The 70,729-nt window shown below is 45.2% G+C and overlaps 3 protein-coding genes across 3 annotated transcripts; all 3 read right to left on the reverse strand.

Annotated features, from left to right (window-relative positions):
• Positions 1 to 14,025: 14,025 nt before the first annotated feature.
• On the reverse strand, positions 14,026 to 19,282 carry LOC109694808 (glutathione S-transferase Mu 2-like). The gene is made up of 8 exons (XM_020176968.2): positions 19,127 to 19,282; positions 18,745 to 18,820; positions 18,252 to 18,316; positions 17,899 to 17,980; positions 17,706 to 17,806; positions 16,691 to 16,786; positions 16,495 to 16,605; positions 14,026 to 14,504 (listed from the first exon to the last, which is right to left on the reverse strand). The coding sequence occupies exons 1-8, from the start codon at positions 19,160 to 19,162 to the stop codon at positions 14,415 to 14,417; spliced, it is 657 nt and encodes a 218-aa protein (XP_020032557.2). The 5' UTR covers positions 19,163 to 19,282; the 3' UTR covers positions 14,026 to 14,414.
• Positions 19,283 to 36,273: 16,991 nt separating this feature from the next.
• LOC109688834 (glutathione S-transferase Mu 7) lies at positions 36,274 to 41,766 on the reverse strand. Its single transcript, XM_074050811.1, has 8 exons — positions 41,609 to 41,766; positions 41,243 to 41,318; positions 40,748 to 40,812; positions 40,398 to 40,479; positions 40,203 to 40,303; positions 38,965 to 39,060; positions 38,771 to 38,881; positions 36,274 to 36,793 (listed from the first exon to the last, which is right to left on the reverse strand). The coding sequence occupies exons 1-8, from the start codon at positions 41,642 to 41,644 to the stop codon at positions 36,704 to 36,706; spliced, it is 657 nt and encodes a 218-aa protein (XP_073906912.1). The 5' UTR covers positions 41,645 to 41,766; the 3' UTR covers positions 36,274 to 36,703.
• Positions 41,767 to 50,580: 8,814 nt separating this feature from the next.
• On the reverse strand, positions 50,581 to 56,052 carry LOC109694807 (glutathione S-transferase Mu 2). Its single transcript, XM_020176965.2, has 8 exons — positions 55,913 to 56,052; positions 55,547 to 55,622; positions 55,050 to 55,114; positions 54,698 to 54,779; positions 54,503 to 54,603; positions 53,459 to 53,554; positions 53,263 to 53,373; positions 50,581 to 51,473 (listed from the first exon to the last, which is right to left on the reverse strand). Exons 1-8 carry the CDS (start codon positions 55,946 to 55,948, stop codon positions 51,384 to 51,386), a joined length of 657 nt encoding a protein of 218 aa, XP_020032554.2. The 5' UTR covers positions 55,949 to 56,052; the 3' UTR covers positions 50,581 to 51,383.
• Between the last annotated feature and the right edge of the window lie 14,677 nt (positions 56,053 to 70,729).

Here is a 70,729-nt window from a genome sequence, read left to right on the forward strand (position 1 = left end):
AGTGTCCCAAGTTCAAACGCAATACAGTTTCAGTAAGTTTTTCGGGTTGCAGGTATAATTCAGTTGTTCTCTCATCAAGGGTAGGGAGAAAAAGAAAAAAAAGAGTCTGGAGACAGTTCTGAGAGTGGTATCTGCAGTTGTGGCTTGCCTGCCCACTGCTGTCAGCCTGTTGTTGCTGGAGGCATTATTTATGCAGATCTCTGGGGTGAGCTTAGCACTCACCTGGCCCTGCACACTTTGTTTGTTCAGATTTCTCCTGTGCGGGGGCCTCTGCTACAGGCTTTCCCCTTTCCAAGCACTGGGAATGGTGACACTGCACCAGCGTTGTCAGGCCTGCCTGTTTATTTACAGTTCATGTGGGAGGTGGGTCTTCCCCCCTCTCCTGTGGAGTTTTCCTCCCACCACCACTTTCACAAGCTTTCCCACTCATGATTACTGGGCGGTGCTGCTGCTGCTGCTCCTGCCAGCCGCCATGTTTGTTTACAGCTCATGTGGGAAGTGGGTTTTTCCCTCCTCTCCTGTGGAGTTTTCCTCCCTCCACCACTCTCACAAGCGTCCCCGCTCCTGGTTGCTGGGCACGTCTGGCCCCCGCTCCTGCCAGAGCCTCTCCGGCCAGCCAGGCTTGTTTATTTACAGTCCCGGGAAGGATTCCCTTCCCCCAATCTTCAGCGTTCAGGGCGCCCCACCCTCTTTCCCGTGTGTCTTTATTGCTCTTATTGCTTATTACTCAGTTTCTCTTTTTTCCCCAGGTGGAGGTCAGTCTGTCCAGGGGGCTATGCTGCTCTGGCCCAGGCTTGTCTGTGGGAGTACCACGTACTGCAAAGCTCACCTGGTCCACGTCTTCCCAAGCCATCTGGGCGCCGGCCACTGGTGGCCTGGGGGCCCTCCTTGTTTCTCTGTTTAACGTGAAGTGGAGATTCTCTGCCTGATTTGCATATGTTGATCTTATTTTACATTCCAGAGATGAATCTTGCATGATCAGGGGGAATAGTCTTTTTAGTGTGCTGTTGGAGTCAGTTCATTGATAATTTTTGCATCCAAGATCATCAAGGATATTGGCCTGTGTATCCTTGTGTGGTTTTGGTATCAGGGTAAAGCTACCCTTATAAAATGAGCTTAGAACAATACCTTCCTCTTCACTTTTGGTATAATTTAAGAAAAATTGGTATTAGTTCTTCAAACATTTGGTACAACTCAACTGTGAAGTCATCTGGTCCTGAGCTGTTTTTTTTGATAGGAGACTTTTTATTACTGATTCAATATTGTTACTCATTATTGCTCTTTTGGGTTTTCTATTTCTTCATGATTCAGTCTTGGTAAGTTGTTCAGAGATTTATTCCTTTATTCTAGGCTTTTGAATTTTTTGGTGTATAGTGGTTTGTACTAATATGTAGTGATTTTTAGTATTTCTGTGGTGTTACTTTCTGTCAGTCTCCCTTTTCATCTCTGATGGTATTTGAGTGTTCTCTCTCTTTTTAGTCTAGCTAAGAGTTTTTCAAGTCTTCTTTTACCTTTTAAAATAACCAGCTGTGTTTTATTGACCTTTTGTATTTTTTTAGTCTCTATTTCATTTATTTCTATTCTGATCTTTGTTCTTTCTGCTAATTTAGAGTTTTGTGTATTCTTCAGATACAGAGATAGCTTGTTTATTTGAGGTCCTTTTGCTTTTTCCCAGTATTAGGGATTGAACTCAGGGACTTGAGCTTGAGCCATACCCCCAATCTTCTTTTTGCTTTTTTTATGTAGGCATTGATTGGAGTGGCTCAAGTGGTAGAGCACCTGCCTAGCTGAGTTCAAACTCCAGTGCCTCAAAAAATAAATAAGTAATTTCCCTGTTAGTACTCCATTTGTTGTATCTTATACATTTTGGCACGTTGTGTTTCCATTGTCATTTGTTTCAAAAATTGTTTGTTTTCTTCTTGATTTCTTCCTTGATTCATTGATCCAAAAGTAAGTTGTTTAGTTTCTATGTATTTGTATTGTTTCCAATTTTTTTCTTGTTACTGATTTTTACTTTCATTGCATTATGGTTAGAAAAGATACTCCATGTGATTTCAATTTTTAAAGTTTGTTGAGTGTTGTTTTGTGGCTTATCATATGATCTGTCCTGGAAAACATTCCACATGCTATTGAGAATAATAAGCATTCTGCAGTTGTTGGGGAGAATGTTCTGTAGATGTCTGTTGAGTCCATTTGGTATGTGGTGCAATTTAACTCCTGTGTTTCTTCATTGATTTTCTGTCTGGATGATTTGCCCATTACTGAAATGGGGTGTTGAAGTCATCAGCTGTTACTGTATTGGAGTCTTTGTCTCTCTTTTGATGTACTAATATTGTTTTATATATTTGAGTGATCCAATATTGGGTAATTATTATTTCTTCTTGATGAATTGAACCCTATCATTATGTAATGACCTTCCATGTCTCTTTTTACTGCTTTTAATTAAAAGTCCATTTTATCTGCTATAAATCTGGCTATTCCCGCTTCCTTTTGGATTCCATTTGCATGGAATGTCTTATTCTATTCCTCCACTGTCAGTCTAGGTATGTCCTTAAAGGTGAAGTGAGTTTCTTATAATCAATGTATACTTCGGCCTTTTTTTTAAATCCACTCAGTCACTCTATATGTTTTAATTGGAGAATTTGATTCATTTATATTTCAGGTGATTATAAATAGATACAGTCTTACTATAGCCTTTGTGTAACTTGTCTTCTAGTTTTAGTATGAGCTCTCTCTCTCTCTCTCTCTTTCTCTCTCTCTCTGTCTTACACACACACACACACACACACACAGTGTCTTCCTTTGTGGCTTTACTCTAGTAGTGTGTTTTGATTTCTTGCTTATTTTTTGGGGTTTGTCTATCATAACTTTTTGCCCAGTTAACTAACAAAAAAATTTTTTTATTATAATAAACTATTTGGAAATGATAACAATATAACATTATCATAAAGATAAGAAAATAAACAAAACAGAAAATATACTAATAAAAAACCTTCATCTTCACTTTGGCCTGTTTGGCCTTGGGGAAAAAAATCTCAACATTTTCACTCCATTTTTTCCTACATTCCTACATTTTGAATCTTTGATGTCCCACTGTATATCTTTTTATATTGTTTATCTCTTAACTCTAATTTAGTTATTATTTTAATTATGTTGTTTTTACTTTTTGTATTGAAGCTATGAATGATCTACACATCATGTTTACAGTATTACAGCTTCTGAATTTGTCTGTATAATTATTCTCACTAACAAGGTTCTCATCTGCTGGTGTTTTCTTCTTACGCATTAGTAACTTTCTTTCAATTTGAAGAACTCCCTTAAGAGTTTCTTGTAGGATAGATGTGGTAGAAATGTAGTCACTCAAGTTTTTTTGTCTAGGAACAAACTTTATTTCTAAAGGCTAGCTTTTCTTGTTGGCAGGGTTTTTTTTTTCCCTTCAGTAACTGTGAAAATCATTTTATTCTCTACCTGCTGGCAAGGTTTCTGCTGAGAAGTCCGCTGTGAATTGGGACCCCTTCCCCATGTGTGATTTTGCTCTTATTTCCTTGAAAAGCTCCTTCTTGTTTTCAGCTGTGAGAGCTTGATTACACTAAGTTTTTGGAGTAGATGTGGTTGAGTTAAATCTGGCTGGTGCCCTTTGACCTTCCTATACCTGGACATTTGTATCCTTCTTTAGGTTTGGGAAGTTTTGTTATTATTCCTTTGAATAAACTATCTATACCTTTGGCATTGTCAAGCCCCACTCGAATTCAATATTTGTTCTTTTAAAGCTGGCCCAAAGCTCCTGTATACTCTTTGGCATTGTTTTTCTTTGGTTGTACTGGAGTTTGAACTCAGTGCTTCACACTTTCCAGGCAGGTGCTGTACCACTGTTGGGACCATTTTGGCTATTTTTCTGGGATTTACTGTGTCTGGTATTCACCTTGGTTTCCCCACTCTTGAGTCTACAAGCAGCTTTCTACTAGCTCTCCAAAGTTGCAAGCCTCCAGCTAGCTCTGCAGTGTTTCCTGTAACTGTGACATTCTGTAGGGGGGTGGAGGACAAACTCTGTAAGTATTTAACCTAGCTCCTGACACAGACCAGGGCTCATGGTTTTGAGAAATTATCTCCCCTGAGTCCATTAGTGTAATAAACTCCCTGCTTCCTGTAAAAATGGTCTCAATGACTTTGTTTCCTTCATCATTCCCTACAACATTTCTGGTGCATTGGCCAGGAACAAGAGAAACCAAAGTTGGCATTTTTGCCTCCTTGGCTGTGGCTATGGCCCAACTCCTGGGGACGCAACCCAGCCGAGGCACCACTGGGCACTTAGTCCAGATGGCTAGGGAAGCCTCCCATGGAGTCTGAGGCCTCAGATCCATACACACTAATGGAACCTGGGTAGAGACCTCAGGAACCAGGAAAACTTGGAGCAGTGCCCGTCTGGAACAGGTAGGACCCAGGTCCATCAGAATAGGCCTGTCCATGAGAGGATGGAAGAGGGGCTTGATCACCTCCTAGGTACCCACCAGTACTCCTGAATCTGGTTTTTTGGTTTGTGTGATTTTTTCAGGAGGAAGCTGGGATACCTTCCAGACAGGTTTGTTGGGTTGGATGAATGGGTGATGTGCAACTGAGAGCATGAAAGGAGTGTGATTCTGGTCACCACATGGTGTGCAGAGTTCGTCTCCAGAAGCCAGAGGCATTCTCATATAGTCTAGGGCGACCCCCCTTGGGGCACCGGTCCAGGGATTATATGGACTTGCTATGGCTACGAGAGGTTTGAAATAGCTCTGCAAGGAGAATGACTAGAGATGGATAAGGCAAAAGTTATCAGTCTTCCCTTTGTGTCAGAAACTGAGGACCCCATACCTCATTTCCAAACTCCCTGATCCTCTTGTACCTTGTCTCAATATGGGTTGGAGCCAAAGTAAAAAGACTCCTTTGCAATGTGTGCTTGACAATTTCAGTAGAGGGAACACAGGTGATTATGGTGTGGAACTTTGGAGATTCTGTCAAGTAGATTGGGCGTCCTTAAGGTTGGATGGCCTTCCAAGGGATCTTTAGATTGAGAAACCATTCATAGAGTCTATCAGGTAGTGACAATGATGCCAGGTCATCCTGACCAGTTCTCCTACATAGACATATGGCAGACTTTGGCAGCTTATCCTCCTTCCTTGGCTTAAGAAATTCTTTAAAGACAATTGTAAGCTTATGATGGCAAGGGCAACAAATACTGGGGCTCTTAAAAGAAAGGAAAAGAAAGAAAAGGCTCCTCCCCCAGTGCTCCAAATGCTCCTCAGCATGGAGGAACGGAGCCCTCCGTTTGCTTGAGGCTCATGCCCCCAATGGTACAAATGACATGTAAGCCTATGCCCAGACAGCTTTTCCAGAAGCTGAGCTCCCATGGGACCCAATGAAGCAGAAAGCCAAGACAATTTACATAGCCATAAAGAGGCTCTGATAGCAGGTCTAAGAGAAGGGGGAAGAAAGGCCATAAACATGAACAGAGTCTCAGAGATCTTACAGAAGTCTGATGAGAGCCCAACACAATTCTATGAGAGACTATGTGAAGCATTCTGTCTAAATTCTCCCTTCAATCCTGAGGCCCCTGAAAATCAGCAAATGATCAATGCTGCCTTTGTGGGGCAAGCCCAGGGAGACATTAGAAAAAAGTTACAAAAATTATGAGGATTTACAGGCATGAATATATCCCAGCTCCTGAAAGTGGCAACTAAGGTGTTTGTCAACCAAGACTAGGAGTCCCAAAAGGAGGTGGAATGAAAAATAAAGAAAAAAAGGTAGATCTCTTAACAGTGACATTAAATGGACAGGGCACAGTTCCAGTTGGGGTAGAGACTGAGGAAGAGGCAAAGGGGGGCTCCCAGGAAGCTCCCCACAAGCACAGCTCCAGGGATCAGAGCCCCTAAAGAAGAATCAATGTGCCTTCTGTCACCAAGAGGGACACTGGAGAAGTGAGTGTCCACAACTCCAGCCCAGGCACGGAGAGACAAAAGAGAAAGAGGACTTTGTGGGGCTCACAGGCATTGAGCAGGTCGATGATTAGGGCCAACCAGGCTCTTTTCTCCTCAGCTCCCAAGAGCCCACGGTCCATATATCAGTAGGAAGCCAACCTGTAGATTTCATTGTGGACACTGGTGCCAGATAATCTGTGGTGACCCAATGGGTAGCACCAACCTCAAAAAGATACTGACAATTGTGGAGGCTACAGGGACCCAGACCCACTGCCCATTTTTCCAGCCCTGAAAATGTACTCTGAGAGGGCATCTTGTGACTCATGAGTTCTCTATATACCAGAATGTCCAGTGTCACTGATGGACCGAGACTTGCCAAGTAAGCTGAGGGCCCAAATCAGTTTTCAGGAGGATGGACAAGGGCTTTGAGCTTTAGCTTGGGCCTCTAGGGTCTTAGCTCTGATTACTCCGGGAAGAAGAATGGAGATTACATTCAGTAGAGACTGCCTTAAAGGGGCCAGAGATGCCCTTTAAGGTCCCGGGAGTATGGGCAGAAGACAATCCTCCAGGGCTAGCTGTTAACATTCCTCCAGTGGCAGTAGAGATAAAGCCAGGAGTCACCCCAATTAGAGTGAGACAATACCCAATCCCGATGAGGACACAAAAAGGCATAGCTCATCACCTCCAGAGACTTTTAAACTATGGAAGCCTGAGACCTTGTCAATCTGCCTGGAACACTCCTTTGCTGCCAGTTCAGAAGCCAGGCACCAATGATTACCACCCAGTGCAAGATCTCCAGGCAGTCAATCAAGCAGCAGTGACTCTGCACCCAGTAGTTCCAAACCCATACACTTTGCTGGCCCTGATACCAGCAGAGGCAACCTGTTTCTCATGTTTGGACTTCAAAGATGCATTCTTCTGCATCCAGTTGGCACCTGTGAGCCAACCCATCTTTGCTTTCCAGTGGGAGGACCTTCAGTCGGGGGACGACAGCAATTAACCTGGACCCAACTCCCACAAGGCTTCAAAAACTCCACAACCATCTTTGGAACTGCCCTGACACCAGATTTGCAGGCATACCCAGCAGAGGAAGCTGACTGCACTCTCTTACAATATGTGGGTGACCTCCTCCTCACAGTAGCTAACCACCAGGACTATCTTAAAGGAAAAGAGCTCCTACGAAAAGCTGGATACAAAGTATCCCAAAAGACAGCCCAAGTCTGCCAAGACCAAGTCAAATATTTGGGGTTCCACATCTCCCAAGGCCCGCGGTACCTTGGTGCAAAAAAACAAAACAAGCTGTCCGCTCAATCCCAACTCTGACTACAAGAAGACAGATCCATGAGTTCTTGGGAGCTGCTGGGTTCTGCTGGATTTGAATACCTGATTTCTCATTACTAGCAAAGCCTTTGTATGAAGCCACAAAGGTGGTGGGGTGGGGGCGCCAAAAGGATGCCCCTAATCTGGGAGTCTGAACAACAACAGGCTTTTTGTGCCATCATGGAGACATCAGTCAGTGCCTCTGCTCTGGGACTCCCAAATGTGAGAAAGCCTCTCTTCCTCTACATGCATGAGAGGAGAGGTATGGCAACTGGAGTCCTGAACCAATACCTGGGGTCATGACATTGGCTGGTGGCTTATCTCTCCAAGCAGTTGGATTCAATGGCAAAGGGATGGCCTCCTTGCCTGCAAGCTCTTGCAGCCACAGCCTTGCTGGTATCAGAGGCAGAAAAGCTAACACTGGGAGGGGAGATAACTGTCAGGGTTCCACATTTGGTTGTGCCTCAATCTTAAAAGCTCAGGCACTGGCTCTGGACATGTCCACACAAAAAACAGAGCTTGTTGTGCTGACATGTGCCCTAAAACTGGCAGCTGAGAAGCCAGATTCTAAAATGCTTTTACCACTCTTCATGTACACTGGAATATATATATATATATATAATATATACATATTTATGAAACTAAAAATAACCTAAAACTTTCACACAGCATACCTGCCTCAGACAAGGTTGAGAGGATAAACAGAATACTAAAAACTCAATGAGTAAACTCTCAGAAGACACCTGACTTGGGAACAGATCTTGCCATTAGTTTTACTTAGGATCAGGTGCAGCCCTACCAAACAAACTGGGTTCTTGCCCTGTGAGATTCTCTACAGAAGGCCACTCCCACTAGTAAAAGACATTAAGGGAGATTTTTAAAAAATAGAAAATCTAACCTTGCTCCAACAGATGCACAGTTTGGCAGAAGTGCTCAATGTCCTACACAGCCATGTTTGAGAAAAACTCCATATCAGCTTAACCACTGATGTGCATTCCTTTAAGCAGGGTAGGATAAAGGAGTTTGGATAAAGGAGTGAAATCTTCAGCCTCTGCAGCCTCAGTGGAGAGGCCCCTATTCAGTGATCCTGACTACCGCCACAGCAATCAAGGTGGCGGAGATCACCCCATGGACCCATGACACTCAAGTAAAGAAAGCAAATCCTGAGTAAAAGAGTCAGCTGGACTCTAACAGTCCACTCAAACTAACCCTGAAGAGGGGATCTTCAGCCTTGCCCTAGTCACAAACCGGAAGCTGACTAAGCAACGCACAGCGGAAGCTTGAGGAATCAACTAAACAGACAATTAATGGATGATTGTTGCTCATAGTTATTGTTAGATAATTAATGGATAGATTGCTGTTCTGTGGTGACACTTAAGATCTACCATCCCTTGCCTGTCTCTATTCTTGGTATTGTAACTTTGCTTTGCATCGGTCAATAGGAATAACAGTAATTGCCCCAGCAGGAGAAAGCCAGATCAAAAGGCTTTCTCTGGCAGTTTTCTTTTTTTCTCCTGCTAAGAGGATGTGATATTGTTTTTGGTTGCTTCTATTCTGGTTCCTTTTACAAGCCTGAACTCCTCATCCTATATTCCCATGCTTGCTGCCCCCGGTTATGCAGTCCATATTGACCCTGACAGAAGCCATAGTGGAACAGAAAATTGCCACACAATTATATCTATTACAAGGTTACCAAAGAGAAAACCCTAAAGATGAAAGAGGTGATGCATTTGACGAAATGTCAAAGCATCGAAGGAGAGAATGTTGGGACCAGCTTGGCTATTTTCCTGGGATTTATTGTGTCTGGTAGTCACCTTGGTTTCCCCACTCTTGTGTCTGTAAGCAGCTTTCTACTAACTCTGCAAAGTTGCAAGCCTCCAGCTAGTTCTGCAGTGTTTCCTGTAACTGTGACCACATTCTGTAGTGGGTTGGCGGACAAACCCTGTAAGTATTTAACCCAGCTCCTGACACAGATCAGGGCTCCAGGCTTTGAGAAATTATCTCCCCTGAGTCCGTTACTGTAATAAAATCACTGCTTCCTGTAAAAATGGTCTCAGTGATTTTGTTTCCCTCATTGTTTCCCACAACACCACTTGAGCCATGTCTCCAACCCTTTTTTCTATGGTTATTTGGAGAGGTCTTATTTTTTTTGCCTACGACAGCCTGGTCCATGATCCTCCTATTTCATGCTTCTCACAGTTGCTGGGTTAACAGGTACACACCATCACACCCAGCTTGTTTCCACTGAGATGGGGTCTTGCAAGCTTTTTTTCACTGAGCTGTCCTGGAACTGCAATCCTCCTGATCTCAGCCTCCCAAGAAGTTAGGATTACAGGTGTGAATCATCAGTACCTGACTTCTCGTCATTCTTTTTTATTTTTTAGCCTCTATGTATGTTGAAATGTATATTTTTCAGGGATTCTTTTATCTGTTTGATCCATTCTGATAATGATACCATTTACAGATTTGCTTATTTTCCAGCTTGAAGATTGCTAGATGTTTTTTGTTTCATTGTTTTGTGTTTTGCTTCCATCCCTCCACTAAGTTTCTCTCTTAGAGTATTGATTCTCTGTGTTCTCTGGAAGGGTATTTAGTTTCCATAAAATGGCTGTTTTAAATTCTCCATCCAATCATTCCCCTATACTGGTTCTTAGAAGGTCAGTTTTTGGTGCCTTACTTTGACCATTAGGTGAGCTCATGCCTCCCTGAAAGTTCTTGATGTTTATTGGTGTGTGACATCAATCGGACATTAAAGGCTTAATTCATTCTAGTCTCTGTAATCTGGCTTTGTTTGAGTTTATTTTTCCGGAAATTCCAAGCAGATGACTCAGAGCCTGCAGACATTTCCACTACTTTGCCTCTAGGTGTTGACCTAAGTCCAGGTTTGCCATGAGGCCACTGTTGGTGTGTTGTTGCTGTTTGACCATTAAAGGGTAATTGAAGCCTACGTTTCTCCCAAAGCTGCACTTTGTGTGTTGTTGAACATGAACTAGGGTTAGTCCATCCCCAGAACCCTCTCCCTGGGGCCAGGGAACACTCAAACATGACATTCACAGTCATCAGCCAATGGTCAGGCACTATAAGATTCTGCTCAGCTGTGGAGGAACTAGCCTTAGCCTCCTGTGTCACACCTGTGGCCACCAATGCCAAAATACTGTGTCACACACTGAGCCCACAGCCCACTGAGACCAGCACAACACTGGTGTAGGACCAAGGCTGGCAATGCTGTGGGTTGCTTACAGCTGAGGCGGACTCATGGCTCAAGATCACTACAACCAGGCACAGGTGATGCTGGCCACAATACAAGTCCAATAGGCTGGGGCCATGTGACCCTGCCTGACACCAAGGTTGTACCAGAAGCTCCACTGTGGGCACTGGCTGGGGGTGGGGGCTGCTAGGACCTGTCCTGTGTTCAGTTTCTCCAGCCTAGCACTGAGCTCCAAGGCAAAGTCATATCCTACCCCCAGAGAACAGAAACTTGCTCTGCACCATGCAGTACTTAGGGAAGGCAATCCCTTAGCTTACAAATTTGACAATAAGCTGATCATACCAGAGCTTCACAGTATCGGAGACCACCCTAGTCCTAGGGAGAGGGTTCCCTAGACCCACTTTAAGACTGGTGATGATGCAGACCAAAACTGCCTATCCCATCAGTGTGAAGATCTCCACCTGGTGCCAGGCAGGTCCAGAGACTGTCTGAGTACTCTGTCCTGGGTATGATGGCTTACAGCTTTCATGCAGTTCTTATCACAGCAGGTCCAGCACTGAGCTCCAAGGCAAAGCCCTGTGCAAATAAATATGCCCTCCTCCCCAGGAGAGGAGCACTGCTCCTCCCTCTGCTTCCTCCAGCTGGAGCAGATAGTGAAGGCAGACTCTTGGCCAGGGGCTCAGTCTGCAGATAATGACCTTGGGGCAGGACTTGTGAAGCTCTGCCCAGGACTGGGTGTTACTGTAGCAGGTCTGGTATTTGGTTTCAAGACTCTAAGGCCTGGATTTAATTCCTTCTCTCTCCCCTAAGCCAGAGGCACCTCTACCATGCGGCTTGGAGTTGGGGAAGGGATGACCTGGGCCACCCCCTGCTTCCTGCATTCTTCCATCTGCCTTTTCTTGCTATTGAACTAAGTGCAGCCACTCTGGCCTCTCACTTGGATTTTTTTTTTTTTTTTTTTGAGACCAGTCCTCACTGTGTAGCTCAAGCTGGCCTCCAACTCTCAATCCTCCTGCCTCTGACACCCAAATGCTGGGATTACAGACGTGTACCATCATACCCATCTCACCTGGTTTTCTTAGCTCTTGTGAATGGTTTGGCATGTTAATAGCTACTCAAATTGGTGTGTCTTGGGAGACAGTTACAGGAGATTCATATCAAGTTGCCACCTTGCTTCATCTTTCTCTATTTTTAATTTTTTGAGGAACTTTCATACTGATTTCTTCAGTGGCTGTTCCATTCTACAACCCCCAGAACAGTGAACACAGGTAAGAGTTTCTGTAAATCCTCACCAGTCTTACCTTTTCCTGATTTTTCCTAATAGTCATCTACTGTGTGTGAGGTGAACCTCATCACAGTTTTGATTTTCTTTCTTTAATTAGTGATATCGAGCAATTTTTCAAATGTTGTTGGTATTTCTACCAACAATATTTCTTTGGAAATATGTCTTTTCAAGTCCTTTGAGTTTTTTTGTTTGTTTGTTTTGGTGGTGATTTGAATTCAGGACTTTGTGCTTTGTACACAGGTGCTCTACCACTTGAGCCATACCCCCATCCCTTCTTATTCTGATTATTTTTGAGACAGGATCTCATCTTTTGCCCAGGCCAGCCTAGACCATGATCCCATGTCACGCTTCTCACCATCACTGGGATGACAAGAATGTACATCATGACCATTCAGTGGTTGAGATGGAGTTGTCACCAACATTTTCCCCGAGCTGGCTCAAACTGTGATCCTCGTGACTCAGCCTCCCAAATAGCTAGGAGTAAAGGTATAAGCCACCAGCATCCAGCTCCGGTGAATGGGAGTTTTGGTTTTTCTGGTTGTTGCCACCACCTGTGTTCATAAATAAAGTTCTGATGGAATAAGCTGCACCCACTCATCATGCATGGTCTATGACTACATGACTAGGTCAGAGTGAGTAAATATGGCAGAGAATCTAGGGCGCTTAAGACTGAATAATTGGCCCATTAGGGAAAATTTTTGCTGACCACTGTTCTAGAGTCACATCTTTTTTTAAGCTACTATCTAGCTTAATATTTTTATTCTATGTACTTAGCCTTTTTTTTTTTTTTTCTGAAATGGGGTTTGAACTTAAGGCCTCCGGCTTGCTAGGCAGGCACTTTACCACTTGAGCCTCACCCTTAGCCCTTTTCTGCTTTAATTATTTTTCAAGTAGTGTCTGATATTTCTGCCTGGGGCTGGCCTCAGAACTCGATCCTCCTACCTATGGTCTCCTACATAGCTGGGATAACAGGTGCATGCCACCACACCCACCTTATTGACTGAAACAGGATTTCTAACTTTTTGCCCAGGCTGGCCTCCAGATGCAACCCTCCCTATCTCTGCCTCAAGAGTAGCTGAGATTACAGACATGAGCCACTGTTCCCGGTGACTCTCTACTTGACTTTTATCGTAGTGTTACACCTAACTTCTAGTACTTTTTTCATTTTTATTTGTATGTCATTTGTCTGTAAGTTAAACAAATTTGGGCTCAATAAATTTTGATCTTATCAGTTTCAAAAACTTACCAGTTTTTTATTTTTATTAATCGTTCCTTTCACAGTGACCCCTAACATTTTGCATATGCTCCCTTGTTTTTCAACTGTAGGAGGCAGCAGCCGGCCTCAAACATGTGGCAAACACCCTACAGGACTCTGCTCAGATCTGCTCCCTGTTACGGTAGGTCTCAGGCAGACCAAGGCCAGCCCAGAGTCCAGCTTCTGTTCTCAAAAGCCTGCTCACGTCTGACCACACATCTCTGACTGGGGCCCTGCACACTGGATCTGCCCATCTCAGGTCACATCTCACTCTTCCTATGGCAAATCTTCAGTGCTGGGTGAGAGAAAGCACTTAGCTCAGCCTCCAATCCCTGTACCTGTAAAATCTTCTGCATCTCTTTCTCCTTTACCTACTTGACCTAAGATAGCTACTCCCAGATACCAGGCGTACTGACTCAACAGGGTAGGTGATGCTTCCCTGGAGATAATTTTTCCCAATTTCCATATTTCCTGAACATTGATGGTATGTCAGGCACAGTCACAAATCAGAGATAAAAGAAAGTCCAACAAGGCCTGGATTTCCCCTTCAATGAAGGAATGATAGGAGTCGGGTGAAAAACACACAAGGCCCCTTGCAAACAGAGGGGAATGTTTACAGAGAAATGTCTTGAGAACACCGAGAAGGGATACCATGATCAGGGAAGGCTTCCAGGAGAGGGGGACAGAATATGGTTGGCCTGTGTGCTGGTCAACCCAGCACCTCTCTGAAGCGTGACACACAGCTGCACCTGGCCAGTGGAGGCACAGCAAGCTGCAGAATGAATGCAGAGCCTGGCACAGAAGGAACGCCCTTCTGCAGGAATCCCAGGGTATAGACATGGAGAGGGAACAGCAATGACCTAGACACCTGCTTGACCACCAAGAGCCCCCCTGCCCAACATCCCCCTCACCCAACCCAGGCTGTGGACAACAGAACAAACACTCCAACCTCAATGACACAGTCAGTCCAGAGGGCCAGAGGCAGTAAGACAAGACACAGAGCAAGTGTGGTTCAGGCTTTACTAGGGGTCAGACAGTGCTAGAGCACCCCACACTGGGAACCAGGGCCTGCACACCACATAAAACTAGACTTTTAGGCATTGTGAGGAGCACAGGGTCAGTTGAGCTCCTCTGAGCAGAGCAATCTGTTTGGTTTCACAGCAGGGATGGATAAGGAGGGGTAAATGGGGTTTAGCAGAAGAACTGAGGAGCTGAGGTTTAGAGAGGCTTGGCTGGGGAAGGGCTTGGGTAAACAAAGGGAGACAATGGGAGCTTGCAAAGGAGAAAGGAGTGGAAAGAAGAAAGGAATACGAAGACTGAGCTGGGGGCCCAGGACCCAGCGCCAGCAGATGCAGTCACAGATGGCTCTCCCAGTTCCAGCATTACCGGGTCCTACTTGTTGCCCCACATGGCTGTCTTTAAATATATTGGGCTTCGAAGGAAGCGGCTGGACTTCATGTAGGCAGAGATCTTCTTCAGGCCCTGAGAGTTGGAAGGAGAAAGCAGGAGCTCAGGGCTGCTGCCCAGTAGGCTTAGCTGCCCCGCCTGCCCCATGGGGTTCAAGTGCTGGGGCACAGTCCAGTCCACTTAGCTCCGCAGCTCTGGGAAGGGAGCAATTCAAGTTCTGCCTTAATAAGGTTGACCACTGGGGAGAATGGACACCGTCCTGGGAACTTAATAGCCTCTAGACATTACAACATAGGTTTAGAAAATCCACTCAACAACCCTGCAAGATTCGTCCTGCCTTCACCAGGTCCCCAGTAGGGACCTGAGGTCCAGAGGTGAAGCAATGTCCTTCTGCCCACATAGCTAGTAAAAAGGTAAGAACTGGAGTCAGCCTGACTCTGTGTCTGCTATTCTGTGCTCTCTGTGTGTACCCTTTTTGCCTCCCCAGAGGAGGAGGAGGCCCTGTCACTCCCTGTCTGCACAGACTTGCTCATTTTTCATAGGGAAAAATCCCTGCTTGAGTTAACACACAGAAAAGTGAGTGAGTAGGACAAAGGAGCTGAGAATTTGTCAGTGCCTATGGGAAGAGAGCCCAAGAATTACCCTGTAGCTCAGCAAACCCTGGGTAAAAGTTAACAAGATGGAGGACTAACAAGGAAAGACAGGGCATGGTTCTAATCAAACCTCTGAGAGCACAGAATCCAAATTTCTCCACCTGGTACCTGAATCCAACCTCAGGTGCCCCACCAACCTCATCTCCAGCCCTGGTACAGGGACCAGGCCAAATGACATTCCATTGCAATGTGTGACGTCTTACCGAGATTCACTGCCCAGATAATTTTTAAAGGATTCAGAGATCCAGGGCTTCCTGTACCCAACAAGCAAGGCCCAGCAGGCCTCAGACTGGAGCTCTCAGCTCTCCCCTCCTTCCTCACCACAGTCAAGCCAGATCAATCCCCAAGGCAGCCCCACTTGGACCACGAACAGAGGTGATAAAAAAAAAAGAAAAAACTTGCTGAGAAAAAAACATGGCTTGATGGGGAATGGGAGACTGAAATAATTGTGGCACAAGTGCCTCCAACTCCCAAATTTCTACTGAAGTAGGTTTTGTGGGGGTCGAACAAGTAGACTCTGGATACTCCATGATTAGCTGTGAGGTGAGGTCCAGGCTGGGCTCCCCAACACCCAGGTGCTACAATGTGTACCTCACAGTCTGGTATTTCTGTTGCTCTTTGCTATACTTAGTCCCTGGATATAAGGGAGGGATATCTCTGCACGTCACACTAGGCCTGACACAGAGTCTCATACACCGAGGGTCAGCGAATGGGACTGAAAATAAGTGTATGCATTCATCACACAGAAGGTATGTTGAGTATTAGCAGAAAGCAAGACAGGAACAGAGGGAGAAAAATCCCTTATGATACAACAATTGAAGATAAAATCCTCCAACAGGGCCCCACAGGTCCACTCAGTCCAGCACCAACCACAGCCCTGGCTCTCAGTGCATCCCCAGCTAGATTCCTGATGGAATGAAACCCCTCTCAGATCAGATATGGACACTGTCTGGTTTGGTGTTTCAGATGAATCTATCTTATCTCACCTCCTAATGCCAGCTGCGTACACTCTTGACATGTTCTTCTCCCCAGGGTCCTGGGCAGGAAACCCAGGCTGCACACAGCCCTGGACCTTTTCTTTTTGGCACAAAACAGGGATTAGCCCTTAGAATCCAGAAGCCTGGAGCAAGCCCTGCACCACCTGCACTGGCACTGGGACCTTGAACAGCCAACTTACCAAGTCTCAAAGTCCTTATCTGTGCAATAGAATTGACTATTCCCGCTGTCTTGCAGAATGTTGTAATGGTAAAGTTGACTCAATAGATGAAAGTAGCCAGGAACAGGTCCTGGCAGGAAACCAGTGAGCAATAAATGCTAATTAATTTTTACCTCAGCTCCAGGACTAGGAAAGCACTGTGCAAAGGAGGAAGGGAAGAAGCGCATCCAAGAGGAGGGAGGAGCAAGGGCATCACCTCAAAGCGGGACAGAAAGTCCTTCAGGTTTGGGAACGCATCCAGGCACTTGGGCTCAAATATACGGTGCTGGTCAAGGACGTCATAAGCAATGAAATCCACAAAGGTGATCTGCAGAAGGCCAAGGATCAGTGACCTGGAAGCTCCAAACCTGGGAAGAATGCCACCTTCTCTTCCCCATCTCCCTCCCCTTTACCTTGTCCCCTGCAAACCATGACCTCTTCCCCAGGAACTGTGAGTACAGCTTCATCTTCTCAGGGAGGCCCTCCAAGAACTCTGGCTTCAGTTTCTCCTGAGAAACAAGACAGTTGTCAGACACAAACCCCCAGCAGATAAGCTGATCACACCAGGGCTGTGCAGGCCCCAGTTGGCCAGGGGTGAGCAGCCATCTTCCAGAGACTGCACCTGGTCAGGGTCTATGCTTCAAGTTAATACTTCAGCCTTTATTAATATACTGTTGCATGTAAGTCCCAGTCTTTCAGAGGTGTTGGTAAGTCAGACAGGAAAACAATACTCTTCCTGAATTTGTCATCAGTGATGTCTAAAACCAGGTTCTGTGGGTCAGAGTCCAACTGCCTGAGTACCTGACAGGCTCTGAACTCAGAAAGTGCTAAAAGATCACAGAACGATAAAGTAGCAGAAATACCCATGCATGTTTGAGTCCTTTCTGTAAAGTTGAGGAGTGTTTGACGTTGAAGGGAGAGAGAGAAAGGGACAGCCGTCCTCTACCTGATCTGAGATGACCCTGACCATTAGGAAAAGGTCCTTACTCTTACTGTTGTCAAGGGCACAGCTCAGAGGAAAGAGCTGGGCAGATGTCTGAAAACCAGAGTGCATTATATTGCTCATCTTGGTCTTTTTTTCTTCTGTATTCCAGAAGCAGACAGATGGTATGAAGAGCTGGAGAAGACCCATGACGGTGTTAAGGGTAGAAATGAAAGGGATTCTGAATACAAGCTCTAAAGTCTAGGAACTGAACGTCTACACTGCACAGCATAAACTCTACCCTGCTATTGGTGGCAATTGTCTCACAATGTTTATTTGACAAGATTTGGGAGTGTAGAGGGCCAGTCTGTTACTGTGATAAGTAATCTCAAGGAGAATCAGTACTGCTAGAGCTCAAATGTCAAACAGAACCAGTAGAGATGTGAACACAAAAGAGTTTAAGTCCCAGTCAAACTCTATCCCATGCTATGCATTGAAGAACTCACAAAGTCAGGGTTGTAGCAGAGCATGACAAGCTGTAGACGGGTGTCCATGACTTGGTTCTCCAAAATGTCCACACGGATCTTCTCCTCTTCTGTCTGCCCACCTGCAGCCACACAGCACACACCACTCAGCACCCACCCCAGACAAGCCCAGGGGAGCCCACTGCCCCCGCACCCTGCAGCCAGCCCCACTCACACAGGTCATGCTTGCGGGCAATGTAGCGCAAGATGGCGTTGCTCTGTGTGATCTTGCGAGCCCCATCGATTAAGTAGGGCAGCTGCATGGACCACATAGAAAGTCAGGTGGGAGCCCAGGTCCCAGCAGCCCTTCCCTGCTTAGGACAGACATGGGACCTGCCACTCAGTGGGCCTGGCCATGGCGAGCACACATAAATACACTGCAGAATGAATGCAAGAGCTGGGACCCAGAGCATCAGAGGAACACGGTGTAGACCACAGGAGTGAGTGCTAGAACTCTCAGCTGGGCAGGAGGGGAGGGAAGGAGGGAGGGAGGCCCACGCTTCCCCACGCCCCCTTCCCTGTACCCACATTGGGGAAGTCCAGGCCCAGTGTGAATTTCTCACTCAGCCACTGGCTTCTGTCATAGTCGGGAGCTGTGGTGGACAAGATGGAGTGAAAACAAAGATCCCCTGAGTCCAGCCCTCCTTCCCCAGGGTCCCTGATGTGTAAGGCAAGACCCCCTGAGTTGGTGCATCTGCAGTCTGGCCCACTCCATCCCACATTCCCAGGTTGCAGGGGTAAAGAATGCTTCTTAGGTCTGTGGCCCTACAGGACTGAGATCTGAAAGTTTAGGCCAGGCTTTAAGGAATTGTTACCCAACTTCAGACAGAGGGGGACCCAGCCCTCCACTCCCAGCGCCCTGCATTGAAGACAAAGCTGCACTCTACAGGGGTTTAGGAAGGAGTGGGCTGTGGGTCCAACTGGAGGAGGCCTGATGAGCTGGACAACAGGTGGCCAGACATGAGTGACTGGGCACCAATGGCAGCAGCTGAGCAGGGATCTGACCAGGAAGTGTCATTACCGTCCCCCATGCTGTACAACTTCTCTTCATAGCTTGAGTCTGTGTATTCCAAGAAGAGGCGGATGGCATGAGTCAGCTGTGAGGGATCAGAGATGGGAGACCCTGGCTATGTAACTTCACCTCCTCCAGGTAAGCCTCCCAAACTCAACCTAAAACAAACCACCTTTGTTTACACACACACACACACACACACACACACACACACACACACACACACACAGGCTCACATGCAAGTGTGTGAGCACCTACATGCTGAGAGCTACAGGCAGAGAAATCCAGCAAGGCTTCAAGACGATTCATGTCTAGACCTCGCCCCCAGCTGCTCTGCACCCTCCCCCCTTCCTTGGGTCTCTGCCCACCCTGCAATTGGACCCTCACTCACCCCGCGGATGTCCCAGTAACCCAGCGTCATGGGCATGGTGATGGTGGTGGTGCTGTAGAGTGAACTTACTGGCAGCAGGACAGAGCTGTGACTTTATACAGGTGCACAGCTAGGGCGGGGGTGGAGTCTTGACGTTCCAACACTCCCCTCCCCTGCCCTACCCGCCCCTCCACCCACCCCTCCACCTAAGCCCTTTCCAAGTCTCTTCTGAGCCTGGAAACCAGAAGAGGGAGTCAGTGATCAGAAGCAGGGAAGAGTAAGACCCAAGGCAGCCTTAGCCAGGTTCCAGGAGCCAGCTCGGAGTGTCCAAGGAGCCAAAGGCAGGGCTCTGCTTGCTTGCCACCCAGCCAGGCTATGGACACCCCATGGTTATTCTTTCCTGGTCCTACTGGGAACTGGCAGTGCCCTTATAGACAGATAGTGGTGAGAGAGCAACGCTGTTCTTCTTCCTTATCTTCTTCTCATCGCTCAGTCTTTGGCCCTAAGCTGAAGTGATCCTGACGGCTTTCAGAGCTCAGGCTGCCAGGATCCAGCTAAGAGAGGGTGTACCCAACTAGACAGTTTAATTCAGCACCCATCACTAGAAGAACAGACCTCTGGCCAATTTGAAAGGTCCTTGATGTTTTATTAGCCATGACATCTGGCATCTACAGTGTCAATAAATTGAGACTGACCCCAGGATAAGGACAGACACAGAAACATGTGGTTTCTGTGTTTTCCTATAAAGCACCCAGGCCTTAGGTCATCTGGTCATTATACAAACTAACCACTTAGTATTTTGACCCTGTTTATGAATCTAAATCCAAGAACCAAACACTTCTGTGTCCAGTAAGGGACTCACCAGCTCTGCAGAAGGAGGAGAAGGACAGGCAAAGGTGTGGAGTAGGATTTGAGAAAAAGCAGAGGTCATCTCATCCCTGTTAAATCTAGGAAGTCACTTTCTCTGCTGGTCTCGGTGAAGGCAGGGGTCAGAGTCACTGGGACTGGCAGAGTGCAGTGCCTACTGCAAATACTGTCTCTGCATTCGGACATGGCCACCCTTCCTGCTTATGTCACCAGACTATATCTGCTGATAAGACAGCCTCAGACCCCACAGTGAATTCCTGCACTGTTTCCAGGGCAAAGCTAAGCCACCATGCACACACACACACATATTTAAGCCTCTGAATTATTATAGCCTTCATCATATGCTTAAGAGTAGTCATTCTCTTTCTTATGAATCTTGAGTATGGAGATCTAAAATGTCTAGATCCAACTAAAGAAGTTATTTTTTGAAAACTCCTTTTTTTGATGGTGGTGATGGTGGTACTGGAGTTTGAACTCAGGGCACCATGCCTGCTAGGCAGGTGCTCTACCACGTGAGTCATGTCTCCAGCCTGATTTTTTGAAAGCTCTAACATGAATTAAACTAGGAAAATAATTTTGAAAGACATATAACAGATATTGGTACATCAGTGCTCATCCATCTCATCCTTCCTAATTGAAGTGGCATTTATTGATATCCTCTCCCAACACAGGGCCCAGAATAATACAGTTAGTTCTTCCTAGATTACAGTTTAGCTGCTAAAGACCACAAGTCAGGTGGGAACTCCAGGGACAGATTGAGAAATATGGGACACATCTTCATGGTTTTGTACCCTGAGAGGAGTGAAGGAGAGAGGTTTGAGTGCAAGAAAAGGAGACCATGCTGGCCAGAACCAGGACTCTGAGGAGCTGGGAAGGGAGGCCCAGTCACAGGAGCCCCTTCAGGAGGAGACCAGCTCTGCAGAAGGAGGAGAAGGACTAGGCCAACTGGCTCTCAAAGGCAGTATCCCCAGGACTGAGGAGGGTCGCCCAGTGGGTGACATGGGTCTCTGAAAGCAAGAGAGACCAGTTGAGATTAGGGACACTGGAAAGTGGTCTGAAGCAAAGGACTGTAGCCAGTAGTGGCCTCACAGAAGTTCACTCCAGTGTTGCCTGATCTTCTGGATGTCTGTGTGCTCTGTCCTGACTATACAGTGTGGACCAGTTCCAATTGTTTAAAGGAAGACTGTACAGGAAAATTAACATGTATTGCATAAATTATGATCAAGGGCCTATAGAGTGACCAGTGAACTGGATTCCATAGTCCTTCCAAGTTCACTGCTAACATTCTAATACCCTCAAGACAAAATCATAGAAATCCTAAATAAAATGAATTCATAATTAAAAAGATAATAAACACAACCTAGTAGGCCATGCTTGGTGGCATGTGACTGATCCTCGGGAGATGGAGATTGGGAGGATCACAGTTCAAGGCCAGCCCCGGCCAAAAAAATTAGTGAGACCCCTTCTCAACCAATAATCATGGCCTACTGAGCCCTATTATTCCAGCCATGTAGGAGGCTTAGATAGCAGGATCACAATCTGAAGCTGGCCCCAGAAGAAATATTCAAGACCCTATCCAAAAGATAACTAAAGCGAAAAAGGGTTGCGGGTGTGACTCAAGTGCTAGAACACCTGCCAGCAGGCACAGGCCCTGAGTTCAAAGCCCAGTATTACAAAAAAAAAAAAAAACTGTTTAAATATAAATGCCAATAAATAATATTTCCTTCATGGGAGTTTTTTCAAGGTCTTTGAAATGTTTAGTTAGATAAACTTAGGAAATCTAGACTATGAAGTACAGTTTCTTAAATCTAAAACATAAGAAAATAAAAATCATCACTTAGGTGCTGCCCAATTGGAATTAAGTAAAAGAAATTCCAGATATGCTGAAGATATTAGGAATAAGGCAAAACAAATTTGGGATTCCAGGAAGCAGAAAAGCAACAATGTTTGCTTAAGTTTGCCTTTGATTTAGAAGTTTGGTTTATATTTGGAGCATGATAGCAGCTCTGTTGTTTTTCTTTTCTCTGGGACTGAAATGGAACTATATACTCTAAAAGAAATGGTTTAGCCAGGTGCTGGTGGTTCACGCCTACAATCCTAGCTACTTGGGAAGCTGGGATCAGGAGGATTACACACAGTTTAAGGCCAGCCCAGGCAAATAGTTCATGAGACCTCATCTCCAAAATAACCATAGCAAAATGGACTGGAAGTGTGGCTCAAGTGATAGAATGCCTGCTTTGCAAGCAGAAAGCCCTGAGTTCAAACCCCAGTCCCACCAAAAAGATAAAGAACAAGAAATGGCTAAGAGTCTGGAAGTATAATTTAGCATGTGTACTTGGGTTAAATCCTTAGAAGCCCCCTTCCCCACCTCCCAAAAACCCAGGCAAACCACTTGTGTTACTTTTCCTTTATTGTAGCAAAATACCTGAGACAGTCAAATTAATAAGATGGGTCAAAACCCCAGTACAGAAAGAGAGAAAAAAAGAGTAGAGAAAAGAAAAGGTTTATTTGGGCTCAGTTTCAGAGGTCCATGGTCCACTGGCCCAATGCTTTGGGATCTGTACAAGGTAATACATCATGGTGTGAGCACATTGCAGAGGTAGCACATGGCATGATTCACCTCATGCTGGGTACAAAAGAGAGAGGGGAAAAAAACACCCTGGGGTCCTGTTATCAGAAACTTTGAGGCTCTAGGAAGAAGGTCTCCACAAAAAAGGAGGCCTTTACCTAGCTCTTGGGTACCAAGTTTGTGGCATTGTTGCAAAAAAGAATTGTAGGACACATGGTAGAAGTAGAGACCACAAAGGTTTATTAGTAAAGGAAAGATAGTACACACCCAGAAATGGGTGCAGGAACATCTGATAACAGGTGCAATGAGTACCCTAACACCAGTTATTTATAGTGAAAAAGTAGGGTGGAAGGTTGATTTAAATTCTCCTTAGGATACGTGCTTCCCTTTGTTCTGGACACCTGGTACATTCAATCATTCTTGCTGATACACCATTTTATCAGTTGGGCCCAGAGATATCAAGGTGAGTCTGATTATTAAGTTTGTGCTATGACATAGATATCAGAGCGTCCCTTTAGACAACGAAGGGGGTCTGTCAATGCTCACTTTTAGGCAGGTGTCTTACTTTCAGATAATTTTTCCATTGAAAACACTTTTGTGATCAAAGGAGTTATCTTACCAATTTTTTTCCTCAGCCCAAGTGTCTTTCTTTTAATGTAAGTTCCCAGCGTGTGGTTATCATTTGGGCCAGTGGGCAAGGTCAGGGGGAAAGCGCTGCTCTTCTTCCCTTTTTTTCTTTTTACTAAATGTTGCAGCTTAGTAAGGGAGTGTAAAGAAAATAAGCCTGTGTTCTGAATCAAGCCATTCATTTATACAATGTTTATCTCTGAATTCCTGCCTCCTGTTTCCTATGCTTTCCCTGAACTGCCCTGCCTCAATCCCACAATCCCCTTCAATCCTCAGTGGGCCAGAACCTCTTACTGGGCTCAGCTTCTTAAAGTTTTCACCACTTCCTAGTGCTAAGCTGGGGACCAACCTTTAGCACATAGGCTTGTGAGGACATTCCAGATCCAAACTATCATACCACTTTAAATCCAAAACAGAAGAGACGTCTAATTTCTAGCTCCTGTAGTTTGGATGTTGACTGTCTTACAAAGGTCTGTGTGTTCAAGGCTTGGTCACCGTGTGGCTCTCTTGGTAGGTGGTGAAACCTTTGAGCGGTCAGGGCTTATGGAAGGTTGTTAGAGTTCGGATGTGAAGAATCCCCTCTATGGTTCATGGTTTAAAGATCTATTGCCTTTGATGCGCTCTGGGAAAGTGATCAGATCCTGAGAGCTCTGACCTCATGAAAGATTCATAATAGAATGGCTTTGTGGGGAGGTGGGATCTAGTTGGAGGAAGTAGGGTGTGTGCCCTAGAAAGATGTACCTTGTCCCCAGCCCCTTCCTCTCTCCCCACTCTGCTGCCTGGCTGCCATGAGATGACCATCTCTTCTCTGCCACACGCTCCCTGCCATGTCTGGTCTCGCCCCAGGCCCACAGCAAGGGAGCCGGAAGACCATGGACTGGAACCTCTGAAACCCTGAGCCAAAATAAATCTTTCTCCTCTAAGTTGATGTTTTCTCAGGTATTTATGACAGCGATGAAAAGCCAGCTATCACAGAGGTCCTCTGGGGGCATGCCCTTGAAGGGACTCATGGGACGCTGCTCTCTTCCTTTTTTGCTCTGACCATGAAGTAGTGGCTTTTCCCTGCCACGTGCTCTCGTCATGATGTGCTAACCTACCACAGGCCCAAAACAATAGGACCAGTCATGGACTGGAACCTCCAAATTTGTGAGCCAAAAAAGCCTTTCCTCTTTATAAGTTAATTATCTCAGGTATTTCTTTACAGTGATAGGAAGCTGACTGATACAGGGAGGGAACTTATACCAAGAAGTAGGGCTGTTGACTTATAGCTATACCCAAGGTTGTGCCTTTAAAACTGATTTATGGGAGGAGTTTGGAGGAGCTTGGAGAAACAGGCTAGAGAATGCCTTTCCTATAGCTTGGGATAACAAGCAAGTGCCACTGCCCAGTTGTTGAGGTGCGGTCTTGCTAACTTTTTGCTTGAACTGGCTTTAAACTGCAATCCTCCTGACTTCAGCCTCCCAAGAAGCTAGGATCACAGGTGTGAGCCACTAGTGCTCCTCTCAGGGGTTACTTTTTTAGGAGTGCTTTATTCTGATTTCAAAGCACATAAGCAGAACATCCTTGTTTAACCTCCTGGGTAATTTATACAGAGAATCAACTCTGTTGAACTGTACAAACAAAACCAGAGAGTACAGATCCGCATGGTTCAAATCCTATAGGACGACCTTTACCTGTTTGAATGGAATGAAAAGTTACATATCTCCTTCAATAAGACTGTACAATACTTCACAGGCCACCAACAGCAGTGAGGCAAAACCCTTCCTGGCCTTGGCTCACAGTGGTGGATGACAAGAGTATATGCGCCTCTTCATTTCAAAAACAACCCAAGGGTGCCATTTTCTTTACAGGCTATCTTTTGAAAGCAGTTGTCAATCACCCGCTGACACACAGCTCAGCTACACTGGGGCAGTGGGGTAGGACAAAGAACACAGGCAAAGGTGAAAGCAGCGCTGTTTCTTGCGCTCCCTCCCTTGCTGGAGCCAGGTTTTCTCTCTCTGGCTTCTCGGTTATTAATGGGCTTAACTGGGGGCAACTGGAGATTTTAGAAGAGACACAAGATAGACTGACAGACAGTGGGGTCAGGTGTGTTGAGTGTTTGGGTGGAGACGCACAACTCTCATTGCTTCTCTTCTCTATCTTGATTCTTTAAGGCCTTGCTCCTTGCAGTTCTTTAAAACCTTGCTTAAATCCTCTTTCCTTAGGCTCCCACTGTCCCATGTTTGCTCTTAGCTTAATTGCTCTTGAAGTCTTTTGCCCCCAGGCTTGCACTGTCCCATCTCTCTTTAGCTCTCTCAAAGCCTCTGTTCTACAGACTTGCAAACAGCTGCCTACGACCTGCATATGCACAACTCTTAGTCTCGGTCCTTAGACTTGCACTGTGCACTGTCCCGTGCTCTCTTTGGCTTTTCTTTAGCTTCAGCTTTCCTAAGGCCTATTATGAAGTTCTTTCTCAGCTTTGCTTTCTGAAGCCTATGTTAAAGTTCTCAGTGCAGACTTTCTATCAGCCCTCTTGAGCATTTTCCCTTTACCATTTTCCCTTCAGCAATTCTTTTCCCTTCCAAAAGTTTACCACACCAAAAGGCCCAAAGTAAAAGCTTCTTCCCAATATTCAAAGGCAAAAAGCCCCCAGAAGCAAAAAGCCAAAAGCCAAGCAAAAAGCCAAAACCCAAAGCAAAACTCCTCTTCCTCCTTCAGGGGTCTTTTATAGCAGCAAACAGGGTGGAGCCACGGGGAGGGGTGTGACATTGTAACAGGAGAAAACTGTGTTCCTGCTTCTCTGAACATGACTTAGGAGATGCACCTATTCTGCTTTTCCCTGTTTCGTGCCAGGGCTGTGCCTATCTCGGCCCACAGGTAAAAGCAATTAACTGCATCTCACCTTGCTTGTGTCCAGTTCTCATAGGCTTTAATCTGCCCCCCACACAAAGGCAGCATGCAAAATATAAGGTTTATTGACACCTCCTAACAGGGAAGCTAGCCAGGGAGATAAACACCAACAAGGTCAAGTGTCCCATGGCAGCAGCACTAACGGAGGATGCCTAAGGAACACATACAAACCATCAGCCTGCTTAGGAAGTCTAGTGGCATTTGCTGGACCAAGAGCATTATCTCTCCAGTGCCCATTTACCACGCAGGGAGAGGGGTTTGAAGGCTAGACCACAGAAGCATAGTGTGGTTAGCTTAGCTTGCGATTGTGTGAAAAGCATTCCAAGGAATAGCTGACAGCATGTGTGTGGGATGCAGATTCCCTTCTAGATAACACTACTTTGGTTTAGATCTCAGTATGCATGGGAGAGAGACAACGCCCACGTTCATTGTCCCCTTGACATGACAAGACTCTTGGAATGGAATGAGACATTTCAAGGACATGGTGTTAAGGACACCATGGGACATTGATCATACCAGAAAAATCTTTGTCTGGAATGAACAGTCTCCATGTTAGCTGTGGAGGGTGATAATGGCAGTGGTTTTTGCCATTATCCTCTAGGGAGGGTTGGGGCTTCAGTTATTGGAATGGATCCTGTGGGTAAGAATAGCACAGACCCATAAATCATTTAATGCACGTCTGGAGAAGAGGATATGTATGGTACAGAGTGTTGCCTGGGAGAGACTGCAGAAACGTTTGCTGGCTTTGCAGCTTCTGATGCTGCAAAACATGTGATTGATGTACAAATGCTCACACAGGGCTTTTTTCAAGTGCTAAAATCTGATAATTCCTAATTCACTCCTATAGTCACCAAGTCACAACTAGCCTGTACTTTGGATTTTTTTCTTTGCAGTACTGGGACTTGAACTCAGGGCCTTGTGCTTGCTAGGCTAGTGCTGTCGCACTAGAGGCACACTCCCCAGTTGTTCTTGCTTTTTGAAGTATTTTTGAAATAAGGTCTTGTACTTTTTGCACAATCCTCTTGCCTCTGCCTCCCAAATAGCTGGGATTACAGATGTATGACATCACTGGAATTTTTTCAGAGCAAAGTGCAGGACTTGTAGCATGAGGTATTCATACACGGGGGACGTTTATTTCATCTGAAAAGCTGAAGAACATTGTGGAATCAAATGTTCTGTCCATGCAGACCGCAGCAGGAATGCTCTTGAACCTCTTCTGTGATTAGTGGGATTGGAGTGAAAATACCAGCCTTAACTATGACGCCCACGCTGTGAGCTCCAACGCAGGAGTGCCAGGGCCTGCTCAGTTTGTTCTAAAGAGGGAAACAGAAGGGCTCTTAGCTAATGTCTTCCCCAGGCCAGGTGTTCACGAAGAGCTGCATAAATGAGGACTACAGTGAAATGGCTGAAAGTCTGATGCTCACAGATACTAAAAGTATACAATTGCTCTTTTGAAAAAGAATCATGAAAAAAAAGGCCAAAAGAAAGAGCTTAAATTCTTGAACAAAAGTTTTTATTTTGTTTAATATCTACTTTCAAGAGATTATTCCATGAATAAAAAAGTTGTGCCGAGTTATTGTGTACTCTGGGAGTTTAAGTTCCTCAGCCTCTGATACTTAAGTAGAGCACACATATTTCATTTCATCATAAACATTATCTGTGTGTGTATATAGATAGATATATATATTGCCTGCTTATATACACGTAACATATATACGGTAATTTGTTTTAATTTAAGGAAATATGTCTCATCTTTTTTCCTCTTCATTAAGTTTTAGTTAAAAGCAATTGTGCCTCTGACTAACAAAAACCAAATACAGTTTTATGTCATTTATATTTGGGAAGATAAAATATATTTTTCCTTTGCTGGAAAGCAAATGAATTGTTAAATATGTGATGGATTTGAATTCAAACACTGAAGTCAAGAAGGTCAGGTTGTGTTGGATCTACTGTGAACAGTTCCTTAAGTATAGTCTGTGGTCCATGAATGAGTTAAAAGCTGCAATTATAAAACACAACCCTAGAATTGCTGGTTAGCAAGAGAAAAGCAGCCACTCCCCATGCCACAGGGGCTGCTGAAAGGGAGGACCTAGAACAGTTTTACCCTGGGGGCAGCCCCTGTGCATCAGGCTGCAGAACAGGAAGGACAAAAGGAGAAGTAGGCAGAGAACTGGTTCTTCAAGGTGGACAGCCTTAGCAACCTGGTCTCCCGGGGTCCAGAGCAGAAAGAGGTGACTCTCTGGTGGTCACACAGCCATCCAACCTCCCACACAGTCCTCAGGAGCTCATTGCAGGGCCAAGCAGTCACATGACTGTGAAGATGGAGAAAGTCCCATGACCTGCTATCTGCAAGATGAGAAGGCAAGAAAGTCCGTAGGCCTCACTTTGGGGGAGGGGATGAGGGAGATAGTTCAGTCTCTGATAGAATCCTAAGGCCAGTAAACTAAGATATCCCAATGCCAGAGATGGATGTTCCAGTTGAACAGAGAAAGCAGACCCACACTTCTTCCACTTTTTGTTATATTTAGGCACCGATGGTTTGGGCAATGCCCACCCATGTTGATGAAAGTGTATCTTCTTCACTCAGTCCACTCACTCAAATGATAATCTCTTCTGGAAACACCCTCACAGACATACCCAGAGAAGTGTTTTCAAAGCTAAGTTGGCATCCTTTAAAAAGTCAAGTTGAAACAAAAAATTAACCATCCCATTATGTGATAGAAAACAGAACAGAATCACAATTACTAGCATTGTACCTATAAGTTAAAATACAGATTTTTGACTTTCAGTATTTCATCTTTTAACTGTTCTCCAGAAATTGTCTAAGTTGGCCAGGTGAGGTGGCTCACGCTTATAATCTTGGCTACTTAGGAAATGGAAACTGGGAGAATAGCAGTTGGAGGGCAGCCTAGGCAAAAAGTTCTTAAGACTCCATCTCAACCAACAAGAAGTTGGGCATTATGTCGTGCACCTATCATCCCAGCGGCTTGAGAAATGTAAATAGGGTTGTGGTCCAGGCAGGCCTGAGCATCAATGTGAGACCCTACTCAAAAAAATAACACAAAAAGGACTGGGGGAATGGTCCAAGTGGTAGAGTGCCTACCTAGTGGTGGGGAGACATAGAAATTGACTAAGCCATAAAGAGATAACAGATAAAACAGAGCTTTACACAGGGAGATTCATAGACAGTGACTCATCAAATGGAAACAAGAATAAGCATTAACACTAACAAAGGGTTAGGATAGAAAACCTCAAAAATCATTATAAAACTCTAGAAGTATCATAAAATGGAGCCACAGACCCTTGTCTGCCTTAGGTTGTACATATAGAGGTCCACGTGTCTTTCTAGCTGCACTATAAAAGGATTCTCACTGGAGTGCAATCAATTAATTTATTATAATATTAAACGCTATTATAATTTATTATCGCTTATTATAATATATGACTATTCTTTCTCTTTGCCTCCTACTGAGGCAAACTAAAGTAGGGAAAGTTCGGGACTCATAGAAAAAAAAAATTACATCTTAGATTATGCTGCTTTGGCTCAGAAGTCATCCTCACCTGGCTGGGAACCATCCACTCCCCTCCCCAATCATTAATTATTGGGTGGGAATCTTCTTGTTTTCCTATTCCCATAGGTTATCTTAAGTTTTAAAAGCACCTGAAAGGCAGAAATACGTGCTCTCATCTTCTGGCTTCCTCCTGGGCCCCACCATACTTCCCTTTGTATTTCTGTTGCCTAACTTTAAATAAATTCCATTTACACCCACGTGTCCTGCCATGGATTCTTTCTGGTGGGACACAAAGAATCTGGAAGTCTTCTGATCACAGACTGCGCCCGCGCTGTTAACACTCCTGTATGCTGTGGGGATCATCCTCCAAACCAGGAAGGCAGTAAGTTTAAAGATGATTGTACTAACATATAGAAAGCTAAAAACTCCAGATATCATGAGAAGGACTAGGTAAACAACACTTTATCTACAGGAATCAATGCAGATGCTGACTAAATATTATAAATATACATGTAAGTACAGTGCCTGTATACACACGTTTCTAAGTGTACACCTCACACAGTTGCAGTGCTCATTTATTTTTGTTTATTTTGTAGTGCTGGGGGTTGAACCCAGGGCCAGGGAAGCACTCTACCACTGAGCTCATCCTCAGCCCCAGTATGTTTTAAGTACAATGTTAAAGAAAAAGAACAGAAGTAGAGAATTTATGTACGTACCAAACTCACCTACTCAAAGAAGTAGGCATCAGTAAAAGTCAATAGAGTATGAGTGATACCACAGAAATTTGTTAGATATGCCATTCCCAAACAGTGATCAAAAACACACTTTGAGTGGCTCAGCAAGGCAAAAAGAGCAATTTTACTTCTGCAGAAGGGTGCAGCCACAGACCAGTCTGACAGGCAAAACACACTGAGTGGGGAGTCAGCCCCTCACCCTGATGGATGGTTTGGGTTCACAGTCTTCCCAAGTGGCTAGCTACTGTATGGCGTAAGAGCAAGGTTTTCTGACGCAGTGACATTTTTACAGCTCAGTGAGAAAGTGATTTCTCAAGGTCCCCTGAAGATGACGGGTAGGGGATGACATTTTACTTATCAAGCAGTTTGAGATGAGGGCATCTGGCAATAAACAGCTCTTTGCCTGACCATGAGAAGGTTGCAAGGTCAAGCAACGTTTCACAAAGCATGTAAACAGCAATTCAGGGAGGTGGGCTGGCTTCTACACAATGATAGTTTTATATTAACTTCTTTGACAGAGAAAAACAAACTTCGGTCGATTCTCACAAATTAACATCTTATTTGCTTAATTGAGCCCCTGCTATGTGCAGGGAATGTTCTAGATGTTAAGTAAATATTTGTAACACTAATGAATATATGCCCTTTTGTCATTAGCCTCCCATGGGGGTAAACCCAAACACACCCACGATATATAATACGTGCAGAGTTTTCATTGAAACGTAACTGGCACACAGTAAGCACTCAGATCATCAGTGTACCCCTCTATGAATTCTGACATCTGTATACTTTACATAATCACCACCCAGATCAAATAGCCAACACTCCCAGCACAGCCCTCTACAAGTTCCCTTCAATAAGCGACCTTTACTACCTGTCTAGGTCCCCATTCATCTGACCCCTATCACCACGACTTTCACGTAAAGGAACGATCATAGTATTGTGGAGGATTTTGTCTGTCTATTTCCTTTTACTCAACATCCTATGAGGCTCATCCATGTTGTACACAGCGTCAGTGATACAGGTGACTTACGTAGGACCGAAAGCCCCCACTCACCCTTGCTGGCTTAGGTGCTTAGCCAGAGGGAAGGTTGGCGTTCCAGGTTCTGCCAAAGAATGAACTTTGCAGACAACAAAGGGTGAGTACAAAGGTAAAGAGAAAAAGAAAGAATGAAAACTCCCACAGGAAGGGAAGGGGCCCCAGTGGGTTGCCAGAGAAGTGACTGAGGTTTTTATCCATTTTCTCCAGGGTATTGCTCAATCTTTATGCTAAGCAGATGTGCCGAAAGCAGCATTCTGGTTGACTGTGCCGCAATGCTCTGCTTGGTTGTGTCCTAGTCCTTACACTGTCCTTATTCTGGTCTGTCCTGCTTTTCCTTCTTTCCACCTTTAAGGTCACTGAGAGGTCAGAATGGAGGTTTCCAGGGGCCCTTCTATCTCATTAGCACATCATCTTAATTGTACTATAGTAATCCATGGTATTCCACTATATGAATAATGGGATTATATTAATAAACCACACATTACTTGTCTATTCTTGTGTTGATGGAATTTCACTTGTCAGTTATTAGATATTTAAAATAAAGCTGCTTTCGATATTATGACACAAGTCTTGACGTGTCTTTTCAAAGACAAAAGCACTCATTTTTGTTGGGGGCGATTCCTGGGTCATAGGTAGATTCTTATTTGACACGAGCTGCTATTGCTAGCCTTCCAATGTGCCTGGCCCACCAACAATGCAGAAGAGGTCTAGTTTCTCCATAAGTTCACCAAATGTACTAGGATCTTCCAGTGTTGATAACTACTAGACCAATTAGCAATCTAATGGCATTTATTGTGGTTTCATATATTTCTTGGCCATTTGGATTGACTTTTGGGAAATGTCAGTTCAAGTCTTGATCCATTTTCTGAGGTATATTTTTGGATATATTATTTTTGGTTAAGAAGCCTTTGTTGATTTGCAATAATTACTCTCACTGAGCCTGGCCTGAAAGCCTACCAACAAAACAAACAACTCATTCTAGTACCATGGATGGGAAGCACTGGGCTATTAAAAACTTTTTTTGAAGCTTACTCTACAGTGTGCTTTAAAATTACTTCAGGAAGATGCTATGCAGATGAAGGAGTGGTGACTGATGAATCTGAGTGGAAGAAGCCTATATTAGGAATGTTTGTGAAAGGGTGACTTCACAAGTCATAATGGCAGCCTGCAGGTCTTCACCTAGGCTTTTCTTTCCTCCTTCCTTCCTTCCTTCCTTCCTTCCTTCCTTCCTTTCTCCGTCCCTTCCTCACTCCCTCCCCCCCACTTCTCTTTTTCTTTCTTGAACTCAGGGTCTCACACTTGCCAGGCAGACATGCTACCACTTGAACCACTCCACCAGTCTCCCACATAGGCTTTTGACTTAGATATCTCATAAGGACAAAAAGGACCATCTTGTTAGGTAGCAATTAGCCATGGGTGATGGATGAGGCAGGATAAATAAGTAAATGAGAAGACAGAAAAATTATATTATTTTAATAAATATTTAAAGGGCCAGACTCAGACATTAAAACAAGAAAGTAAAACTAAAAAGCCAGAGCTGCTAGACATAAGCCATGGCCACAAGAGGAAGAAAGAAGAAAAAAAAAATCATTGTAATTCAACTTCCCAACTCCACAAGTCTCCATTAAGATCAAGTGACCAGAGGTCAGGGGTTATCATAGGATGCTTTGAAGTCAGTCACTCACCTAAAGCTTAATCCATTTTTTACTTAAGAGTAACCCACATCCTAAACACCAGCTAGGCCTGGTGCTGGGAGTTCACACAGGTGAACTCTAATTTAACAAGACACAGACCCAGACCAAGAGATGCATCCTTGACATCTGGTAGAGCAAAGACTAAGAATTTCAATTAGGAATTTTCTATCAGTTAAAGCAGGAACCGGTAGTTTACTCTCTCTCATTTAAGAAGACAAAGACTCAAGCCTAGGGGCCAAATGAACCTATAGCTAAGAGTTCCTCAAATATCCCAACTCCAAAACCTGACCTGTTGTTCTCACTCTAGAGGCAACCCACTTTCAGTTTATTGAAACTGTATTTTTTTTTGTAATAAACTTTACTATTACTTTTACTGTATCTTTGCTTCTTGCTTGACTTCTTTTCCTGCCAGATGCAAGCACCAAGGTTTTATCAGCTCTATTTTTCCAGTAACAATCTTAGGCATCAAACAGGATCACCTACACAGGGATTTTTTTTCTCCTACAGATCTGCTGGTGGTCAATTAATTTGAAGCTATAACTGCTGTGCCCACTGTTGGAAGTGGAAACATTTTCTTCCTAATAATATCTTTCTTCTCATTTTCACTCTCCTCTTCCTTTTTCTTCTTCTGTTTTTTAATTGTATAGAATAATATGTTTCATTATGACATTTCAATACATGTCTATAAATGTACTTTGGTCATATTCAATCAACCCCCTTTGCCTTTCTTGCTCTCCCTTCCACTGGTCCCCTTATTTTTATTTTATTATTCATATGTGCGTACGATGCTTGGGTCATTTCTCCCCCCTGCCCCCATCCCTCCCTTACCACCCACCCCACCCCCTTCCTCTTCCCCACACCCCCTCAATACCCAGCATAAACTATTTTGCCCTTATCTCTAATTTTGTTGAAGACAGAGTATAAGCAATAATAGGAAGGAACAAGGGCTTTTGCTAATTGAGATAAGGATAGCTATACAGGGCATTGACTAACATTAATTTCCTGTGCATGTGTGTTACCTTCTAGGTTAATTCTTTTTGATCTCACCTTTTCTCTAGTTCCTGGTCCCCTTTTCCTATTGGCCTCAGTCTGCTTTAGTTTCTCTGCACTGAGGGCAACAAATGTTAGCTAGTTTTTTAGGTGTCTTACCTATCCTCATATCTCCCTTGTGTGCTCTCGCTTTTATCTAGTGATCAAAGTTCAATCCCCTTGTGTTTGCCCTTGATCTAATGTCCACATATGAGGGAGAACATACGATTTTTGGTCTTTTGAGCCAGGCTAACCTCACTCAGAATGTTGTTCTCCAATTCCATCCATTTACCAGCAAATGATAACATTTCATTCTTTTTCAGGGCTGCATAAAATTCCATTGTGTATAGATACTACATTTTCTTGATCCATTCTTCAGTAGTGGGGCATCTTGGCTGTTTCTGTAACTTGGCTATTGTAAATAGTGCTGCAATAAACATGGGTGTGCAGGTGCCTCTGGAGTAACCTGTGTCACAGTCTTTTGGGTATATCCCCAAGAATGGTATTGCTAGATCAATGTTTAGCTTTTTAAGTAGCCTCAAAATTTTTTTCCAGAGTGGTTGTACTAGTTTACATTCCCACCAACAGTGTAAGAAGGTTCCTTTTTCCCCGCATCCTCGCCAACACCTGTTGTTGGTGGTGTTGCTAATGATGGCTATTCTAACAGGGGTGAGGGGGAATCTTAGTGTGGTTTTAATTTGCATTTCCTTTATTGCTAGAGATGGTGAGCATTTTTTCATGTGTTTTTTGGCCATTTGAATTTCTTCTTTTGAGAAAGTTCTGTTTAGTTCACTTGCCCATTTCTTTATTGGTTCATTAGTTTTGGGAGAATTTAGTTTTTTAATTCCCTATATATTCTGGTTATCAGTCCTTCGTCTGATGTGTAGCTGGCAAATATTTTCTCCCACTCTGTGGGTGTTCTCTTCAGTTTAGAGACCAGTTCTTTTGATGAGCAGAAGCTTTTTAGTTTTATGAAGTCCCATTTATCTATGCTATCTCTTAGTTGCTGTGCTGCTGAGGTTTCGTTGAGAAAGTTCTTGCCTATACCTACTAACTCCAGAGTATTTCCTACTCTTTCCTGTACCAACTTTAGAGTTTTCCACTGGTCCCCTTATTCTTCTAAAGCAGTTCCCTTTCTCCTTTCATGTCTGTGCTTTTCTACTCTAGATTCTGCATATAAGAGAAAACATGTGACACTTATCTTTCTGAGTCTGACTTATTTTGTTTAATGTGATGATTTCCAGTTGTATCCATTTTCCTGTAAATGACATAATTTCGTTCTTTTATGGTTGAATAAAACTCCATTGTGAATATACACCACATTTTCTTTATCCATTTGTCATTGATAAGCACCTAGGCTGATTCTATAACTTGGCTATTGTGCAGAGTAAAATGACTGTGGCAGGTGACTGATTCCTTCTGGTACATGCCCAGGGGTGGTGTAGTGGGAGCATATGTCAGTTCTATTTTTAGCTTTTTGAGAAACCTCCATACTGCTTTCCATGGTAGCTGGACTGATGTACATTCCCATCAGCAGTGTCAGTGTCATTTACAAAGGGATTCAGGTCACACTGAAATCAGCATTTTCACCATCTGTTACATACCAGAAAGGGGTCCACTAGGCCAGCAGAAGTCTAAAGGCCTTCTTTCTCAAATTCTATGTGCAACGAAATATTAATTGAGTGCGTACCAGGATAAAGTCATTATCATTATGTAAAAACTGAAGAAATTTATCTCATAAGTCCCCAGAAAAGAAAGCAGTAAACCAGGAAAGATGGTTCCTATGGCAACTGTAGAACAAGCATTGAAGACGCCATCTGAGAAATGGAGTAGATCTAGGTCCTGGAGACCTACCCCTGTGACACAGCCATGTCATCGAGAGGCAAAATGGATCCTGGATCTCCCTGCTGGTGATTCCCACCATGCTGAGTCTCTGTTCTCATTGAAACCCCCGCCCACCTCACCTTGGAAATCCTCATTACCACTGCAGAGTAAATGAAATTCCAGGCCTAGAAAGATGTCCTGTATTCTCTAGATAGCTTCCTGGGGCCACCTGCTCTGAGGGTGTCAGAATGGGACCAAGAAGTCTGAAAGCCCTTCTTACCCTTAGCCCTTCACCAGAATCCCTGTGAACCCAGCCACCTCCAGGGTCCCCAGTCAGGCACTTGAAGGTAGCAATGAGAACTGAGGAGGGCAGGAGCCAGAGGCGAGAAGACAAAACACAGGTTTTATTGGGGATCAGCTTGGGCCTGGCAGGGACCTAACTAGGGAATGGGGTAACACATCAGGAAAAAATGATCTTTCTGGCAGGGCTGGGAGCACTTGGTTGAGCTACAAGAGGAGGTACCAGCAGGGATCCTCAAAGCAGCCACTTCCAGGAAGGATGGTTGGGCTGATCTTAGTGTAGGACACAGTAATATTTGGACAGGGACTTTGCTGAGGGAAAACAAGGAGCTGACGATTTAAATGGTCTGAATGGGACAGGGATTGGGTGAGAGAAAAGAGGACTGAAATGTTGACTCGCAAGGGCATGGAAAGAAGGAACGAGGAAGTGGAGTCAGGGCTACAGGGGATCTAGATGCTTCCCAGGGCAGGAGGAAAAGGCCTCCTCAGCCCCATCTTCTGCCCTTTCAAGGTCCTACTTGTTGCCCCATATGGCCATCTTTGTGAATACGGGTGTTGGGAGGAAGCGGCTGGACTTCATGTAAGCAGAGATCTTCTTCAGTCCCTGAGAGTGCAAGGAGAAACAGGAGCTCAGAACTGCTGCCCACTGGGCCGAGCTGCCCCCCTCCAGGAGCAGCCTGTCCATGGGGTCAAGTGCTGGAGCACAGCCCAGTCTCTTAACTCCCCAGCTCTGGGAAGGGAGCTCTTCAGTTTTCTGCAATGAGGAGGAGACTGGACGTTGTGCAAGATGCTTTATACCTACAGACATTACAATATAGACTCCAAAAACCCACTCAGCAACCCTGCAAGATCTGTCCTACCATTACAACATATCAGGAGAGAACCTGGGTTTTAGAAAGGTGAAGCAACTTCCTCGTGCTCACACCGCTAGTGAGAGGGACAGGGCTGGAGTTAGCCAGGCTCTGTGCCTGCCATTCTGTGCTCTCTGAGCACCCCCTTCCTGCCTCCCCTCAGCAGGCCCTGTCGTTCCCTGTCTGTACAGACCACTCCTCTTCCACCAGAAGCTCCTTCTTGCCAGGGTTTGCACACAGACAAAGGACTTCTGACATGATAAAGGGATCCAGCTCATGTCAGTGCAGCAGGTCTCACCCTGCAACTCAGCAAATCCTGCATAAAATGGACAAGGGGAGGAGGACCAGCCTAAAACACTGGGCCAGCTCTAACCATTCTCCCGAAAGCAGAGGGTGTAACCTTTTTTATTTGGTACCTGAGCCTGATCTTACCGTGCCCCAACCTGTCTCATCTCCAGTCATGCCACACAGGACCCAGGCTGAATGATAGTAGGTGTTCTTCACACCATCTTGGGAGAAGAAAGTGACCAGATAATCTCTAAAGGATTCAGACATCCAGAGCTGACTGTATCTAACAAGCCAGGCCCAGCAGGCTTGAGGCTACAGCTCTCAGCTCTCCTCTTCCGCCCTCCTCACAGTCAAGCCAGCTCTTGCACACCACACCCCCAAGGCCACCTCCCCTGGACCAGGACTAGAGCTGATGAGAACCTTATCGCTTGATAAGGTAGTGGGAAAGAGTTCAGATTCAAGGCTGAAGTAACTGTTGCACTAATGCCTTCAACTCCCAGATCTCTAATAAAGTAGTTTTTGTGAGTGTCGAAGTGGCTGCTGGGTATCCCATGATTACCTATGAGGTGGGGTGCAGGCTGGTCACCCCAGCCTCCTTTAGGTGGTGCCATGTGTACCTCACAATCTAGTATTTCTGCTGCTCTTGGCTATACTCAGTCCCAGGGTGGGGGTGGGTAGGAATCTTTGAATGTTTCACAGTGCACTTTATACAGAGAAGAATGCCAGAGAATATGAGTGAAGGTAACTATATATAACTTCCCATTGCACAAACTGGGTTACTGAGTCATTAGAAAGAAGAAAGAGAGGGAAAGAGAGAGGAGAGTCCCACACCATAGAACACATCAGAATAAAATTTCCCAACAGTGGTCCCACACACTACTCAAATCCAGCACAGCTACATCCCTGGGATCGAATGGGGCAAAGTGTTCTCCAGACAGTATATGAATATTATCTGCATCCCAGTGTTTCACATCAACCTCTCCCCACACCCCCACGCCCACCCTGTTGTCTCTCATTCCTAATGCCAGATGCACACACCCCTGACATATTCTCTGCCTCCACAGGATCCTGAGCGGGAAACTGAGACTGCACAAGAGTCTGGAGCTTTTCCATTGGCACAAAACAGGGGCAGCCACTGACTACTGCCCTTAAAAGCCAGAGGCACACAGGGAGCCTAGCACAGCCTCCACTGGTGTTGACACCTTTAATAACTGACTTCCCCTCTACAGTCTCAGGTCCTTATCTGTCCAGTGGGACTGAACATTCTACCCACCCTGTAGGAATGTTGTAAAGATAAACTTAGTCTGGTTGATGCTAAGCACTCCCGACAGAAAGCCAGAGCTCAACAAACTCTAGTTATTCTTCATTTCAGTTCCAGGACTAAGGAAGCATCATAAAAGGGGTGAAGAATATCCAAGAGGAGGGAGGATGGGGACCTTCACCTCAAAGCGGCACAGGAAGTCCTTCAAGTTTGGGAACATCTCCAGGCACTTGGGCTCAAAGAGTTGGTTCCTCTCAAGGACATCATAAGCGATGAAATCCACAAAGGTGATCTGCAGAAGGCCGAGGAACAGTAGCTGAGATCTCTAACCTGGGAAGAATGACACCTTCTCCTCCCTGTCTCCCTCCCCTTTACCTTATCCCCTGCAAACCATGGCCGCTTTCCCAGGAACTCTGAGAAAAGCTTCATCATTCCAGGGAGTTGCTCCAGGTACTCTGGCTTCAGTTTCTCCTGAGGCAGAAGACAGCTGTCACCACCCTCAGACACAATCCCCCAGCAGAGAGGCCAGTCTCACCAGGGCTGAGCAGACCCCAGCTGGGTCTCAGTGAGCAGCCATCTTTCTTGAGACTGGACCTGGATCAGTGTCCAGACTTTAAGTTAACACATCAGCATTGAGGGGATTCCTTCAGTTACCAGATACCATGTGTTAGAAGGGAAGGGAAGTTAGACAGGAATCCACTGTCCTTGAGACTTATCACTGATGCTCAAACCACCCCCAGGTATCACACCCATGGGTATGAGCACTTGGCAAGCTCTGAGCTCAAACAATAGGCAGAATTGAAGAAGCAACAACCAAAAGTACTTCAGAAAAGAAACTGAATGCTCTACATAGTGGAGGGACAGAAGAAGGGCAGGGATTTGGTACAGTTTTCAAAAGATGAAGTGAATTTGGGAGGACAAAATGAAAGAAGGGGAGAATCAAAGGCATTTGCCCACTGTGAGCCACCTAAAGTGAAAACCTGCTTATTCCTGTTGGTGTTGAGGAAAGGCTCTGGAAAACTAGCTGGGAAGAGGTCCCAAGGCAAGGATGCCCTTCCAGCCCCTGCTGGTCCTCCGTTTCCTCCTGATGTGAGTCTGTGTATTCCAGGGGCAGCGATGTTTAAGCCAACAGAAAGACAGAGCTCAGGGCAGAAATCTGTGATCAGAGCTGCGGCATTCTGAATGCAAACTTTACTGTCCAGGTACCGAATTTCCACTATGAGGAGTCTGGACTGGACCCTAAGAGGTGACAGGGGAATTGATTTGGAATTTTCATTTGACAAGACTTTAGAGTTTGAGGGTCACTCTGTTGACAATTTTTGTGTGTAGTTTTACTGTTGTTGTTCTTTTTTGTTTTGTTTGAGATAGTCTTGCTATGTAACCGAGGCTAGCCTCAATCTCCCAAACCTCCTACCTCAGAGTGCTCCCGAGTGTTGGGGTTACCACATGAATGCTTCACTATGCCCAGCTTCCTTGAAAATGCCATTTGTAGAATGATAGCAAAGGCATTTAGATGACAAACTGGACCAGAGTAATAGTTAATGCAAAGGTATGAACCCCAGTTCTAGTCCTGCCTCACTCACTCAGCCCAGTGGGGGAGAGGGGGCACTCACAAAGTCAGGGTTGTAGCAAATCCTAGCCAGCTCCATGCGGGTGTCCATCAGCTGGTTCTCCAAAATGTCCACACGGATCTTCTCCTCTTCTGTCTCCCCACCTGCAGCCACACAGCACACACACCCTCAGCACCCACCCCAGACAAGCCCAGGGGACGCCCACTGCCCCCGCACCCTGCAGCCAGCCCCACTCACACAGGTCATGCTTGCGGGCAATGTAGCGCAAGATGGCGTTGCTCTGCGTGATCTTGCGAGCCCCATCGATTAAGTAGGGCAGCTGCACGGACCACACGGAAGGTCAGGTGGGAGCCCAGGTCCCAGCAGCCCTTCCCTGCTTAGGACAGACATGGGACCTGCCACTCAATGGGCCTGGCCATGGCGAGCACACAAATACACTGCAGAATGAATGCAGAGCTGGGACCCAGAGCATCAGAGGAACACGGTGTAGACCACAGGAGTGAGTGCTAGAACTCTCAGCTGGGCAGGAGGGGAGGGAAGGACGGAGGGAGGCCCACACTTCCCCACGCCCCCTTCCCTGTACCTACATTGGGGAAGTCCAGGCCCAGTGTGAATTTCTCACTCAGCCACTGGCTTCTGTCATAGTCGGGAGCTGTGGTGGACAAGATGGAGTGAAAACAAAGATCCCCTGAGTCCAGCCCTCCTTTCCCAGGGTCCCTGATGTGTAAGGCAAGACCCCCTGAGTTGGTGCATCTGCAGTCTGGCCCACTCCATCCCACATTCCCAGGTTGCAGGGGTAAAGAATGCTTCTTAGGTCTGTGGCCCTACAGGACTGAGATCTGAAAGGTTTAGGCCAGGCTTTAAGGAATTGTTACCCAACTTCAGACAGAGGGGGACCCAGCCCTCCACTCCCAGAGCTCTGTAATGAAGACAGCGCTGCACTCTACAGGGGTTTAGGAAGGAGTGGGCCCTAGGTCCAGCTGGAGGAGGCCTGCATTGCTGAGCTGCAGGTGGCCAGGCATGAGAAGCTGGGCACCAGTGGGCAGGAGCTGGTCAGAGGTCTGGCCACAAGGTGTCATTACCGTCCCCCATAGTGTATCTCTTCTCCTCATAGTTTGTGTCTGTGTACTCCAGGAGCAGGCGGATGGCATGAGCCAGCTGGGAGAGATGGCAGGTGACAGAGGTCAGGGATGGGGGTACCTTGACAGTGGTGAGCCCCCTATCCAACTCCTAACTTCAGCATCCCCATGTACACACATACACATCCTCCCCTCCCACTTCCCCCACACACAGATACACACAGGCTCCCATAAGGCCTCCTGCCAGGGACAAGCAGAGGGCTTCAGCAATTCCTGAAAAGATTCCATCTTCTAGAACCAATCCCTATGTACTCAGCAAGTCCCTACCCCGTTTCACCATCCCACATTGCACTCAGATCCCTCACTCACCCCGCGGATGTCCCAGTATCCCAGGGTCAAGGGCATGGTGCTGGTGCTGTGGACTGCACGACAGGCCTCTGCCTGGACTGGGATAGCTGATGCTCGAAAGGAGGTGGAGCCTGGCTGCGGTCTGGTCTTTGGCCCGCCCCGCCCCACCCCCGATTCCCACCAATCCGGGAGGCCAGAAAACGAAGGGGGCGAAGCGCTCACCCGCCGGGTGGAGCAAGATCCAATTCAGGCTCAAGCTGGAAGTCTGCTCGCCCAGAAACCAAAGGCACTGGCAGCTCCTCTTCCCCGCCAGCGGCTCCCCTCCCACCTCTCTGCTGGGTGCACAGGGAGCTGGCGATGCCCTTGGAGACTTTCCAGAGAGTGAAAGCAATGCTGTTCTCGCTTCGTCCCCTTCTCTTGTTGCTCAGTCTTTGCATGTGGAGTTACTGCGGGCTCTAGGGGCTTGGGCACTAACTAGAGTGAGGCCAAGAAGGGGCGTCTCCACTTGAGACATTAATGCTCCACGTGGTCCACAGTAATTAATAGAAATCAGATAGCCTGCAGGGCTCTGCAGGGGGTAATTCAGACACGAAGTTGGGGCTGGAGAGGGAAAGAGGTTGAGGGCAAGAGGAGTCCATGCTGGCCAGAGCCAGGACTCTGAGGAGCTGGGAAGGTGGGGCCTAGTCACAGAGGCCCCTCCAGGAGGAGAACGGTTCTGCAAAAGCAGGGGAAGGACTAGACTAGCTGGTTCTCAAAGGGTCCCCAGCAGCCAGGAGGATGGCCCAGGAGGATGACATGGGCCTCTGAAAGCAATAGGGATCAGTTGAGAAGCTGGAAAGTGTCTAAAGCAAGGGACAGTAGCCAGTAGGGACCTCATAGAAATTCATCCCAGTGTTACCTGATCCTCTGAACATCTATGTGCTCTCTCCTGGATATACAGAGCAGACAAGTCCTAACTGTTTAAAGGGACATTGTGCAGGATAATTAAAATTTATTGGGTGAAATTGGGCTTAAAGCCTATAGAGTGACCTGTGGACTAGATTCCATGATTCCTTCCAGGTGTATTGCTAACAGTCTAACACCCTCACAGAAATACAACAACAAAAAATTAAATAAGAATTATTTTTTTAAATGCGACTTATTAGAAATAAATGTCAACAGACACTTCAAAATACGTCCTCTCATGGATATTTTCAAAAGTTTCTCGGATATTGTCTGAGTGAGCATAGTAAAGCCAGAAAAGATTGGACATTTTTCTTAAATATAGAAATAAAAATTATCATTTAAATTAAAGGAGAAGCATTCTTTTCCCTACATGCTTAATTTATTAATAGTAAAACAACCTAGACTAGGGTTTTCAGGCAATTGAATTAAACAAAGCTTAAAGTTAAAAAAAATTACAGAAAACAAGAAAGAATACCGAGGAGAAAAATATTGACAATTTTCTCACAATTCTTAGGAAACTGGTAGTTGATTTTTCTAAAAACTTTAGCTAAATTGATAGAACATTAGTCCAAAAATAACAACAAATTACAAGTTCATACAAATCAGAACTAAGAAAGATGACAAATATCAATACAATAGTTTTTCAAACTAGTATTTTTGTTCAGCTATATGTTAATGTTACAAACAAGTAAAATCAACACAAACATAATCAAACAGGTTTTAAAAGTTACAATCTAGAGCTGGCAGAGTGGCTCAAGTGGTAGAGCACCTGCCTAGCAAGTGTGAGACCCTGAGTTTAACACCCCAGTTCTAACCACCCCAAAAAATTAAGATCTGAATGAAGTGATGATGCATCATAGGAAAAATAATAAGACAAAGATATTTGTTCTTCAGAAATTTGGGGCATGAAATTCCAAAGCTTTCCAAACAGGAATATGTTGCACCCGTTGTCATAAACTGCTCTAAAGTACAGCATAAAAGACCTCCCTGGGAAGGCAGCACAGTGAGGATAATTATGAATCACTGTCCCTTCTGGCTAAAGAAACAATATGGTGTCTTGATTATAATTTCTTTTGTGCTTCAACACATCGTGCTAGGGAGAGTCAGAGAGAAAGGTGGGGAGGGAGAGAGAGCGCATGAAGGGTAACATGAACAAAGGGAACAGCTGGGGTATGCAGCTCTTTGTACTCTTATTTGCAAATTTTCTCAAAGTGTGATATCAAAATAAAAAGTTGAAAAAAGCTCAAGATGAAGAAAGCTAAGGGTATTCCTGGGATGGTGTGAAGCAGAAAAAGATCAACTTGTAGCTCCCTAGATATGTTTCTATTTAGAAAATTCAGAACAACAACAAAAACAAAAATCTTCTTAAATAAAGAGCAGTCCATTTGCAAACTGACCGAAGTGCTATTGGCCTCCACCTTCTCATCAGAAATGCTCAGTTTCAGAAAGGAGTAAATCTCTACAAAGACTGGAGGTTCACCCTACAATTCTCCACCCATCCAAAGTATTAATAATGTGAGTGCCAGGAAAAAAACATTATCATAATGCAAGGACTGAAGAAATTTATCTTCAAGTACCCAAGTGAAGAAGTAAACCAAGAAAAATGGCCGCCATACCAGGTGTACAGCAAGCCAGCAGAAGTCACCCTGAAGGCATCCGAGAAATGGAATAGAGACAGGATCCTGGAGACCTACCCATGGACACCGTTGTACCATCAGGAGGCAAAAGAGATCCTGGCTCTCCCTGCTGGGGACTCCCACCATGCTGGGTCTCTGCCCACTGAAAGACCCTGCCTCACCTTGGAAATCCTCATTGAGATTGCAGGCCCAGAAAGACGTCCCTTATTCTAAAGAGAGCCTCCTGGGGTAGCCTGATCTGAAGGTGTCAGGAAGTCTCAAACCTTTTCCAAACCCCACCCTGTGAACTCAACCTGTAAGTCCCTGTGAGCCCAGCCACCTCCAGGGTCCCAGTATCAGTGAGAGCTGGTGAGGGCAGGAGCCAGCGGTCAAAATGCAGAGCAAGTGTGGCTCAGGCTTCACTGGGGACCAGATTAGGCCTAGCAGGGACCTCACTGAGGAGCAGTGACACATACCAGGCAACACAGGTCTTTTGGACAAGGGGTGAAGAGTGCAGTTTTGAGCTCCAAGGGTTGGATCCCAACTGGACTCCTCAAAGCAGACACAGCCACTGGTGGGCAAGATGGCCAGGTTGGCCTTGATGCAGGACACAGTAATGTTAGGACAGGGACTTTGCTGACAGAAAACAAGGAATTAAGGCTTTAAATGGCCCAAATTGGACAGGGATTAAATGAGAAGAAAGAGGGTGTGCGAGATGTTGGGATGGAAAAGATATGGAAAGAATGAAAAGGAATGAGAAGATGCTGTCAAGGGCTTCTCTTCCAGACAGGCCCCTCCACCACATCTCCCATCCTTTCAAGATCTTTCTTGTTGCCCCATGTGGCCATATTTGTTAACATGGCTTTTAGAAGGAAGCAGCTGGACTTCATGTAGGCGGGGAGCTTCAGGCCCTGAGAGTGGGAAGAAGAAAGCAGGAGCTCAGGGTTGCTGTCCTCTGGGCCTCTTGTCCACAGGAGTCCAGTGCAGGAGCACAGCACTCAGCATAGCTCCTCAGCTCTAAGAAGAAAGCCTGTAAGGAAGGGGAGCCTGGACACTGTGCAAGGTGCTTTATACCCACTGGGCACCTTGCAAATCCACTCAAACAACTCTGCAAGATCTGTCCTGCCATCATGACTTTTCAGAAGGGAACCTGAGGTCCAGAGAAGTGAAGTGACTTCCTCAAGCTAACACAGCTAGAGAGACAGACAGGGCTGGAGTCAGCTTGGATCTGCATTTCCAATTCTGGTCTAGTACTGCTGTACTTCACTCCCTCATGGGAGGCCCTCACTCCCTTCCTGCACAAACATTATCCCTTTCTCAGGGACACTTCTGGCTTGACTGGGTTTAAAACAAGAGGATAGAGCTACCAGGAAATTGGGCCTTACTCAGTGACCCAGTAAATCCTGGATGTAATTAGACAGGGGTCAGTGAACACTCTTTAAAGGCTGGACTGGCAGAAAGTCCAAGCTGCTACCCTGACACCTTAGCTTACTCTCAGCGTTCCCAGCCTACCTCATGTCCAGCCCTGTTCCGAAGACCACGCTGAATGACACTAAGGTAGGCTATGTGCCAGCTTAGCCTTGAGGGTAGTGAATGCCCATACAATTTCTGAAGGATTCAACAATCCAGGGCTGCCAATACTCACCAGGACAGGCCTGGCTGGCCTCAGACTGCAGACCTTGGCACTCTTCCAGCCCACCCCACCTCTCCACCACAGTCAAGCCAGCTCTTGCACAACCCCAAGGTTGACCCAGCTGGACCAGAATCAGAGATGATGAGAACTTGCTGAGAAAGCACATTGCTTCACTCAGAGGAGGGAAGAAGTACCGATTTCAGGCTGAAATAACTGTTGCACTAATGCCTCAACTACCAAGTCTCTAATAGAATAGGTTTTGTGGGTGTCAAACAAGTGGGTTCTAGTGACCCAGGACTAGTTGTGAGGCAAGGCCCACTGGGGCTCCCCAGAACTCACTGTGCACCTCACAGTCTGGTATCCCTGCCACTTTCTGCTATGCTCGGTCCCAGGGCCTGGAGCATCTTTGCAGTCCCGCACGTTTGCACTTCACACAGAGGACAATGTTCATGTTTGTGAATAGAAAACAAAAAAAGACTACGACCCCATTCACGGACAGAACATGTGAGATATGAAAGGGGAGAAGGGAAAGGATGAGAAGGAGGAAGCAAGTTAACCACTGTCAATCAATTCATGTCCCACTGGACCTGACACACTGAACCTAATGCAAGGATCTGTGAATAGCAATGAAAATAAGAGTATGACTCCCTCTCACTAGATAGAACGTCAGACAAAGAGAGGGATGAAAGAGGAGGAAAGTGGGAGTGAAGGAAACCGCCCCACTATCACTTCAGGATAAAATGCTCACAAGGGGCCCCACACACCTACTCAAATCCAGCACCAACCACAGGCTAGGGTCACAGTGCTTCCTCAGTTGGACATCTCATTGGTAGGTCAGAGATGGATATTTTCTGTGGCTTGGTTTTTCATATCAACCCCATCTTACCTCACCCTTCTACTGACAGCTGCACACACTCATGAAGTTCTCCTACTCCCGGGGTCCTGAACAGGAAAGTCCCGGGGCTTTTCCTTTTGGCTCAAAATAGCAACTGCCACTTAGAAGCCAAGGCAGAGAGGGAAGGGAGCCCAGCCAGCCCATCCTCCACTAGCACTGGGACCTTGAGCAAGTGACTTCCTCTCCACAGTCTCAGTTTCCTTATCTGTCCAATGGGACTGATAATTCCATCAACCTTGGAGGAATGTTGTTAAATTTGATCCATAGATTCAAAATGCAAGTTCACATCCAGGTATAAAGCTAGTGTTAGTAATGGTGGTTAGTTTTCATCTCCATGAAAGAAGAGCACGAGTCATCCTTTAGTGGTGGGAACGCATCCAGAGGCTCAAGTTCAAAGGACATCACCAGGGAAGTCAGGTGATGTGCAGAAGACCAAGGATGAGTGGTAGTACATTATACTTTGGAAACAATGATAGCTGCCCATGTGAGACAGGAGCCACTTCCCCTGTGAGAAGAGAAGAGTTTTATATTCTTAGCGGAGCCCTCTGTGTACTCTGGCTTCCATTACTCCTAAGGCAGAAGACAGCTGTCACCACCCTTAGATCCACGTTCCCTGGTAGAGAAGGTCACCCTCATCAGTGCTGTGCATAGCCCCAACCTGGCAGGAGTGAGCAGCCATCTTCCCCAAGAGTGGAATAGGCACGCGCCCAAATTTCAATTTAATATGACAGCATTTGTTACATTCCTATTGGTTGCAGACTGCATCTGTCAAAGGTCACGTGAAGGCAAAGAGGACTCTTACTTCATCCCCAATCTGTTTCCATTTCACAGCTCCTCTGAAGGTGGGCACGTGGCAGGAGTGGACTCCAACACTGGGCAGAATAAAAGAACAAAGGATAAAGGAGCTCAGGGTAAAGTCAAAAGTTCTGCCTAATGGGGAGGCACAAGAGGAAGTATGTCTTTCCCAGCTCTCAGGAAGCGAGGAGGGTTTGAGCCTGAAAGGAAGGAGAGGAGACCAGAGCTCCTCTGGCTGACCCCGAGCCACCCAGTAAGAAAATGTGCTGACTCATCTGGTGGAAGGGGACATCTGGGAGACACTTGGGCAGAGGTAGGGCAAGGCTTCCGTGACACTCCTGCATCCTCAACTTCTTTTTGTCATAGGTTGAGTCTGTTCACTCCAGGAGCACACAGATGGTGTGAACCAGCTGGGAGGGAGCCCATGGCAGAGGTCAAGGTGAGAGGTCAAGAGAAGTCAGAGCACAGAATTCACTCTCTTGAACCTGATGTGCTCCTGGGGAATCTGCACTGTACCCCAAGGTTGGTGAAGACTGAAAGTGTGTGTGGTGAAGACTGAGTGCTCAGTTGATATAGTTTGGTGTTGTGAGGGACATTGGTGGCCACGTAAGGAACAATCTGGATGATAAGTAGCTCTAATGGGTTCAAATGAGAAACAGCATCTGTGGAGTTGGGAATTCAAGAGATTTGACTCCTGACCCAAGCCCTACCTGGTCCACACCAGCAGGGGGCACAAGATGATTCAGAAAGTCTGAGCCACAGCAGACTCTGGCCAACTAATTTGAGATGTCCATAACCTTTCTCCAAAATATACCCAGGAGTATTCTCTCGTGTCTGCAGCCTACACAGCCATGGTTTACACTTAACACTTCATTCCAGACAAGCCCAGGGGATGGCTACTTTCCCCTGCACCCTGCAGCCACCCGCACTCCCGTAGGTTATGTTTGAAGGCGATGCAGCACTGGACGGCGTTTCTCTAGGTAAACTTGTGACCAGCTTGGCCACACCGTGAATCTGAACAATGGGATGTGTCTGGTTGTGATGACTGCCACTCTGCCTCACCTGCCTCATGGAAACGTGCTCCCTTGGTTTGGGCTTGTTCTCTTGCTTTCTTTCCCATACTCTCACAACACAGCGCCAACCAGGGATAGGAAGAAGCAGCCAAGAGATAGCTGGCCACAGATGGAAGGAGCCCATGTTCCTGAATAACTCCATGGAGCAAGGCTGCACAAAGTCCTGAACTCCTCCCATGGACCTGAGGCTTAAAAGAATGACTGTTTTCCAGAAGCTGCTGCCTTGGGGTCTCTTTCAGCCAACTCCTTCTCCACAAATACAATGTGATCGGGGATTTTTAGGGATGGAGTGTAAGGAACAACAGGTGATCCCAGACCAACCTGGCAGACTCTAATGCACGTGGCCATTTTCAGCAAACGTGACCCCTTTTCCCATTCTAGAAGGACAAGAGACACACTGAAGCAAGAATGGGCACTGGGTTCTAGATACATCAAATTCTCTGTTTTGGTGGCCTAGGTTTGAAGGACATACCTTATACTACATCTACCTGAGGATATAAAGAGTTAAGTTTTTATCTCTTCTCATTTTGACCACAAAATTCAGAAATTTGTTTTCCTTTGCATTTGCCTTCATCTACCCACCCCAGTTTTATCCCTTATATAAGGATGGAACTATTTTGAGTACTTTTCTTTTATAATCACATTTACAATTTCAAATCTAATGCAGTATTTTGCCTTTAATATACCTTGTTCTTTTAATTTGAGCCTCTATATCAGGGATCAGGAAAGTATGGTCACCTATTGCTCTTTGGTTTTGTTATTAATTTATTATGTTTATTGTGGTAAATAATCATAATGTAAAATTTGTCATCTTGACCCTTTTAACAGATCAGTGTTGTTATGTGAACTTACAATGTTGGTAGCCATCACCACCTTCCATCTCTGTAACACTTTTCATTTTGTAAATTACCCATTTAACTCCTCTCATTCTCCTCTCCCTTCTGTCCCTGGAAACTACCATTCTATTTTCTGTCTCTATGACTGTGACAGTGCTACCTCCCTTAAAGAAGTGGAGTCATAAAGTGCTTGACTGTTATAACCTATTTATTTCAGTTAGCATAATGTACTCAAGGTCCATCCAAGCTTTATCATGTGTTGAAATTTCCTTCTTTTCAACATTGAATGATATTATTTTGCGCTTATGTGTGCACCTTCTCCATTCATTTCTACACGAATTCATGGGCTACATCTATTAACTACTCTTGTGAATATTGCTACTAAGAACATGAATGTACAAACATATATTTGAGAACTTACTTAGAATTATATTGAGTGCATACCCAGAAATGAAACTAGTATATGATGTGGTGATTCTATTTTTCATTTCTTGAGAAACTACCTGACAGATTCCTACATTTTCCACTCTTACTGGCAGGGCAAAAGTGTTCCAATTACTACACATAACCACCAAACCTAACATTGTCTGTTACTTGACAGTAATTGTCCCAAGGTGTGCGAAGTAGATCCTCATTAGAGATTTGATTTGCATGTCTCTAATGACTCGTGATTTTGAGCAAGTTTTCCTGTGCTTGTTAGCATTTGTGTATCTTCTCTGAAGAAAAGACTATTCATGTCCTCTGTCCTTGTTTGAATCTATTGCTTGTTATTTCTTTCCCTAGTCACTTGTGTTTGTAAATAACATTCTATATGACAAAGCCACACCCATGAATTATCTGTAAATTATTACTGCTTCTACCCAAAGATGACACAGGGAGGAATTATGACAAAGACCATGAATTATTGGCACATCACAGAAAATATTTGCTTACTTCCTTCTAGACTAATATTTAGTCTAGTTTAATATTTTTACCTATCTACATAACTATTATCATTCCTTCACATTAATTCTATTGTTCCTTATTATTATTATTTCATTTGTTAAGTTAAAGTTTAACAAATAATTATTTCCAATTTCCAAAATTCCTGACTATTAACTGTATGCCAGGCACTGTCAAAACATATCAGAGATGAAAGACCAACAAGCCTTGGATTCTCTCCTTAATGATCGAGGTGGGTGAAAACACACACAATGCCAATTACAACTCAACAGGAAACGTTTATGGGTAAATGTCTTGAGAACACCGAGAAGGGGTACCCAGATCAGGGAAGGCTTCCAGGAGAGGGGGACAGAATATGGTTGGCCTGTGTGCTGGTCAACCCAGCACCTCTCTGAAGCGTGAAACACAGCTGCACCTGGCCAGTGGAGGCACAGCGAGCTGCAGAATGAATGCGGAGCCTGGCACAGAAGGAACGCCCTTCTGCAGGAATCCCAGGGTATAGACATGGAGAGGGAACAGCAATGACATAGACACCTGCTTGACCACCAAGAGTCCCCCTGCCCAACATCCCCCTCACCCAACCCAGGTTGTGGACAACAGAACAAACACTCCAACCTCAATGACACAGTCAGTCCAGAGGGCCAGAGGCAGTAAGACAAGACTCACAGCAAGTGTGGTTCAGGCTTTACTAGGGGTCAGACAGTGCTAGGGCACCCCACACTGGGAACCAGGGCCTGCACACCACATAAAACTGGTCTTTCAGGTATTGCTGGGAACTAGGGTCAGCTGAGCAGAACAGTCTATTTGGATTCAAGGCAAGGAGGGACAAGGAAGGCCTGGCTGGGGCTTAGCTGAAGAAATGGGGAGCTGAGGTTTAGAGAGGCTTGGCTGGGGAAGGGCTTGGGTAAACAAAGGGAGACAATGGGAGCTTGCAAAGGAGAAAGGAGTGGAAAGAAGAAGAAAGGAATGAGAAGACTAAGGGTAGGGGTACAGGAAGACAGCCCAAGCCCACGGCCACAGGTGCATGGGCCACTGAGTCTTGGCAGTACACTGAGTCGTGGCTACTTGTCACGCCACGTAGCCAGTTTCAAAAATACAGGTTTGGGGAGGAAGTGGCTAGACTTCATGTAGGCAGAAATCTTCTTCAGGCCCTGTGAATGGGAAAACAAAAACAGGAGCTCAGGGCTTCTGCCTACTGGTCTCGAGCAGCCCCACCAGCATGCAAAATATATACGTAAAAAGTCCACCCAAACACCGTGCAAAATTGTTCCACACTCAGCACTCATCAGAGGGGAGACAGAGGGAGACAGAGGTTATGTAACTTTCTCCTTCACCCATGGCTGCATGCAGCCAGGCTCAGCCTCTCCAATTCTGTGCCCTTCTCCCTCCCACTTGAGGTCCTGCCTGCACAGACATTCTCTTTTTGCACACTGAGGCTCCTGCCTTGCCTGTAATGAAAACGGAAAAGGACCTAGCAGAACAGAGGGAATGAGAACTTGGTTGTGAAGTTTGGATTTCACCCAGTGACTCAGCAAATCCTGGATGTAAGTGGGGGTGGGGGAGTAGCCCCACAAAGAAAGGAGTGACAGCTCTAACCATTCTCCTGAATCAGAAAACTGAAACTCTCTCACCTGATATGTGGGCATAAGCTCACTGTGGCCCAAAACACCTCACCTCTACACTGATAGTGCAGATTTGTTGGGGGCTACCTCATGAGGAAAGAGGGGCCAGATAATTTCTAAAGGATTCATAGAGAACCAGGGTTGCCAGTTCCCAACAAGCCAGGTCCAGCTGTGCTCACGCTGAGGTATTCTGTGCTGCACCATCCCTGTATCACACAGTCAAGCCAGCTCTTACACAATCTCCAAGGCCACCCAGCCTGGTCCAGAACCAGAACTGATGAGAACTTGCTGAGAAAACACATCTCTTGATAAGGAGTGGGATCAGGTTCAATGCTGAGATAACTGTTGCACTGATGCCTCCAATTCCCAAAATTTTAATAAAGGAAATTTTGTGGGAGTCAAACAAGTAGACTATGGATGATCCATGATTAGCTGTGAGTGGAGCCCAGGCTGGACTCCCCAACACCCAGTGGTACACGAGTACCTCATAGTCGGGTATTTCTGCCACTCTCTGCTATACCCAGAAGGTGGAGAAAATCTTTGCATGTCCTACTGGGTCTGACACTGTGCCTCAAATGCAGCAGAATACTAGTGTTTAGGAGTTTTTTTTAAAAAAAAGACTATGACCCCATTCCGCAGATAGAAGACCTGAGATACAAAAGAGAAAAAGGAAAAGGATGATGATGAAAAAAAAACAAGTTAATCACCATCAAACAACTCAAAATTAATTCCTCCAACAGGGACTCCATAGGTCTATTCAAATCCAGCACCAATCAGAGCCCTGGGGTCTCAGTGCCTCCCCAGTTGGAGATCTGACTGAGCAAAACCTCCCTCAGGTGAGATACAAACCTTGTACATCTAAATCACTCTACCTTGTATCACCCTCCTAATGCCAGCTGCACACACGTTCTCCTCCTCCTTGGGGTCCTGGGCAGGAAACCCAGGCTGCACAAGAGTCTGGAGCTTTTCCCTTTGGCACAAAACAGGGGCAGCCTCTGATTGTTACTCTTGCAAGCCAGAGGTCCACAGGAAGTCCAGCACAGCCTACACTGGTGCTGGGACTTTGAGCAACTGACTTCCCTCTATATCTTGGAGTCCTTATCTGTTCAATGGAACTGGACATTTTATCCACCCTGTAGGAATGTCACAGTGATAAACTTGGCCCACTAGATGCAAGATGCTTAGCACAGGTCCTAGCAGAAAGCCAGTGCTCAACAAATGCTAGTTATTCCTCATTCAACTCCAGGACTAGGACAGCATTGTGCAAAGGAGGAAGGGAAGAAGCACATCCAAGAGGAGGGAGGAGCAAGGGCATCACCTCAAAGCGGGACAGAAAGTCCTTCAGGTTTGGGAACGCATCCAGGCACTTGGGCTCAAATATACGGTGCTGGTCAAGGACGTCATAAGCAATGAAATCCACAAAGGTGATCTGCAGAAGGCCAAGGATCAGTGGGCTGGACGAACTGAACCTGGGAAGAATGCCACCTTCTCCTCCCCATCTCCCTCCCCTTTACCTTGTCCCCTGCAAACCATGGCCTCTTCCCCAGGAACTGTGAGTACAGTTTCATCTTCTCAGGGAGGCCCTCCAAGAACTCTGGCTTCAGTTTCTCCTGAGAAAGAAGACAGTTGTCAGACACAAACCCCCAGCAGAGAGGCTGATCACACCAGGGCTGTGCAGACCCCAGCTGGCCAGGGGTGAGCAGCCATCTTCCAGAGACTGCACCTGGTCAGGGTCTAGGCTTCATGTTAATACTTCAGCCTTTATTAAACTATTAAGTACCAGACTCCACTGTTAGAGGTGTTGAGAAGTCAGACATGAAAATAACACTTTTCCTGAATTTGTCACCAATGATGCCCAAAAGCAAGTCCTGGGAGGTAATACCCTAGAGTGTCATGAGCAGATGGAAGACTCTGGAATCAGATGTCTAGTGGAATCAAAAAAGTTTGCAAAGTACTAAAACACTAGGAGAAAAGACAAACTTTGACTTAGGATGTGGTTGAAGATAGGAATGGATATTTCATTACGTGCACAAAATTGAGGCAGGTTTGATGTTGAAAGGAAGGGCGGTGGGGGGAGTGTGGAGAACAGAGGTGCTCAGGCTGACCCAGAGCTGCCTATTACAAACAGGTCCTGACTCACACTAATGTCAAGAGCACAGGTGGACAGATGGCTGAAGACCAGGTACCTCTTGTTCCCTCAATTTTGTTCTTTTTTATCTCTTGGTCTGAGTCGCCATATTTCAGAGACAGATAGAAGGTGAGAAGAGCTGGAATAAAATGCCTATTATAGAGCATTTTATATAGAATTTTTATATAGCATTTACTATATAGAAACTGAATGTCCAACCAGGGGATTTGCACTGCATCCCAAGAAGGCTAGGGATTTATTGGACAAGAATTTTTTGGAAGGGGCCGTGGGGCTCAATGTGTTGGTGGGATAGGAAAACTTGGAGAATCAGTATGAATAATGAATTCAAATGCCCAGTGGGACGAGTGTGAAGACTGCATGTTAACTCCTGCTCCCAAGACCCTCTGTCCCATCCTTATGGAGGACTCACAAAGTCAGGGTTGTAGCACATCATGCCAAGCTGTAGACGGGTGTCCCAAACCTGGTTCTCCAAAATGTCCACACGGATCTTCTCCTCTTCTGTCTCCCCACCTGCAGCCACACAGCACACACACCCTCGGCACCCACCCCAGACAAGCCCAGGGGACGCCCACTGCCCCCGCACCCTGCAGCCAGCCCCACTCACACAGGTCGTGCTTGCGGGCAATGTAGCGCAAGATGGCGTTGCTCTGCGTGATCTTGCGAGCCCCATCGATTAAGTAGGGCAGCTGCATGGACCACACAGAAGGTCAGGTGGGAGCCCAGGTCCCAGCAGCCCTTCCCTGCTTAGGACAGACATGGGACCTGCCACTCAGTGGGCCTGGCCATGGCGAGCACACATAAATACACTGCAGAATGAATGCAGAGCTGGGACCCAGAGCATCAGAGGAACACGGTGTAGACCACAGGAGTGAGTGCTAGAACTCTCAGCTGGGCAGGAGGGGAGGGAAGGAGGGAGGGAGGCCCATGCTTCCCCACGCCCCCTTCCCTGTACCTACATTGGGGAAGTCCAGGCCCAGTGTGAATTTCTCACTCAGCCACTGGCTTCTGTCATAGTCAGGAGCTGTGGTGGACAAGATGGAGTGAAAACAAAGATCCCCTGAGTCCAGCCCTCCTTCCCCATGGTCCCTGACGTGTAAGGCAAGACCCCCTGAGTTGGTGCATCTGCAGTCTGGCCCACTCCATCCCACATTCCCAGGTTGCAGGGGTAAAGAATGCTTCTTAGGTCTGTGGCCCTACAGGACTGAGATCTGAAAGGTTTAGGCCAGGCTTTAAGGAATTGTTACCCAACTTCAGACAGAGGGGGACCCAGCCCTCCACTCCCAGCGCCACAGTGCATTGAAGACAAAGCTGCACTCTACAGGGGTTTAGGAAGGAGTGGGCTGTGGGTCCAACTGGAGGATGCCTGAAGAGCTGGACAACAGGTGGCCAGACATGAGTGGCTGGGCACCAATGGCAGCAGCTGAGCAGGAATCTGACCAGGAAGTGTCATTACCGTCCCCCATGGTGTATCTCTTCTCCTCATAGCTTGAGTCTGTGTATTCCAGAAGCAGGCGGATGGCATGAGCCAGCTATGAGATATGGCAGGTAAACAAGATCGGGGTGAGGGGGGGGGTGGGGGAGAGTACCTCCTCCAGGTGAGCCCAGCTTACACCTAACAACACCCTCCTCAAACATGCCTGTTGGCACATGTGCCTGCATGCACATACCATCACACAGCCTGGCATGCATGCAGGAATGTAACAAGGCCTCAAAAGGATCTTTGTCTAGAGCCAGGTCCCAGCTGCTCAACACCGCCCTTCATGCTCACTCCCCTCCCCCGAATCCCCCAGGCTACTCAGCAGTCTGACTGCTCACTTACCCCGCGGATGTCCCAGTAACCCAGCGTCATGGGCATGGTGCTGGTGTTTGTGCTCTAGAGTGAGTCTACTGGCCTCAGCAATGCAGAGCTGTAACTTTATCTGAGTGTACAACGTAGCAGGGCGGGGCTTTGACGGTCCTGCCACTCAGCTCCCCTGCCCTACCCACCCCTCCACCCACCACCCTCCCTATGTCTCTCCTCTGAGCCTCTGGCCAGGAAACCAGCAGAGGGAGCCAGTGACCAAGAAGAATAAGAGCCAAAGCAGCCTTAGTAGTGATGATCCCTGGAACCAACTCTGGACACCCAGAAGCCAAAGGCAGGGCTCTGCTCCCCTGCCTTTGCCTTAGCTCCCCTAAGGCTACCCTCTCCTGGACATATAGGGAGCTAGCAGTGCTCTTGCAGACAAGGCAAGTGGTAAGAGAGCAATGCTGATTATCTTCCTTCCCCCTCCTTGCATCATTCAATCTCCAACTTATAAATCCCTGGACTCTCAGAGCTCAGGCTGACTGTATCTGCCTGAGCTCAGGCCAAAAGGGACCTCCCCAGAGTTTAATTCAGCACCCATCACTGGAACAACAGGACTCTGGTCCTTGATGCTTCACAAACCATGACACCTCACATTTACAATGTCAATGAATTGGGAACGAGCCCAGGACAAGGACAGACACAGCAATATGTAGTCTCTGTGTTTTCCTGTAGGGAATTTGGGGCACCCAGACTTTGGTCACCTGGTCAAGGATTATACAAACTAGCCACTTAGTATTGTGAGCCTGTTTGTGAACACAAATCCAAGAACCAGGCATAGAGGGCACAGGATGAGTGAGGTACCCCCAGCACCATGGACTGCAGTCAGCTAGCAGAAACTCACAGGGACCAGCACATTGGCCCTAAGTTCACAGCTGGGTTATGAGCTAAGGTGGAGAATTTTGAGCTCCCAGGAGTCAGACACCTGTCCTGCTTCCCAGGGAAGACAGGATACTGTCCAGAGGAAACTTTGGAGGGTATCACACTGGACCCAGGTAAGCCAGGGCCAGACTCTTAGTTGTCCAGGTCTCTGGATTCTAACCCTGACCCAGGCTTCTGATCCTTGTTAAGAAAAAGTGACTCAAATAGCCTTTTAAGTCACTCTGGCATCTAGGAGTTGGGTACAACCTCCACAAGAGCAATGTCCCACCAAGACCACTGTCCCATCTGCCAGCTTCCTTCCCGAAAGGCAGAAAACTTTCAAAACTAAGAGGTGTACAGTAAATTGCCCTGGGGTTGACTTTTGTCATGTTTCAAGGAACTTAGGGGACATAACGGCTGGTGGAAAACAGATGATAGCCCTTAAAAATGACAGGGTTCAAAAGCAAACTACAAGGTTGTTCTTCTGCAGAAAATAAATTTGGGGAATTAGGCTTGCACGGTTATGAACCCAGTGTATCAATAATTGTTTGAACTCACCAAGCAAAGGTGTGGAGTGGGATTTGATGACAGGCAAAGATCATCTCATCCCTATTAGGTCAAGGAAGTCATGTGCTCTGCCAGCCTCTGTGAAAACGGGAATTCAGAGATCTGTCAAAAATGCTGCCTCCTCATTCAGACACAGCCACTCCTCCAGCTCTGGTTCCTGGCCTGTGTCTAGACTCAGGAAGCAGCTTCAGCCTTAAAGAGAATTCCAGTATAGGTTTCCCAGAACCGGACAATATCTCCCCACATACACATACACACATGCATGTCTGGTCCTCTGAATTGTTACAGTACTTATTATACCTTAAGCATTTTTCATTCTAAGGTTTATACATCTTGAGCTTAGAAATATAAAATTTCTGGACTCATATGAAAAACTGTATTTTTTTAATGTTAAGATTAACTAGATGGTGTCTCACTACTTAGGAGGCAGAGATCAGAAGGATAGAGGTTCAAAGCTAGCTTGGACAAATAGTTCACAAGACCCTGTCTCAAAAAAACCCTCCACAAAAAAAAGGTTGGTGGAGTGGTTCAAGGTGTAGGCCCTGAGTTCAAACCTCAGTACCACAAAAAAAAAAAAAAAAAAAAGATAAACTAAACTTGGGCTGGTGTGTGGCTCAGTGGTAGTGTCTTTTCTTGAAATTCATGTGGACCAGAGTTTGAGCCCTAGAATGAACAAATCAAAAGTGGATTGTCAGACTAATTATTTTGAAAGACATTAATTAGAATAATAATTTTGAAACATAGAACAGATATTGTACTTTAGTGTTCATTGATTGAGTCAAACTCCAGTGGAAAGTGGTCTGAAGCAAGGGACTGTAGCCAGTAGTGACCTCTCCCCCGAACATCTGTGTGTTCTTCCCTGACTGTACAAAGTGGACAAGTCCTAATTGTTTAAAGGAACTTTATATAATGGTCATAATATATTGCATGAAATTTGCCTAAGAGTCTATAGGATGACCTTTAGGCTGAATTCCTTAATTCTTTTTACCTCTATGAATAACACTCTAACACTATCAAAGTAAATTCACACAAATTCTACATTTATTGGCTTCAGAATTTAAACAAACCACAATAAAAATATGTACCGAGAAAAAATCAAAGCTATTCTCCCTCATAGTAGAACTGATTGGCTAGGTATTCAGAAAATGGAGAAAGTACACTGTATTTTCTTATCGCTACAAAAAAAAATTAATATCAACATGTCCTCAATGTCACCAACTTTGATTGGAGAAAAAGAATGTCCTTCATTCTTCCAATGTTGAGAATTAGGTTAAGGGATGTAGCCCTGGATTCAATCCTAAGCAACACACAAAGGAAGGCGAGAAGGAAGGAAGGAAAGAAGGGAGGGAACAAGGGAGGAGAGAGAAGGGAAGGGAATGGAATTAAAGGAAAAATTAGGTTAAACACACTAGGGCTTCAAGATGGAGGGTTAGCAACAAAGTTTAATGTGAAAAAATAATTTATGAAAAATAGGAAATTATACTAATAAGAAAAACACTGAAACTTTCATCAATATGCAGAGTTAACCAACAATCAATTCTTTCAAAACATTAGCAAAATTGAAACAACATTACTCCAACAACAAACACAAAAGAGAAAATGCCCAGTTAACTATCAGGACTAAGAAAGAAGACTTAAAAATTATTACAAATGATTTGAAAATTGGAGAAGCATTTTTCCAAATATTTTTCATATGTGTGTGTGTGTCTGTACAACCAAGTAGATCAAACACAAATATAACAAAATATGAATGAAATAATGAGGCAGAATATAGAAAAATAAAAATACAAAAGGACAATTGTTCCTCAAGAATTAGCTGGTTGAAATTCCAAACCCTTCCAAAAAGTTTTGCTGTACCAATGGTCCCAAACTACACACAGTTATGTTATGAAAGACCTATCAGGGAAGACAGCACAGTGAGGATAAAAGCAAGTCAGCTCAGGTCCCTCCTGAGGCTGAATTCACTCCCACGCCTGACACCAGAGACACAATGTGGCGTCTTGGTTATAATTGCCTTTGTGATCACACACAGCATGCTGGGGATGGAGTCAGACAAAGAAAAAAGTGGGGAGGGAGGCAGAAGGAGGAGAAGATAGTGTGGACACAGTGAAGAGCTAGGGTACACAGGATTTTGTACTCTTTTCAGAAATTTTCTCTTACTCTAACGTTATACTAAATTCAAAAAAAGAAAAAGAAACATTCAGCAGAATACAGACACATATTACCAATTACAATAAAAATTTCCAATCAAACGCATCTGTCATGCATGAATCACATCTTGAATTGTTTATTATTCTTCTGCTTTATTTTTTTTTTAATGGGAGTTTCTGTCCACTACACCACTGGTCTGTAACAGGAGGCAATTTTGCCCGTCAAGGGACATTTGGCAATGGTCAAAGCCTTTTTGAATGGTCACAGCTGGGAAGTGGGTTGAGGTGTTATGTTGCTAACCACTTGAACTGTATGTCACTACCTCCCATGGCAAAGAATTGGTTGGTCCAAAAGGTAGTAGTACCCAGGTTGGGAAACCTTAATAGAAGAACCATGAATGAGTCAAGAATCTATATTTGGAGAAAAATGGCCCTAAAATTCTGGCTAACAGGAAGGAGACCATAGCAGCCACTGCCCTGGAAACCAGCTGTCACAGGCACTGCATAAAGGGAGGGCCTAGAACAATCTTATTCTGGGAGCTACCACTATGGCTAGGCTGCTGATCAAAGGAAACAAAGAGACTGGGAAGAGTACTGGGTTTTCCAGGTAGAGAGGCTGGGCAGCCTGGTCTCCCAGGGTACAAGGCAGGGAGAAGCAAGACTCTTCTGGTAGTCACGCTGCCAGTCTCCCTGTAGTTCTCAGTAGCCTGTTCCAGATCCAGGCAGCTGAGCCCACTCCCATCCTAGTTATTCTTCCAGGGTTGGGAGCAGAGCCCAGCAGGATGAGCTGAAGCTGTCATTAAAAGTATGCACCATGACTGAAAGTGTGTGCAGCAAAATCATACACATCATTACCAACTTACAATGACCTTATGGGGACTCTCCCTGCATTTAACCCTCCCATAAGAGAGGCATAAGAATAGCATGGGTGACTACCATGGGCCAAGGTTAGCAGTGAGTGATGGAGCTCCTCCCCAATGTCCATCCACCCTTGCAAGCCTCCCAGACACCCTATGCACATAGGCTGGGCAAAGTATGCAAACACACAGGGGATTTTCCCCTTGGAGGCCCATGAAGTACTGATAAGCCAGGAGATTTACAAGGAGAAAACATATCTTATCTCCAAAGGAAGGTATCTTCCCTCTAAGCCACCTCGAAGCTGTATTTTAAGGCATTTCTGTTAGTCCAATTAAATAGAAAAAGTCCCCAAATAAATGGACACTTTTTAGCATTTTATGCTATGTGTGATTGTACACCTTTTTTTTTTTTTCAGTACTGAGGTTTGAACTCAGGGCCTACCTCTAGCCACTCCACCAGACCTTTTTTGTGATGTGTTTTTTCAAAATAGGATTTCACAAACTATTTGCCCAGGCTGGCTTTGAACTGTGCTCCTCCTGATCTCTGCCTCCTGAGTAGCTAGGATTACAGATGTGAGCCACTGGTGCCGGGCGGTTGTATGCCTTACTGATCGATGATTGTAGCCAATTTCTGTATTTGTTTGCTATGTGGACTAGTCAGGGATCTCCAAAAAAGAGAATCAATAAATGCATAGATACATATTTGCTAGGTGTGCATGTTTGCGTGTGTTATCCATTATGAGAATTGTCTCACGTGGCCTTGGAAGTGGGAGAATCCTGTGTTCTACCAACTGCAAACGGAAGAAGCCAGGCGCATTTAGGTTAAGACTACAGGCCTCAGAACACAGGTGAGGTAATGGGTGGGAGTCGTTTGGTAAAGTCCAGATCAAGGCCAAAGGATGGATAACATCCCAGGCATGAGAAATGTCCTCTCTCATGAGGAGGTGAGAGTTGGAGGACATCACCTGTCTCCAACTTTGTGTTGAATCTGAGCCCTGTCCAATTGTGCCCATCCACAATGGTGAGAACAGTCTTCTTTCTCAGTCTACTGATCCAAATGCCTATCTCTTTTGCTAACACCATCATAGACATACCCAGACAGACAGTTTCCCTGTTGTCTGGGCAGCTCTAAGCCCTTTTGCATCTATTTGACATAAAAAAGTAACCGTGATATTAGATGATGAAAACCAAAGCACAATCACAATTAATTAACTACATTGTCCCTGAGTAAGCAAAGTATTGGCTGGCACAGGCTCTTCTTTGCACATTACTGTAGGAATTAAGTCAAGGGAAGACAATGATTAAACAGGGAACTTAACAACACAAGGGGAGAAAGGAGAGTCATTGACCGTGATTCATCAAGTGGAAAAGGCAGAAGTAATAACAGTCAACAAGGAATAAAGGGAGAAATTTTACTCACAACATCCTAGAATGGAGAGGAATTAAATAAGAAAGATGGTCCCCATGCCAGTTGGAAAGCAAGGAAGGAGAGGACACTTTGAAGGCATCAGAATCAAGAGAAGACAGGATTCAGGAGACCTACAGATGTGACACAGCTGACCATGCAGGAAGCAGAGAGGGTTCCAGCTCTCTGCTGGTCACTACCAACACCCCTGCATCCCTACTCACCTAGACATGAAGCCCTTCTCATGGTGGGAAGTCTCATAACCTGCAGGAGTTCCTGAGAGGTGCACACCCAGAAGATGACTCCTTTATGCTCTAGAGCACCTTCTGGGGCTACCTGGGTGAGCATCTCAGAATCAGGAGCAAGAATCCTCGGAACCCAGCTGTGCGTGCTCAAGGTTCAGTCCCTTGGAAATAGCAGTGACAGTTGCTGAGTCTATAGGGAGGCAAGGGAATAAGACAAAATGCACAGCTGGGGAGTACAGGGCTAGGGGCTCCTTGAAATCACAGAAAATGACTGTGTGCTTGGATTTAGGAGTCAGATGAGGAAAGGGAAGAGAGGACTGGGCTGAAAGAAAGAGGAGAGCTTACACAGGAATGATGGAGGAGGGGCTGGGTAGAAGAAAGGGAGCTAATAAGGCCTTGTACAGGAGAAAAGAGTAGCTAGAAGAAGTAAGAAGACTGAGGCAGGTGTGCAGGAGCAAACCGTGCCCAGGGCCCAGGGTCACAGGACCAATATGCTATGAAAATTCAGGTGTTAGGAGGAAATGACTGGACTTCATGTAAGCAGAGATCTTCGTCAGGCCCTGTGAGTAGGAAGGAGGAAACCGGAGCTCAGGGCTGCTGCCCACTGGGCCGAGCTGCCTCAACTCCAGGAGCAGCCTGTCCACAGGGTCACGTGCTGGGGCACAGCCCAGTCTGCTTAGCTCCCCAACTCTGGGTGAAACTGGATTGTTGATCCCGAGTTTGTGTCCTGGAGAAGTCAATGATTGAAGACACTGCACCAGGAGTTAAGAGTAAAGCAAGCACAGAGTTCATTGAAAGGATAGCAAAGCTTCCTGCACAGGAGGGACTTAGTGAACAAAGGCTTTTATCTAGCTTTTTTGGTTTTTTTTGTTTTTGTTTTTGTTTTGTTTTTGGTGTACTTTTGGGGCAGACCTTGCAAGCCCCTGGATACAGTTCTCTGATAGGTGAGCACCTGATTTTTTTCTTACAGGGTCTTAAAGAGCTTTTTCCTTCCTCCCCATTCTGGGCCTTAAGACTAATTACTTACTTAAAGTTTAATCCACTTTTTATGTAAGAGTAATCTACATCTGAGAATGTACTTAACAAGACAATGGCCCAAATCAAATCTAGGAGCTGGACTGAACAGGGATTAGGGTTTTGGGTTTTTTTGTTTGTTTGTTTGTTTGTTTTCTGGAACTGGGTTTGAGCTCAGGACTTATACCTTGAACCACTCCACCAGCTCTTTTTGGTGATGGGTTTTTTTGAGATAGGGACTCTCGAACTATTTTCCTGGGCTGGCTTTGAACTGTGATCCTCCTGATCTCTGCCTCCAGAGATCTAGGATTACAGGTGTAAGCCACTGGTGCCTGACTGAGGTTAGAAATTTTAAACAGTAACTGTCAGTTATAGCAGGACATAGTTTACATAGGTAATAACAAATAGTTACATAGGTAATCTCTCTCTCATGTAATAGGACAATGACTCCAAACCCAGGAGATCATCCCAGGGGTCAAAAGAACCCAAAGCTTTAAAAAATATTCCATCTTTAAAGCCTAACCCCATCCTCTGTCCCCAACCTGCTGAAAGTGCATTTCCTTCCCAACTAACTCCTCCATTTACACTTTATGCCTTTTGGGTTCCATGTCTCCTTTATTTAAGATAAAGTCACTTCTGCTATTTGCTCCCCTCACATAGGAAGGGAAGTCTTCAGTGCAAGTTTCTTCAATCCATTAGACATATTTATGGTGGTTGGAGGGTTCCAGATGTTCCTCCATTCCTGGTACAATGTCTAACATTAAGATTCTGCCTGCAGGCAGAAAAAGAACCACAAAGAATAGGAAAATAGTAAAGAGTGATTTATTAGCAAAGCAGAATTAACCTAGACAGGTGAGGCATGCAGCCTGCTTGGAAGCTGGGAGGGCTTGGGGTTTTATCTAATGGGGAAGGGGTTAAATACATGGCAAGAATCAAAGTACTTCCTTTGTGGCCCTCCCCAAATGGTTGGACCACTGCCTAGAGGCTGCCAAAGTGTGGGAAGGCAATGGCCTGCTCCTTTCATTCTATTTGCCCTTTCCAGTTTGGGGGTTCCAGTGGAAGTTCCTGGAGCATCTCCAGTCTTGATAGTGGATTATCTTCTTTGTTGGCCCAGGGTGTGAGCCAAGTAGGGTTATAGAATGGAAACTTGCAGCTTGTTCATGCCTACTGAAAGCCCACGCTAGCAACATTAGATATAGGTTCAAAACTGCACTCAACCATCCTGCAAAATCTTCTTACTTTACCACTTAGGAGGTAACCTGAAGTCCAGAGAAGTTAAGAGTCTTCTTCCTGCTCACACAGCTAGTGAAAGGGATAAGGCTGGAGTCAGCGAGGTCTATGTCTGACATTTTATGCTTGCTGTGCGCTCCTCTCTTTCTTCCCCTTAGAAGGCCCTGTCACTCCCTGTCTGCACGGATTTGCCCCTCCTTCACAGGGAAGTTTGTCAACAAGCTGCAACATTTAGCAACATTGCACACAGAGAAGCAATCTAGCAGGATGAAAAAGCCAAGGCTTCCCAGGGTCTGAGGAAGAGAGCCCTTGTTCTACCCAGTGACTCAGTGAATTTCGGATGAAAGGGAAAGGCTGGACAGGATTCTAATTGACCCCCTGAGAGCAGAAAGTCTGAATTCTCTACCTGGTACATGAGTCCAGTCTCACTATGTGCCACCTGACCTCATATCCTGCCAGGATACAGGGACCAGGCCTTAGGACCTGGATAGAGAGCTCACAGGTGAGTTCAAAGGGTTTAGAGTTCACTGCAGCCTCTGCACAATAAGCCAGACCCTGTGGCCCGGGCTGCACATTCTGCTCTCCTTCACCCACCCATCCTCTCTTCAGTCAAGGCAACTTTCGCACTGTGCCCAAGGCACTCTGGGACCAGAACCAGAACTGACCAGCACTTGCTGGAAAGCACTTCCATTCACATGGCATAGAAAACAGATTCCAAGCTACAAAACCCATTACACTAGTATCTCAAATTTCCATATCTGTAATAAAGTTTGTTTTATGGGTGTCAAACTGGTGAACTCTGGGTGACCCATGATTAGCGGTGAGCTGGTGCTCAGGTAGAATAGATAAGGAAAACTGAAGCACAGGAAACACAGCCAAGAATTCATAGATAAACAGTATAGCAATAAATGGCATGATTGAAAGCATATAGGCACCATTTTCTTTGCTTTAAACTTCACACTCCCTCAACAAGCTGCAACATTTAGTAAAAAGGAAAAAAAAATGGGGGGGGTGCAGTGAGCAGGTCTCTTGCAGGGAAAGAAGACAGGTTTAGGGTTTCAAGTTGGAATGTTTGTTAAAACTTTGGGTTTGTTTGGATCCCTGGGATGATCGTCTGGGTTTAGGGTCACTGTCTTGTTGTATGAGAAAGATTACCTATGTAAAAGATTTATATTACCTATGTAAACTAGACAAACTATGCCCTGCTCTAAATGATAGAGTTTCCATTTAAAATTCTTAACCTCTGCTCTATCCAGCTCCTAGGTTTGGGCCATTGCCTTGTTAAGTACACTCTCGGATGGAAATTACTCCTAAGTAAAAAGTGAATTGTAAGCAGCTAACCTCAAGGCCGGGATGAGCTAACCAGACCCTCCTGAAATGTCCAGTTTGGCAAGGATGGGGTGGCCAGGTGTTCAGGTTCAGCAAGAAGTCAACTACATGACAGCCAATCACAAATGTAGTTTCAAGGTAAACTAGGTGGACCTAAATCAGGCAGAGCCCTAGACGTCAGCCACTCCTTGGCTTAGCTTTTTTCATGAAGCCCCTCCCATGCAGGGAACTTTGCTCTTGCTTTACTCTTAATTCCTCATGTGATGTGTTCAATCATCAACTTTGCCAGAACACAAACTCAAGATCAACAATTCAATTTCATATTTGGGGGCTCACTGGGGAAATTACAACTAAAGATAAGTTAGATTCTATGGCTCTCTTGCATCTGATCTTTCTTTTCCAGCCCTTCAGGGCTTAGATAAAGAGTTCTATCAAAATACTAGGCACTTGTCAGCCAGTTAAATGTGAATAGCCCCGCTGCTGGCCTAAAGAGTCTGGGTGTGAGTCTTACTGGAGTGGGTCAGTTCAACACCCTCAGCTAAGACAGAGGGAATGTTGGTGTGACCCCACTTCAGTTTTCTTTATGATCTGACTTACCATGGAGGGCCTCTGAGAACAGTCAGTAGAAAAGGAAAAACCTCCATGGCAACTGACAGTACCAGGCTCCGGCTACAGTGGGGTGAGACCTGAAGGCTAGGGGTGTGACATCCTGGCCTGCCTGCAGCCCAAAAGGTAACTAAGTATCAGAACCCCTTGAGCTATTCCCAAGCCTCATGGACAGTCAGAGCTCTCATTTTCTTCATGGTTCTTATGGTTTGAAAGCGGAGAGTGCCCTCATCTGTGGTGTTGCAGTAATGCCTCTGATGGAACTGACCTCCAGAACAGAGATGACTCATAATCCATCGTGCATGTGACCTGAGACTCTCTCTCCCTCTCTCTCCTTCCCTCTCCCTATGAACCCCTCCCAACCTTCTTCTTATCTGTTGCAAAGGGAAAGTGCCCACCCCTCCCCCTTAGGCTTTTAAAACGCTCCCCACCCTCTTGCCCTTGATGGAGAGAGATAGAGAAGGGACTCCATAATTGGCAGAAGTTACTAGGCACTTTCCTCTGATGGAGGGACTGGTAAGAAATTCTCCTGCACAGCGATGAGCCCTAATCCAGAGCCCATCTGTGTGACTTGAAAGGAAATAGATTGGACACCTAGAAATGGCTATATTTCCCAGTGGCACAAACCTTCGAGGAACCTCAAAAATCTGTGGCTCAATTTCTGGGACATTAACTCCAAAGGGCACCTCTGCCTCCTGAGACAGAATCCGCTGTCGTGAGACATTTTCAGTATTGCCTCTTGGTACAAGGGACCTGCTTATTGGCCCTGACAAGAATGAAAAATCTACTCATTTCTTACAGTTTAAGTTCCGTACTCCAGGAGAAAGCCCTGACCAGAAGCTTGACTTTTCAGGCAATCACAATTGTTTTGAGACCCTCAGCTAGAGTGACTGATGGTCCCCACCAGGAACAAATGGAAGCAGCACTTTTCTCCCTTACATAGTGACCCAGTGGGCAAGGAACTTGCAGCTAAGGCTGGAAACAGAAGGTGAGGAGACATATTTGGGCCTCACCTGTGCAAGTGGGAAAATTTCAGATAGGCTACATCCTTGATTGCCCCGCATAAATGGAGTTGCATGGTAGGGGAGAAGAGACATTCCTCCCACTGGGGGAAGCAAGGCCTAAGGATGCTTTGAAAAGCCCCTGGTTCTCCACAGAGGCCCTCCACAGCTTCACAATGTATATCCACTGAGGTGTGTTCTGCAGAAGGGGGGGCAAATGGTGTGTTTGCCCTGAGGGAATATTCTGGGTTCTGTAGGAAATGCCACGTGGATATGGCGTCCTTAACTGCCTTGTAGGCTTTAGTCTTGGAAAAAACTGGAGAGAAAACAGGAAAGAAAGTAAACAGCAATTATAGAGTTAACACAAAGATTTTTGACTCTTGGCACATTCTTCCTCCTGTCTGCATTTTGGTTCTTTGCTTGTGCTGACAGTTTTGTTCCTCAAGGTTTTGGGGGTTTTTTTGGTTTTTTTGTGATACTAGAGTTTGAACTCAGGGCCTACATCTTGAGTCACTCCACCAGCCCTTCTTTGTGATTTTTTTTTTTTTTTTTTTTTTGAGATAGGGTCTCATGAACTATTTGCCTAGGCTGGCTTCAAACCACATTCCTCCCGACTCTGCCTCCTGAGTAGCTAAGATTACAGGCATGGATTACCCACATCCAGCTCAAGGTCATTTTATAGTCTTACTTTCTTACCCAGCCTTAATTGGAATATAAGATCTTGTTTGTCTTGTTTAAAGTCTCTTCTAGGATACAAAACTAGAGTCTTTATGTTATAGATCTGTTATAAACTACTTCAGAATAAAAAGCACTGAGTCTGTTTTGCCTCAAAATCTCTGCTACTAAGAATAATGGCAAAAGTATGGTTTAAGAGTGTATTCTGAATTAATGTAATTGTTTTGTGTGTCATTATGTGTATTTTGTATATGTCTATTAGTTTGTCTCCTATCAATGTACTCATGGCCACCAAATCAATTTTTACATTTTTTAGCTCAATATATGCACGTTTAAATTGACTTTTTTGGCATGGCTAAGTTAAAACATTTCTGTGTGTATGTAAATGTCTTTAGGATGGTTCTTAAACTGCTATTATAAAGTTAATATACAAAGGCTGGTGTCTTTTCAAATGATATTGTCTCAAGTTCTTATCTCAATCAGATCTGACTAAGATGCAGGCAGTCAGGGCTAAGCACTAGGGCTCAGACTAGTGGAAAATATAGGCCTGTTTTAAACTCAGGCAGCAGCCTGCTGCAAGGATCCTGGAATTTGGGTATTTGAGAGAGAAGAACGTTAGCCTGTTTCATTTCGTCTTACATGAAGTTTGGGATTTGATTCTCTTCTATAATATGGGCCTATTAACAAGCGGGCTTTCTGTAAATTGTTTTTATACAAAAAGTAATTTTAAGATTACTTTCTTTCTGTTTTATTTCATACAAATATAAGGCTCAAGTTAAAAAGTTTTATAAAGTTATTTTAAAACACAAGTTTAAAAAGGAGACAAAAAATCAACAAGTAGGAAAGATATAAAAAAATATAGAAAAGTTTTGAGGAAAAAAGGTTAAAGGAAAGAAAATACTTTTGGATGAGAAAGAATTACGTAAAGGAAAGTTTGTCCTCAAAGACTGTTCCAAAATGGAAAAAAAATGATAAGGACAAACTCTCCCCATTCCCCCAAAAAAGTGCAGAGTGAGTCATCATAAGGTACAGAGTAGGTCATCATGAAAAGATGGAGCTTACAAAAGCTTATGTGAGTGATTAAGTTGACTGTAATCTAAGAGTTACCTAAAAGATTTTCTAAGGTCAAAATTTAATGTACTGATGTTAAACTAAAGCCTTATTCTCCATGTCCTTCACAACAAAGCTGTCCTAAAAATATTGTTCTGTTCTTGATAGCATTTGCAAAAACCTGAATTAAAAAGGAAAAGTTTTTGTTTTTGCAAGATAACTGCCAAAAAATTTTGATACTACAGGTTGGTAAAAGAACTTACCAAGACAAACAGATGGGAAAAGCAAAAATTTATTAAAACATAAAGAGGCAATGAGCAGCTGAGCACAGGGAGTGCTATTGCACTGATATGAGGGTTGGGACAAATTCATTTATGTAAAGTAAAATTAAAGCAAAGCAAAAAAATCTACCCTCCCACTGGGATTATAAAAAGACTGAAAAAAGAGCATTACACTGGAGGTTTTAAGAGCTCAAGTTTTTATTGGAGTCTACTGAGATGGAGGTAGTTAATCTGAAAACTGGCTGTCATTAACTCTCAGGCACTGGACTATGTACTATCAACCCTTCCCACATGATAGTTGGAGAAAATTTGGAGCCTTAGATGGCCAAACTGGGCCTATTATTTGGGGGCGGGGCTCCATGAGCTACAGGTCAGCAAGACCCTGCTGTATGTCATGAGCCACCTGTTAATGTCAGCAATCTGGGATGTGATCCCTTATCCACATCTGGTCATGGTTCTCAGCCATCTGGTTTCCTAATTCCACACTTAGTCCTCATGAATATTTACTTGTGTTCTCTGTTGATTTTTGCCATGGTTTGGACTACGAAGGTAACTGAGTCATAATTAAGTGAAAGTTTATTTAAAGGTCTGTTTATGGCAAGTGTCCTAAATGACCACCTCATAATTATGGTTAAACAGCTATTACCTTGAATGATGCTAATACAGTTATGTCCCCTATATGTGTCTGTGCCTAATGATATGTGGAGCTATATACTTAAACTGTATCCAAATGTTGTACAAATGTTTACAGAGTTAAAATATGCAAATTTGGTAAATATAAAATGACCAATTGATGCTCTTTTGTCTAAGATGTATTACATCTGAACCTCTTCATAGAAAAATGGTCAATAGGACTTTTAGCATTTCTGTTATTTATGATCAATGACATTTGAATGGGAGAGGACAGCCATTTAGGCAGCCCTGCTGTTTAGAACCTGGACTACTTCTATTGGTCTTGGTTGGGTAAATATTGTTTTATATATGTATATATGATTCAATTAAACATTAAAAATTGGGACTATTTGGCGGGTCACTAGCACTGCCCCCCCCCCCACGGGAAATCTCAGGCTTTAAATTTTGTCAGTGCTATATACCTGTTATCTTACCTATCCAAAAATTTAAGGTTTTACTCCAAGGAAAGCAACTAAATTACCATGTATGTACACCCTCCGTAACCTGTGATGCTATTACAGACTCCTTTGTATTAAATGTATTTGTGTTTCCCAAGTGTATAAAGCCTTCTAAAATGCAAGGCTTAAAAAAAAAAGCACCGTATCAAGCTGGTGTCCTCCAAATTAAAACTTAATACTAGCCTTTTGCAGGTTTTCATGCATGTGCTCTGTAGCAAGGAAAAATTAATGGTGCTGATATAATGCTGCCAGGCATTATTATCATCTTAAAATAATGTAAACAATGGAAATACCTAGACTGTTCTGTTGGTTGCTAAACTATTTATCAAAATTTTAAACATGGCTATTTTAAGTTTTTTGTCATTGTTGTTCTGATCCTTCTGGAGCATTTA

Source organism: Castor canadensis, chromosome 12, assembly GCF_047511655.1.
Source record: "Castor canadensis chromosome 12, mCasCan1.hap1v2, whole genome shotgun sequence".
Classification (NCBI taxonomy): Eukaryota; Metazoa; Chordata; class Mammalia; order Rodentia; family Castoridae; genus Castor; species Castor canadensis.

Bases quoted from the DNA above. Each gene is read 5' to 3' on its own strand.
- LOC109694808 (XM_020176968.2), bottom strand. From the start codon at position 19,162: ATGCCCATGACGCTGGGTTACTGGGACATCCGCGGG. The intron at 18,317-18,744 runs GTAATGACACTT...TGTCCACCACAG, and splicing joins GTTGTACAGCATGGGGGACG to CTCCCGACTATGACAGAAGC. The intron at 16,787-17,705 runs GTGAGTTCTTCA...CTTGTTTCTCAG, and splicing joins TCTGCTACAACCCTGACTTT to GAGAAACTGAAGCCAGAGTT.
- LOC109688834 (XM_074050811.1), bottom strand. From the start codon at position 41,644: ATGCCCTTGACCCTGGGATACTGGGACATCCGCGGG. The intron at 40,480-40,747 runs GTAGGTACAGGG...TGGTCCGTGCAG, and splicing joins TGGGCCTGGACTTCCCCAAT to CTGCCCTACTTAATCGATGG. The intron at 39,061-40,202 runs GTGAGTGCCCCC...CTTCTGCCTCAG, and splicing joins TTTGCTACAACCCTGACTTT to GAGAAACTGAAGCCAGAGTA.
- LOC109694807 (XM_020176965.2), bottom strand. From the start codon at position 55,948: ATGCCCATGACGCTGGGTTACTGGGACATCCGCGGG. The intron at 54,780-55,049 runs GTAGGTACAGGG...TGGTCCATGCAG, and splicing joins TGGGCCTGGACTTCCCCAAT to CTGCCCTACTTAATCGATGG. The intron at 54,604-54,697 runs GTGAGTGGGGCT...GTGTGGCTGCAG, and splicing joins TGCCCGCAAGCACGACCTGT to GTGGGGAGACAGAAGAGGAG.